Source organism: Nuphar pumila, chromosome 14 (assembly GCF_984573655.1).
Source record: "Nuphar pumila chromosome 14, dmNupPumi1.hap1.1, whole genome shotgun sequence".
NCBI lineage: Eukaryota > Viridiplantae > Streptophyta > Magnoliopsida > Nymphaeales > Nymphaeaceae > Nuphar > Nuphar pumila.
In genome coordinates, this window is record NC_143262.1 from 67,328,798 (window position 1) to 67,400,886 (window position 72,089).

General features: G+C 37.2%; 1 protein-coding gene across 3 annotated transcripts; it reads right to left on the bottom strand.

Annotated features, from left to right (window-relative positions):
- Positions 1-14,343: 14,343 nt before the first annotated feature.
- Positions 14,344-47,483, bottom strand: LOC149816909 (histone deacetylase HDT1-like). 3 transcript variants are annotated; one of them, XM_089987412.1, is made up of 9 exons: positions 47,295-47,483; positions 17,872-17,942; positions 17,551-17,782; positions 17,284-17,328; positions 16,996-17,180; positions 15,800-15,877; positions 15,586-15,682; positions 14,729-14,876; positions 14,344-14,643 (listed from the first exon to the last, which is right to left on the bottom strand). In XM_089987412.1, the coding sequence occupies exons 1-9, from the start codon at positions 47,311-47,313 to the stop codon at positions 14,577-14,579; spliced, it is 942 nt and encodes a 313-aa protein (XP_089843538.1). In that variant the 5' UTR covers positions 47,314-47,483; the 3' UTR covers positions 14,344-14,576. The 3 variants fall into 3 exon arrangements, with proteins under 3 accessions (XP_089843538.1, XP_089843539.1, XP_089843540.1); XM_089987413.1 differs by lacking the exon at positions 17,284-17,328 and having other exon boundaries at positions 47,295-47,446; XM_089987414.1 differs by lacking the exon at positions 15,800-15,877 and having other exon boundaries at positions 47,295-47,446.
- Positions 47,484-72,089: the final 24,606 nt, after the last annotated feature.

A 72,089-nucleotide genomic window follows, 5' to 3' on the forward strand; every position in this document is an offset into this window, starting at 1 on the left:
TGTGTAGGCGAAACAACACCTATAGAATAATGAGTTAGAAATTCACACAATGCACATTTAAACTAATCAAGTATATAATTATTTAAATGATATATCTATCAAAGCAACCCATGAAGATGAAGGTTCAGACTGGCTACCACTGGGTGCTCGATGACTGTGACCTCCATGAACCATATTCTAACAAATAAAAAACGGCATGCAATACATTTAAACATTGCAATACATTTCAATACATTCAAATCATTCACATCAAATATTGCAATACATTAAAACATAAGATATCTTCATGGACCTACATTAAAACATAAGATATCAAATATTGCAATACTTATCCTTAACTTGCAATACAATTGGATCAGTTACATAACTCTATATCTTCATGGATACATAATCAAATAAAAAAAAACTTTATGCAAGACATTCAAATATTGCAATACATTCAAATAATTCTAACATGTTACAATACATTCAATTAAGTAGTTGAAACCTATCGAAGATACATAATCAAATCAAAAATAAGTTCATGCAATACATTCAAACATTGCAATACATTTCAATACATTCAAATCATTCTAATCATTCAGATCAAATACAGGTATGTATTACAAGATGTATTTCAATACATTCTAATCATTAAGTATACTTACTCGATGTATGGGTCGATTGCTGAGCAATTAAAAATGATATAGATTTGTGTTGTATCTTGCTCTCGATCTTCCAAGAGTCTTGATCGGCAACTATCAAATGCATGCCCAAGTGGTTGAAATATAGATAATTTGTCAGTTACAGTTAATTATTCTTCATCATCATTACAAGGTGGGCATGTGTAACGTGTTGGAATGTGAGGTTCAAAGTACATAGATGAGAAATTTGAAATCTCTTCTAAAGTGTACACCTCACAAATAGATCCCTCTACTCTTGCTTTATTCTGAACCTTTTTTTGAGGTCGAACATTTATTTGTCAACAATATACATCTCGAATTACAATAAATTTCTCAATAGCATTAAAAAGAAAAATGTTAAAAAACATATACCTTTCAAATGGGTACATCCACCGATATTGCACAGGTCCACCAACCCTAAGTTCATATGGAAAATGTATGATCACATGTTCCATAACATCAAAAAATGCTGGTGGAAAAATCTTCTCTAGGTGACAAATAGTAGTTACGACAGATTTCTCGAGATTCTTTACCTCGGATACTACGACTTCTGATGCGCACAATGTTCTAAAAAATCTATTCAACTCCAACAATACCCCCCATAATGGTTTATCTAATATATCATGGAATGTTAGGGGTATCAATCGTTGCATAATGACATGACAATCATGGCTCTTCAACCCATATAACTGTCTCTGGTCTATCTTCATTGCCCGAGCAATGTTAGAAACATATCCATCTAGAAATCTCAACTGTCTCAACCATTGACATACCAGCTTTACTTGATCTGGTCCAATCATGTACCTTGTCTTTGGTCTCAGTACTTTGTCATTGTACTCTTTGAGTTCCAATTCTGATCTTTTACATATTACTTTTAAATTCATACGAGCCTTCGGATTATCCTTTGTTTTCCCTTTCACATTCATTATTGTATTAAACACATTATCAAATACATTTTTCTTCACATGCATGACATCCAAATTATGTCTTATCAATAAGGTCGGCCAATATGATAGTTCCCACAATATAGATTTCTTTGTCCAATTATGATCCTTCCCAAATCCAATAAAGGGTGTTGGCCTACGGGCATCTGTCAGTCCACATGGAAAGCATCGCAATCTTCTTAAAATCTCTATGTCAGACAACCATGTGGGTGGACCTTCTATTCCAGTTGTGCTTGCTCGAAACATAGTCTTTTATCGTCAGAACGGATGATCGCAGGGTAGAAATTGACGGTGACAATCAAACCAGCACAGCTTTCTTCAATGTGTCAATCTAAACGATTTTGCATCCTCCATGCAGTACGGACATGCCAATTTCCCATGTGTGCTCCAACCATATAACATACCATATGCAGAGAAGTCACTGATTGTCTATAGAACAACAGACTTCATATTGAAATTTTATTTTTTGTGGGCATCGTACGTGAGAACACCGTCATCCTATAGTATTTTCAGTTCATCAATCAATGGCCTTAAATATACATCAAGATTTTGGCTCGGAGACGTCGGACTAGGAATCAACAGCGACAAGAAAAGATTTTGACGCTTCATACACAAGCTTGTTGGAAGATTGTATGGGGTGACAAATACCGGCCAACACGAGTTTGGGGTTGATCTAACCCCAAATGGATTAAATTCATCTGTACATAAACCTAGCCTAACATTTCTCACTTCTAAAGTGAAGTTCTGATGAGTACGATCAAAGTGCCTCCAAGCTTCTGCGTCAATAGGATGTGTGATCTTATCTTCATCATGTCGAACTTTATTTGCATGTCATATCATTTCTTTAACTATCTTCGAAGACATATAAAGTTGTTGCAATCTAGGAGTGAGAAGGAAGTAGCGTAGTGACTTATATGACACTTCTTTTGACCTTGTGCTACAATTTCCCTTTGTCTTTGGCTTGAACTGATGATGTCTACATGATGGACATGATCTGCTATTTTCTTGATCTTTGAAATACAACATGCAGTGATTGAGACACGCATCTATTTTTTGATACCCCATACCTAGAGCATTGACCATAACCTTCGCATAGTAGAGATTTTATGGTAATTTATCATCTTTGGGCAACATACTCTTCACAATAGAGCACAGACGGTCAAAACATGATTAGCTCAAATTATACTCTGACTTCAAATTCAGTAGTTGAAGAACTGCAGACAAGATAGTGTGACTCTCACAACCATTCCACAGTGGCTCATCAGCATCTCTAAGTAAGTCATAAAATGTACTAGTTGCATCGTTTGTCGCTTTTTCCTCTACCTCAGTTGATGCATCACTATGTCTCATAGCATAACCCATTTCTGGTCATATGGCATCAAATATCAAATCTACATATGGATTATTGTGCACCACATTTACCTGTGCATCAAAATTATTCAAAAATTCTTCACCATGAAGCGTTCAATTCTGATAACCACTAACAAAACCCTTCACGTATAGATGATGTTTAACGTTATGAGGTTCTGCAAATCGATTATTCTTACATATCATGCAGGGGCATCTGATCCGACTTGTGTGATCCACTGTACTGACACTTACCATTGTAAATTCAATAAAACTGTCAACACCATCTATATATTCATACGACACCTCATTATCAACTATCCTACGGTACATCCATTCACGGTTTGCAGCCATTTTGTCCTATAATATTACAGATATTATCATTACCAGTTAAAAGAGAATCTTAATAATCCTATGATGAAAAAAATATCTAATTTATCTATTAATTCTTGTTTGGTGATTGTTTGTGAGCAATTTTTTGAATGTATAAATTTTTGTGTGTAACACTATTACATCATATTTATACACATCAATATTTAGAAATATGAAATCACATTTCATAAAATGATACATTTATTTGAAGCATGTTTTGAGGATATAATTTTACATGAACATAATCAAATGAAAAATAACTTCGTGCAAGCATTGATACAGACACATCAAACATTGCAATACATTCAAATCATTTATATCAAACATGTATCTGCAGCAAACACACTCCAATATCTCGCTAACTACTACCATGCTGATCATGGAATCCGTACTCCAAAAATAAGAACACTTTTATTCTCATACATTAAAATCATGCTCAGCATGATCTCCAAACTCCATCAAAGTAGTCCTAGATATCCACAACTAAGTGAGTGTGTGAACAGAAAAGTGTTGCATCCAATAAATTAAATAACATGTGATGTGCTTGCATCACTTACTCACCACGAGTATTTACACAATTTGAATTGCTTATGCCTTTGCATTTTTTTCTTATTTTTGTTTGCATTACATTTTTAGCCACATGTGATGCTTAGCACTAAGCATCGCACAATTAGCTTAGCAACGTACCTGCGAAGCACAAATATACAGTACAATACAGGGAGGCGAGCCGGGGGCTTACCTGCGAGGTCGCCGAAGACGGGGGTAAGGCGTCGGGGATGTCCGAAACACTAGCAAAAAAGAGGGAAAAAGGGGATGTCTGGACAGGGGTGTCGGCCTAGGTCGGGTGCATGGCAGAAGGGGATCAGCAAGGTTGCTGGAGAGGGAGGGAGTAACAGTGAGTTAGGTAGGAGAGTCGACGGCAATGTTGCCGAGCTGGAGGGAAATGGGAGGCCGACTGGGGGCCGATGAGAGGCGGGGCGGGGGGTGACAGGAGGCGGGCCGGGGGCCGACAGGAGGTGGGCCGGGGGCCAACGGGAAGCGGGCCGGGGGGCAATAGGAGGCGGGCCGGGGGCCGACGAGAGGTGGGCCGGAAAAATGCGGCGGAGACAAAACAAAAAAGAAAAAGAAAGGGGAAAAAATTAAGGATTTATGGGGAAATTAGCAATAGATTCGTGAGAAAATAGTTTTGTCGTTGATCTGTTGCTAAGTTGCGACAGATATGGAGACGGAATAAAATCCATCGCTAATCCTTCTCAAAGTAGCGACGGATTAACGGCAGAATATTTTTCGTCACTAAAATCATATATAAACGATATTTTAGCGATGAATATCTTTTTCTCGCTAATCCATCGTAAATTTGTGATGGATTTTGTCTGTCGTAAATGTTCATCACTAATTAGTGTTTTTTATGTGGTGGTCTTTTAACATTAACTAAATGATACACCACTAAGCCAAAACATGTATTTTGATTATTATAATTAAAAATATATATACATACTAAAAAATTCTCTAAATTAATGTACAATAAAAAAAGTAAAAGACAGGATTCAAACCCAATACCTTTTAAAGAAAAACCTAACGCCCCCATTACAGTAATAATAACATTGTTTATTTTATTTACAAACATATTATATATATTAGATCTATAACTGATCGAGCCTCTCAAGCCTTATTGGGCTTGACAGGTCGTTCAAGCCCAGTTCGATAGCTCATTCAAGCTTCATACTCCTGTTCAAACTCAGCTCATTTACAAAGCGGGCAAGCTCAAGTCGGCTCGATTTTGTGTGCATCCCTAACCCCAACACAAGGTGACGTGAGCTACTCCTACCAGACAAGTGGAGCCCCGTTGGTAATTTGTTTTCACTTATTATTGCTAAATTCTAATGCATGTAACACGAACCAGAGGGAAATAGACAGTAAGTTATTCCAATAGGCCGTTATTCCGTATGGAACCAAAAGTCAAAAGCTTTAAGTTTTAAAAAGCAATGTCCATGCTGGATTTTTTTATCAATTTATATTGCCACGGTGGATTGTTGCTTTTTTGAAACCAACACCAACCGTTGGATTATGAAAAATCCAACAGTTATGTGTTTGGTAACAATCACATAATTGTCCATACACATATTTAGGGAGGGGGCCGAAAGTCCAAAATCTACAAGGTGATGGGATAGCTCATCTTCTCCGATACTTGAGCATCTCATCGATTGGACCTTATATATTTATTCTTTATGATTTATTTAGTAAAAAATATGCTTTACACTAAGACTTTATGCTATATAAACATATTTTTTGAAATACAAAAAATTGATGTCTTACAATGCGTTTAAAATTTTACAATACAAAGTATTGTGGGACTTTATTTTTTTAGCACTTTAAAAAACACATCTAAACATCAAAATTTCATAATCTAAAATACGTCCGTCTCTAAATGAATGATAAAAATCTAATATGTAAAGTTCAATTGATGAAAAACTTGATCCTTAGATAAGGAACATCTTTGATACCATCGTGATAGATTTGGACCTTGTTTTGGTTGAATGCTTTCCCTTTCATATATATATATATATATATATATATATATATATATATATATATATATATATATATATATATATATATATATATATATATATATATTGTGAACAACAATTTTCTATTCTTTTCTTCTGAAATGCATATGTGATCTACATGCCTGGTTTTATAAGCACCAATTCTAGAAATCATACGATTATCATGAATAAACAAGATTTTTTAAGGCTTTAAAATCAACAGATCAATATTCAAGCATCAAAAAATCATATTTTTCATCAAAAATATGTTATCCAACAGTTGATTCCTAGTGCATTTGCCATGCTGAATGCATCTACGTGGTTTCATTTACCAAAAAAATTTATTGAAAATGCCCAGTTCACAGGATTTCTCATATGTTTAGTTCTTATATTCTCTCTCTCTCTCTCTCTCTCTCTCTCTCTCTCTCTCTATATATATATATATATATATATATATATATATATATATATATATATATATATATATATATATATATATATAGGGTGGGCATCAGGCCAGCCCGGCCTAGCCCAATCTCGTTTAGAGCTCGGTCCATCAGGTTTTAAGTGCGACCCAACCTAGAAATGGCTCATTCCATTTATTAATGGGCTGGGTTTTGGCCCCATTCTTAATGGCTCGGGTTTGAAGAGCAGCCCATGACCTAGCCCAATGGGCTAATGCTTAGCGGATTGGTCTAGCCCAACCCAAACTCATTTGAAAGTTATTTTTCAATGAAGTCTATAAATTAATTTATATAATATTAAAAATAAATTAAATTAAAAATTAATGCTCTTAGATAATTATCTTTTTATTTCTCATAAAATTAATGCAACTAACTTATGTACCCAACTAATTATCTTTCTAATTTTCATAAAATTAATGCAACTAATTAGGTAAATAACAATAGTTATCAAGTTGCCATACATGTAGCTACTAAGAAATTAATTGGACAGCTCCGGCTGACCGGGTCAGCCAGGCAGCCCATGGGCCGACCCTAGCCCGGCCAATGTATATAACGGGCAAAGGGTCAGAGCCTAAAACCTTGGCCCAAACTAGGACTATGGTGGGTCGGGTCGACTTGGCCACTGAGCCAGGCCCATTGCCCAACCCTTGTATGACTGGCTAGAATATGAGAACTGGGAATATGGAAACTGCCATGTGAACTTTGATTTTCATAATTTTTTTGTTCTTTTCTCCAAATTCTAACATTATGAATGTGATCTACATGCTTGGTTTTATAAGACTCAAACACTTGAATCATAGATTTTTTAAGGCTTTAAAATCAATAGCTCATAATCTTCATAAATATTCATGCACCCAAAAATTATATTTTTCCATCAAAAATAATAGATCCAAGAGTTGATTCCTAGCAAATTTACCATGCTAAACACATTTAAATAGTTGAATTTACAAAAAAAGTGTTAGAAATGCTAGTTCAAAAAACAATTCTCATATTCTAGTCTACCTCTCTCATATATATAGAGAGAGAGAGAAAGAGAGAGAAATGGGTAGGTGTGCAATTGATACGTGCTGAATGGGTTTTTCTGCCCTTCTGGTGTTTTTTCAGTTTTGACTCAATAAATGTGTTGGACATGGTCGATTTAGAGGAATTCACACCTAGATCATGTGTTTTCGATGAGAAAAATGATATTTGGAATCTAAAATTTTACAAAGATTTTGGAACATTGATTTTTTTTAACCTTATAAAAACCCACCCGAATCGAACACTTCAAGAGATGGTCCCTATAAAATCAAGTATATAGATCACATCTGTATGGTTAGAATTTAAAAATAAAACAAAAAAAAAACCTGAAAAACTCATTTAGTGCCTATCATATATAGAATCACTAGAATATGAGAATAGGAAATATGAGAACTAATGTTAGAAAATTTCATAGATTTGTTCTTCTTTTCTTGAATCTAACTGTATGGACTGCATGCTTGGTTTTATAAGAACCGTTGAATCATCTGACTTTGATTTATAAACAAGATTTTTTTAAGGCTTTAAAATCAATGACTCATAATCTTAATAAATATTCAAGCATTCAAAAATCATATTTTTTAATAAAAAATACATGATCCAATGGATGATTCCTACCAAATTCACCATGCCAGCACATCCACATGGTTGGATTAGCAAAAAAAGTGTTGGAAATGCCGTTGTTCCTAGTTATATTTTATTTATCATATTCTAGTGACTATATATATAGTCACTTGAACATGAGAACTGAAAATATGAGAACTAATGTGTGAACCATGATTTTCATAGATTTTTTGTTATTTTTTCTTGAATCTAACCATGCGGATGTGATCTACATGTTTGGTTTTATATGAACCCACCCTTGAATCATCCAATCTTCATGCATAGACGAGATTTTTCTCATAATCTTTATAAATATTCAAGCATTCAAAAATCATATTTTTCATCCAAAATACACTATCCAATGATTGATTCTTAGCAAATTCAACATGCCAAGCACATCCACATGGTTGGATTTGCGAAAAAAGTGTTGAAAATAGCCATGTTTCTAGTTCTCATATTCTAGCTCTCATATTTCAGTTCTCATATTATAGTTTCTCTCTATATATAGGTGTTTAATGAAATATGCTTAATGATACATGCTTAATGGGTTTTTTGGCTCTTTTGGTGTTTTTTTAGCAGTTTTGACCACGTAAATGTATTGGGCATGATTGATTTAAGAAGAATCCACACTTGGATCATGTGTTTTCGATGAAAAAAAGATATTTGAAGCCTCAAAAATTTACAAAGATTTTGGAGTGTTGATTTTTTGAACCTTAAAAAAACCCACCCATGTGTCGGAATCGAACACTTCAAGAGTTGATCCTTATAAAATCTACATAGATCACATATGGTCAGAATTTAAAAATAAAATGGAAAAACCTGAAAACCCCATTAAGCACGTATCATTAAAATTGTATACTGTGATATTTTCTCGGCTAATAAAATAGTGTTTTCATCAAAAACTCATGATCCAAAAGTCAGTTCTTAGCATTTAAACCATAATGAATCCATCCATGAGGCCTAATTGGGTCAATACGACATGTGCATATGATTTTCGTCTCACTTAGACGATCAAGTTGACATTACCAAATGTTAATGGATTTTTCATGGTTTTTTCATTTTATTTTAAATTCTGAGCATGCATATGTGATCTATGTACTTGATTTTATAGAGATCAGCTCTTGAAGTGTTCGATTCTGATAAGTGGGTGACTTTTTATAAGGTTCAAAAACTCAACAGTCCAAAATCTTTGTAAATTTTTTAGGATCCAAATATCATTTTTTTCATCAAAAACACACGATCTAGGTGTGGATTCCTCATAAATCGACCATGCCCAACACATTTAGGGGGTCAAATTTGCAAAAAAAAAATATTGAAAGAGCAAAAAAATTACGCTCTCCTATATATATATATATAAAGAGAGAGAAAAAGTAGGGTGTATCGTCAAACACCCAAAATGTTCAATGCTAAATCGGACCAATTTGCACCACTAATCATGTGCATGATCAGTGGCACAAATTTTCTTTCACAAACAATGTTTTCACTATTTTTGAAAAAAAATTGGATACATTTTCGAAAATATAGTTTGTGCAATATGAGAATTTTGGGTAAAAATGTTAGGAGGTTCACAAAAGGTAAAAATGTTCTTAAAAGTCAAAAATCAGAATTTTGGGCATGGAAAGGATTTCGGCAAATTGTGAAGCATTTTCGAAAGCACACCACTTTTCATACATTTTTACCCTTTGTGAACCTCCTGGCGTTCTTACAAATATGTTGAGAACCTCCTCATATTTGCACAAATATGTTGTGAACCTCCTAAAGTTTTGCACAATATGAGAATTTTGGGTAAAAATATCTTAAAAAGTTAAAAATCAAAATTTCGAGCATGGAGAGGATTTCGACAAATTGTGAAGCATTTTTGAAAGTGCACTATTTTTCATACATATTTACCCTTTGTGAACCTTCTAACATTCTCACAAATATGTTGAGGATCTCCTAATATTTGCACAAATATATTGTGAACCTCCTGAGGTTCACATGCGAACCTCGTGACATTCACATGCAAACTCCTTATATTCGTACAAATATGTTGTGAACCTCTTGGCTTTCGCACAAATATGTTGTAAACCTCCTGACATTTGCATAAATATATTGTGAACCTCCTACATTTGCATAAATATGATCAGGCAGTTTTCGGAAGCAAACGTCAAGATGTTCGCAATATATTTGTATGAATGTTAGGAGGTTCGCAAACGGTAAAAATATTTTAAAAAAGTCAAAAATCAAAATTTTTGGCATGCCAAGGATTTCAGCAAATTGTAAGGCATTTTCGAAATTGCGCCAATTTATATACATGGATAGTTCGATTATTTTTCATATATATAATGGCTGAGGTTATAGCAGCCTACAACCCAAACTGGCAAACAACCAATGGTCTTGTGGGCGGATGATTGCACAATCATTGGTGTGCACATGTCATACACCAAGCGGCCTAGGTGGATGCATGGCGCATTGCCACGTGTTTGTTTTTGTTCGCCCGTTTTGCTCTCGACACCTACTCCCGTTTCTATGTATGTTTTTTGGACTTAATTTCTAGAAAAGTCAGCCACACCGGTTTATGTGATTAGTGGCGACTTTTCCATATTAACTACTTAGACATGACTGATTCCCCTCGTTCAATAAGCTATGTCTTTCATGAGCCTTGTCCAAACATGCGGCAGGCAGCTCAAACTGGGGATAGTTTCTCTCATTAAATGGTAGATGGATAAACAATATAAGACTATATATATTTGATGTTGCATGTGTCCAATTACAAATATAATAAGCTTTATAATATATTTTCATTCATGGTAATTGCAATAAAAACTCATATGAGCATGATTTATCTAGAACCGACCATAAGAACGGACCATTTGATTACGCTTGTTTTAAATAATGAGTAGAAACCACTGTTATGATTTAGACACCCAGTTACGGGCCCGGGAATTTGGCATGTTGAGTTGCAGTCTAAAACTTCACAAGTACTGCTCTCTACACACCAGAGGATGGTTTTCTTTTGGGTTTTGGCTTCAATCTTACGGTAAAAGGTGCACATCCCAGATACCAAACTCGTGACGTCCTTCAACTTGAATGCCTTAAGCCAACTCACCTAACCATGCGTGGTTACCTAATTCCCTTTTAGCTCAACTTTCCAGTTTTACGTGTGAAAGAAGGCTCTTACAATGGTGGTATCTCATGTGATAAGTGGGGTCCTGTGTCAAGCTCAAAGCCAAGGATCGAATCCCTCTGCCACATGGGGCTGCTGTTGTTTTGGTAGGGGTCCGCCTAACCCCAGCTTGCCTTTCAAAAAAAAAGGAAAGGTCTTTGAATCCTGTCCAGAGGTTCCCTTACAACAGTTTCTGAAACTTGGTATAAATTCAAAGTGATCCTGCCACGTTATAGTACAAAGTGCAAACTCCTTGAAGTTAAAAGGGAGATCATATTCACCACGACGTTGGTAAAAACACAGGTTTTGGCCCGGCATCCAAACTATCGTTTTAGTTATTCATGGGAGTGTTTGAATCCCGCACTGTGGGACACATTGAGTGCAGGCCCCATATTCATCTGCGTGCCCATGCAAACATGGGACGTGAAGACGCTGATTTGGTGCATGCCGAGGATACTTATTTGGATTCCACCGATGCTTCGTGCCCCCTCTCCCAGAGACCTTGCTCCCCATTGCATCTGATCATGTGCACTCTTCATTGCAATCTCAACCTTTGGTTGAGCATCCGATCCACCCACCTTTACATCTTGAGGATTCTCACTCACCTCCACTTCCTGAGGACCCTCCACATTAACCATAACCTTAGGGTTTACATCATCCCTTTGTTGAGGTATTGTCTATATCTCGTTACTACCACTTCATATGATCGCGTCTTCAGCTTCCTCTATCCAAAGATTGAGATTAGCAATAACCTCAGAGTCAGCTAATGGGTGAAATTTATTTACCACTAAGTCCTTAAATGCTTGGGATGAAAGACATCAATATAACCACATACTCGTTAACAGTTTTTTACATTAATCCTTAGATTTGGGTCAAGCTTGAAATGTTTATTGTTGTTTGGCATGTATTAAAAGTGTTAGTTGCTGCAAATTGGTCTCAATTTATCGATGCTGCATTTTTTGTGAAAAATATCAGAATAAGCTCCCTCTCTACTCATATGTCAAGCCTACTATGTACTTCATAATATAAACTATCACCAAGTGCATAATTTTTTTTCTTGGTCTTTTTTGTTGTGTTCTAACAATATCGGATGTTGTGGGTGTGGTTCGCCTTCAAGTCATTATTATCAGTTGACATATTAAACAAATTCAGACTTTTCTACAATATCAACATAGAGAATATAGATAAACAGGTAGGCAATAGAGATAGGGCATAGAGTATTGAAAAAATATTGCAAAAAACAAACAAAAAAACCTATAAAAATTTGAATCATTAAATAAACAACCAAAAGAAACAAAGAGTGTTCCTCTAATCATGTTTTTAATACAAGATACACAACATATAATCACAAAGAATGATTTAATCAAAGAAAAAATGTAATAGGCTATTGAAACCTCAAAGATAACTTGAAAACCATGCAATTCTTTCACAACATAACTAACTCATGCCAATGTTTCAAAAAACAACTGACTCAAACCGTTCTTTCAAAAAAATAACATGTTCAATTGTTAAAGATGTGCTTATTGAAAAAATGCCCCAGTTTTTTTTGTCGATGAAGTGTCATTGATAAATTGTCGATGATGATTCGCCAAAAATAGTCATTGAAAATTTGTACTAGGGGAAAGCACGTTGAGGACTACAAAAACCCTGGTTTATGAGAAAGTGGTTTTGGGGTATGACAATCAATTTTTATATAAATAAAATAAAATCACATTTAATGCTCTAACGAAAATCTACAAACAAGCATATTCGCAATGACATGATTTGAAAAGTTAGTACCTAATTTGTGGACTTCTTGAGGATCACAAGAAGTTCACACTATATCCCATGAATTTAGTACAGTATTTGCAAAGTTACAATATATTAAGATGAGGTTCACACTATATCTCGTGAATTTCATGTTATATATGTGAATTTAGTACGATATTTATGACATTTCAAGGTTTCAGTTTAACATGAGGTTTGCAAATTTAGTTATGCAAACTTTGTGAGGTTCGCAAAAAAAAAATCGTGAAGACGGTGTGATATCTGAAGAACGTATTAATATATCGCACAAACTTTAAGATGTCCACTGTGTGAAAATTAAAATAATCCCTCTAACGACAAACATTTACGATTCTAAACATCAGGCAGATATTAAATAAGTGTAAGGTTTTTTGAAGAAATGCATCATTACAATTATGTCATTTTTTGTATTTTTTTCATGTGTTAAAGTTGACTCTTTTATGTCATTTTTAAACTACCTTTATATTCATGAATTGTGAGTCTGATTTTCACCATCTTAAAAATAAAATTTTAATGAATTATACATGATAAAACCTTCTAATACAGTACATAAATCATGTTAAACACATTAGATTTATCATATGATTAGATCTATGTGAACAAAAGTGTGTACCAGCACATGATATCATGGTAAAAAACCACCATATATTTTTTCATATATATATATATATATATATATATAAGGTAAAAGCACAACCAGACTATGAGTGCGTATCAGGACAGAGGTAACCCGTCAGTCCTTGTTCTCATGTCGTTCATTCATGCAATGAACATCCCAAATACCATGGAAGAACGATTTTTTCAGCCATTCATCCAGGGCGTCAACGGCTCTGAAAAAAATGTGGGATCCATTCAGAAGGCATAAAATCCATCCATGGTATTTGGGATGCCGTTGATTGCATGAATGAACGGCATTTGACTGACAGGTTACCATCAATGCTTGCTCTGACCTGATACGCACTCAAACAATTGAGCAGGTTTTGTGCAAATAGCTGATAAGTTGAGCAGCTTCATAATATACTGCACCCACCTGTAACAGCTGTTGACTCGGTTTACAAGTGATGCCATAAAAGAGGACCCGTGAAGAAGCCGCAAAGAGAGAACCCAATAAAGGGTGCACCAGCCGCAACTGGACCTGCACCAATAACAGGCAGGTCCCAAAAATATTTAAATTTTAATTCGAAGAGAGGATCCATAAATGCTCCCTCATCTGGTAGGAGTAACTTGTGAATGCCACAAATGTTGACAAAACGTCACAAGTTCGAAACCCACAATGGCAGCCCTTGCCACAAGGTCGCAACTGGGTATACTCGCTACTCGCCACTGGGAAGGGAGGACCTCAAGGGTTTTACCAACCATAGACCAGCCAATGTGTGGTCAGTAATAGGGGGTTTTCTCGGATTTTCCAAAACAAAAAATTGAACAGCTTTCTTGAGTAGAAAGAGGCAACAAATCTAGAACCAAATCCATCATATAACACTATTTACTAAACAAAAACAGCCAACAGAGCAGTCCAACGAAACATTCGGGCCCTCTTAAGGAGGAATAGATGTCCAAAACTTCTTAAACTAATATCAAGCCACACGCCTAAAACTCTTAAATCCACAAAAAAAAAAACTGGAAATTCAGTTTGCATTTTACGTCTTCAGTATACCACGGCCTACAAAACTTGGCAGGAATCCTCATGTTCATTTTGCTGATGTACTGTGCTTGGCTTTGGTATGGCTCTCCAGGGCTTGCTCCGAGCCAAACGTTCTGGAAGACATGGAATAGTTACTACATTTAGAAAGATAAAAGGCAAAATAACACTGAATTGATCAGGTTATTATGCTAATCATACTTGCTACAGGTTTTGCACGTCACTTGGACAGATTTCTTTGCTTGAGAATTCGGCGTCTGCTGCTTTGGCTTATCAGTAGGTATCTTCCCAGCTGGTTTGGATGGGTAGGGTGTTGCGACATGGCCAGCTTTCTTACCTTCAGTGGTGCCTACACATTAAAAAGTGATTTGATGCAAATACATAAATAATTTATCCTGCCAGAATGAATCTAGGGCCAAAACTAATTTGTTAAATTAAATAGACCATAAATCCACAATCAAATTTCAAGGGCTGTGTTGTGCCAGAACGAAAAGAAGCAAGGAATGCAGTGATGGATGTGAGTGAAGAGTGACACCTAAGTTCCAATTATTAACCACAACTAAGTTTCATATAAATTAATTCGAGAAGATAAAATGTTGCAAATTTCCGTCTTCAGAACTGTAACTCGAATTTGTAAAAATTTTACCACGCTGATTTGGACCAAGAGAAAAGAAATAGCTTCGGATAAGCAGTCCGTCACCATCCTTAGCCTTGTTTGGAAAGTGTGGAATCACCACTTCCAAAACTGTTTGAAAGCCAGGGAAAAAGGGGAAAGTAGGAACTGGCACGACCTCCTATGGACACATCGGTGACCTCAGTTAATTTATGAGGGTAAAAAATGCATCCCAAAAAATCTTAGTGGGGAATGCTTAATGAATTCTGAAGAGTGCTCACAAACGACTAAGGATTTGTTAAATCCAAGACCATTATGGAATCCACTTTTTCATCCCCAACAAGCAGTTTCCAAACAGAGCCTGAATCACATTTATAAGAGCGTGCAACATAAAAAACGCCCCACAAGAGATTACCACTTTCAATTATATAACAGTTCACATTACCTGTTTTCCCACCATCTGGAGTCAAAAGTTTTGCCTTCTTTTCTGATCCAGGAGTCTTAGTTGCAGATTCATGTGGTCTCTTATTGCCCTTGTCAGCCTTCACATAAAAAATAGGTGTCAAACAGACTAGGATTGAAAGAGCAAGAAGTCTCTAAACTATGGCAAGTTGCAGATGTCCGTGACAGATGAGAGGTATATGACAGGAGCCATCCACCTTCTTGGGTGTTTCTTCATCAGAACTGTCACTCTCATCCTCATCCTCGTCACTCTCATCACTGCCACCAAGCATCTCCTGAAACATTAAAAAGAAAAAAAAAACTCAAGGCAGCGAAAGGCATCAATATACTCATGTGGGCACACCATAACATCATCACCACAGCACACTGTTTCCTGTATGCCAATCCCTTCTAGTGGGTAAGCCCAATTGGTTGACCCACTATCTGCCTTCATATTTTCAATTTTTTAGGTTTTAATTATATGCAATTAACATCACATATAGGAATTGGATAGCAGAAATGGAGTGTTATTTGTTTTATTTTATCAACAAACTCGTTCTCATGTTAATTTTCATTCAAATGAAACTTTTTAGCTACTCTAATTACTATCATTTGCCATTTTAGATTTACAATTTTGTTTCTACTTTCTATTTTACAAATCTAAATCACTTTATCAGTGTTACATGTTAACAACCACATTCTCTTTATGGCAGTTGACTGTTGAATTGAACAGGTTATAAAACATAGCATTTAGTTGATTGTGTTGCTCGACATAATAGTTTGGTGACCCACAATCTGATGAACCTACTTTCTGTAATTCATACATGTCAGAAATCAGTTACACACTAAATTTTACCAAAGTATTACTTATTGTGAATATTTTGATGTAATAGATATTTCTGCCAAAGAGACTTTTTTAATTTGTAAATTAGATATCACCATTTAATATATGAAACAGAAGTTAGCAAAATACAGCTGTCACTAGGTTGACCTAGCTGAGTTCTTAGCCATTAGTCGAGAACAGAACTGAGCCATGAATCCCTCAGAAAAAGCAATCAAACATCAAAGCATGTAGAGACATAATGCATGTCTCTAAGCTCCTCGAACTAAAAAAGTAAGAAAAAAGATTTTTTTACTGCAAATTGCAAAAGAAGTTTCAAAATAAAATGACCGCATAAATTCTAAAAATGTGAAACAACTGAGCAAAACAAGCATCAAAAACAGGGATAAGTGTTTGTGTGACTGATGCCATTTGTGCCAACAACGCAGGTATACATGATATTGTCATTATTATTTTAAAAGCAACAGCTTAATGAACAAGTTATTCTCCCATCAGCAATGACAATAGTTTCTTTTTAGCAATGACAATAGTTTCTGTTTCCAAATAAAAAACATCGTCAAGCTACTAGAATACCTCATCATCATCTTCATCCATATCATCGTCTTTATCTTCATCATCACTGTCCTCATCATCATCTTGATCATTGTCTTTTGCATTAGGTCCACCTTCTGGTTTGGGTTTTGTCAATCCATCAGGTTTTCTAGCCTGGGCTTTGTCAGTGATCGGTTTAGGCTGTTCAGCTTTGACTTCAGGTTTCCCTGGAAAGAGCAAGAGATCAACCAATTAAGCATTTGAAAAAAAAAATTAAAAGACTGTACAACAAGGAACTCCAGTTAGTAAGGCATGGACAAGGTGCCTCACCATTTTCATTTTTCACAAGTGGAATCATCTCCTCTGAACCAGAATCTGAAAACACAGAAATACATAACTCACCAATTACAAGGGAAGAATTCCAGGAAACCATGATAATGTCAGCTAAGGAAAACAGATAAATTACCAGAAAATTCTTCTGATAAAACAAGTTATATACCCATGTAAATAAAGACAACAATTAAACAAGTTTATGGTTTGCCAAATCAACAATACGCCATGGAAAAAACAGTCAGTTTATGTCAATAAACAAACTACCTGAATCCTCATCATCTTCGTCCTCTGCAGTTGACTTGTAACCACAAAAGTAAACACTTCCATTTTTCCAGCTGTGAGATAGTTCAAATTCTTTCTCGAATACCAAGTCGAGAGATATCTGGGTACATTTTTCTGTAGATAGGGTTCCTATTACAAGCTTCTTATTGTCAATCTTCACATAAATTGGTACTGACTCATTCAGCTTATCCTTTTTAATCTCCCCAAGAGCCACCTGGATTATAAGAAATCATTAAGATATATAACTATGAAAATTAAAACAACCAGATAAACAGAAGTAAATCAAGCAGTGTGGGATTTTACCTGAGAGAGATGCACATAATTATGCACCCCAGGGTCACATTTCACTGGCTCGCCAGACTTGACCTCAATACCTGAACGAAAAAGTATCATGATCCGCTCACTCCAGAATCAAATGTATAAACATTAAATATATGAAACTATCCAAAGTTGCAAACATGCAGCTGATGGAGTTTCCATAACTAGATGGAATCCTATCATCATGCTTAACACAACCAACATTCAAGTGTAGTAACGATTATTAATCATATCTGATGCACATCTAAAGGTATCAATCAGTTTCATCATAAACAGCATGGCCCTTGTAGCTCCATGTGATGCACTACCACAGTCAACTTATGTCACATATACCCAACACACATACAGGTACCAGGTGTGGCACGGGTACGTGGGCCTGTGGGTTGGGTCGGGTCAACAAAGACCCAACCCGAAATCCAGTCTCCTTTCTTGTTTTTCTTTGTCTGTTGAAACCCTCGCCCTTCCACCCTCAGCAGCAGGAGGGAAGGAGAAGAAGAAGACAGAGAGACTGAGGTATCTAACTCCTCCGTTTTCTTCTCTTTGTTCTCCTTCCTTGTACCCACAGAAAGAGGTGATGGGGCTGGGTCCACACTTGGCTCCTTTGTCTTGTTCGTCCTCTTCATTCTCCTTCGTGGAGAGAGAGAGAGAGAGGGTGGGGCTGGAGTCCACTTGGCTCCTCCTTTGTCTTCTCCTCCTAGTTCTCCTTCGTGTATAGAGCGAGAGAGAGAGAGGGGAAGGGGGTTACGATATACCCCTTCCCCCTTTTATAACAAAAATTTCATTCTCCCACCCCCTTCTTTCCGAAAATTACACTTACAGACTTTGTTTTTAAATTTTTAATTTGAACCCTAATATAGATCCAGACCTAAACTCTCTCTCTCTCTCTCTCTCTCTCTCTCTCTCTCTCTCTCTCTATATATATATATATATATATATATATAGTGGTATCCTCCTACCCTCATTTTTTTGAAATTGCTGTGTTGTACCCTCCATACCCGCACCCGTACTCGTACCCATGTGACATAGCAGTCAACTATTATTTGTCATATGCTCTCGACAAGAGCAGAACAGTTCAGCAATACGCAAAGATGCCAAGTATGTGTACCAGAGATCTGCAGCGAGATAATAGGACTTGCATATATAAAAACAAACATTGGAAACCCATCTCCAGAAATAACACTCTTGCTTTCAGAATTAGATAACAAATGCCAAAAAAATAGCTCTAGGAGATAAATAATGTGCAATAGCTTGTAGAATTTTTGAGAAGTTGAATGGGAAGTATATAAGATTGAGTAGGGTAACAGAAAGACCTACAATCTACATTTATTTGGCACTTTCCAACATAAAGATGCCTTCCACAAAGAAATGGTTAGGCATGTGTTCGAGAAAAATGGAATGAGAACATCCATACCAATTGGAAAATGGCATGGAGAAATTGGACTTGTAAATCCGCAAAGCACGCATTAATGAATGGAAGAAGCCCAAAAAACAAAGATCTAATGAAGCAGGTCTCCATCTCTTGTAAGTTTTTCCAGTATGTAAACATTAATTAATTGCAGACACGTAAATATAAAACAAGAAATGAAAAATCAAATAACAAATCCAGATCACATTCTGCAACACAACCCAAAAACACAATTAGTAGGTGAAATAAAAAAAGGATACCTGATTGGCTCGCTGCCAGCTAAATCAACTATGCAGAAAACTGATAAAAATGGGAGCTAAAATATCAGTAAGTTTGCGACCATTAGAAGGCAGCCTCAATTATTGCTGAAAACAGCAGTTCTTATCATGTATTTAATTTAAGAGTAGGCAAACAAGTTCTGAGCAACCAGAACAGCAATCTATCTGTCGGTAATACACCACAACTTTTTTTAGAGGAAAACGCTTGGGGGTTACCCCAAATTTTTATAGTTAAAAAGATCAATTACATCTGATCACCCAAAGAGGGTAGCCAATCTGGTGGCTTGTCCTTCTAAAAGAAAAAATTACAAGAATGCAAAAATAGGAGAACATAACCTATGGCCAACAATGGGCCTTTACAGGAAAAACTCTCAATGTGAATCGAATGGGAAAGAGATGATGCTGAAGGTAAGGAGTCAAGCCCTTCACATGCAGCTGATGAAACTTTGCACCAGCGACTGCTATTAGACACCACATGCACATGTGTCCCAACCGGAATCTCCCTGAAAAAGTGATGGCAGTCATTGATGCAGAGCAGGACCGGATCGGGTCTGTACCGCATGACCAAGGCATGGCCAGGGAACCCGATCCAAAGGGGATGGACGATCGGACCCAGGAGTTAAATCCGATCGCAGGTAAGGTGCATCGGCACAGGGACGTGACCCTACGTACCTACTCCAAACGAGGAACAACCCAGAGCGTCACCGATCCAACTCCAGAATGACGACGTCTCGGGTCCAGGATCGGACCCGAGACCTGGGTCCACTTGCAGCCTTTAAATAGGCCATTCTAAGGTTGCGTGCGGCAAAGAATTTTTGAGATTACCGCAGCCTTTCTTCTGATTGTTTTTGTTTCAGCAGTTTTCCCTTTGGATTCTTACTCTTTTACCTTGTTGATTTATTTTTTCTGTTAGTGCTCATTCTATTGTTCGATTAAAGTTATCGAAATAAAAGAAACCTGCATCGTTATTTTTTGTGATTTCTCTTCTTACTTCAGCACATCGCACGACCGTGAGGGTCGTGCCCTTATCTTCTGCGATAGAGTCCCGTGAAGCCCATTCCCTCGCTGCATCAAAGTGGTATCAGAGCACCAACCTTCCTCCTTCGTCAGCGGCAGGGCGCAAGAAGCGAGGAACAATCCTACAAGCGGGAAAGAGCGGGAGGAAACCGGCAACGAGGATCCAATGATACGGATGATCGACATGATGACTAAGATCCAAGAAAATATGCTACGCGTAAGCAAGGACGTAGCCGGCATGTCGAAACGATTGGATGGAATCGAAGATCGGATCGTGGTCATCGAATCGATCGGGGCGACACGCGCTACTTCTATGCTGAAAACGGGACCAGGATTGGGTGACGGCGCAGACAATCAAGTACATGCTACTGCAGCAGAACCAGGCCAGCAGATCTCTCATGGTCGTGCCACCGCCCTAAATCTGGTACCTTCTGTAACGATGGACCCTGTCACGGCTGCTAATCTGGTCGTCGGTGCTTGCCAACCAAGTGACGGGGCTCTAGCCGTGCATCCCAGCGTCAGCTCGGGTGCGCAGGCCTGGCCTCGTGCTACGGTGCATGTGCCGCAATTTGGGTCTAGTTCGCAAGGCCCCAACGTGACGCTGGGCCAGGCTGGCACAGCAGCGTCAGCCCGAGCAGGGGCCGGTCAGACCCACCTTCCCGAGCCTGCCCGTGGGAACACTGTTGCAGCCCACCAGCGTGCAGGGGGGAGGTGGAAACCTGTGGATTGGGCCAGACCCGAGAGGGTCCAGACTCGAGAGGGTCCAGACCCGAGAGGGTCCAGACCCGAGAGGGTCCAGACCCGAGAGGGTCCAGACCCGAGAGGGTCCAGACCCGAGTTTTTAATAACGGGGTCCAAACCCGGATCTCGGGGACCATTCTTTGGGTGCCAGGGAGGGTCCGAGCCTTGAACCCCTTCACCTAACCTACTCAATTGGGTCTGGTTCGCGGGTCGCCCCAAACCAAACTCAACACATTGGTTTTGAACCCCAACAGATATCCAATACCGACCCAAACCCATATCGAACTCGGACGGAGCTCCAGTTTGAATTTGAGTTGTGTCAACACCAGACCCATCTTGTTACGGATCAAGGATCGAGTTCAAACCAGGCCTTCTCACACCACAACTCGATCCATGATCCCACCTACCCCATTCTGGGTCCGACGAATAGTTTAGGACTTGACCCGATCCAGATCCAATTAGGTGAATCATCCCAATACTACACCAACCAAACCCAATACCCGTACCATACCCAATCTGTTAACCCGTCCCCGATCTAGAACCTGATACCATACCCGACACATTACCCCTACCCTAACCCGACCCATAACCCGAACCCACATGATCCATTTTCCACCAACCCAGAACCCATAACTCGAGCAAACCTTCCACCTTTAGTAGGACATCCAGTCATATCGGTGCCACATATGGTTCCCACCCACGGGCGAGCCAAACCGAGGCAGTTTCCAGCAGCCACCATGCAGAATCAGCAAAGACCGACGTGACCTGAGACCCGACCACACGTCGTTGGAGTTCGTGAGCACCAGCATCCAGGCGAGCAGTACCGCGAAGAGGGTGATAAAGCAGTGTTGGATGATGACGCTTTCTGGAACAAGTATCCTACAGGAATGGTGGAAACTCGTCAGCAGAGAGCACCAGAGCACCCCTCCACCTACGGGGTGAAGCTAGACCTTCTGGAGTTCGCAGGACAATTCGATGCGGAGCAGTTCTTCGACTAGGCCTATGTCGTACAATTTTTCTTCGACTACCACGCTGTAGTTGAGCACCGTTGTGTTTCTCTAGCGTCCACTCGATTGAGAGGCTTAGCGCAGACATGATGGGTTGAACTGGAGAGGTCGAAGGAGCAACAGAGATACAGACATGGGAGGAGATGTTGATGCAGTCAAAGTTTGTGCCTTCAGACCACGCCGAGAGAGCCTACAAAGAGTACCTGACCCTGTGTCAAGGCACCCGTACTGTGGCAGAGTACACTGCTGAGTTTCTTCGTCTATCCCTGTGAGTGCAGATCGAGGAGTCCGCCCGCCAGCAGGTCACGAGGTATATTTCTGGTCTTCGTCCCGCTATTTCTGATGATTTCAGTTGTGTCACAGTCGAGTCATTGGATCAGGCAAGCAGTTATGCCATGAATGTGGAGGAAAAATCGAAAAGGAGGCAAGAATATAGGACCTCCCGTAGTGACCAGTCCAGTCGACCCAAGTCGAGTTTCCCAACAAGGGGAGTGAGCTCCCCTAGGAAGGAAGACTCAAAGTCCACCCCTAGAGTAGACCCTAGCTAACCCGACCAGTCCGGACCCGCGTACCATACCAGATCCAAAGCCAAGCCTAGTGAGTCTACCATCTGTTGTTTTAGGTGTCAAGACTTAAGACATGTCGCATCCAAGTGCCCCACAACGAGCAAGAACACCCATTTCATTGAGGGTATTGTTGAGTCAGTGTCTGATAGTGAGACGGAGGGTGAGTCCTTGGTTGAAGGAGATGACGAGAGGGAGGTCGTAGAGTTCAACGGCAACGTCGAAAATTTGTTGTCTATCCGTCATGTTTTGACCACACCCTGAGAGTCGACCCCTGTAAAATGGTTGCGAAATAACATTTTTAGAACCTAGTGCAACTGTGAGGGGCATGCATGTAATGTTATAATTGATACTGAGGCGTGTAAGAATATGGTGTTTGAGAGTGTCCTGTCCACCTTGAACCTGAAAACGGAGAAATTATCCCAACCATACAAGATGGCATGGTTCAAAAGAGGAAACGAGGTTCATATCACCTAGCATTGTTTAGTTTGGTTCTCCATAGGGGAGCATTACCACGATGAGGTGTGGTGTGATGTAGCCCCTATGAGTGTGTGTCACATTCTTTTGGGATGTCCCTAGCATTTTGATCGCAAGACCATTCACGATGGTCATAGGAACACATACACATTTATTTTTAAGGGTCATAAAATAGTCCTCCCTATCAAGGAGACCGGTTTTCCTATTGTGGATAAGCCTGAGCGAGTTCCTCGGCTCGCAGGCTTATCTTACCGATCTTTCTTGAGCCATTGTCGAGAGGATGGTTATTGTTATGCCCTGGTGGCTAAACCGTCCATGAGTACATCATTGCCCATTCCCGCAGACATCACACCCCTTGTTGAGGAGTTTTCCGACATTATACCAGACGACCTTCCTAATGGTCTACCTTCAACGTGGGTGGTGCAGCATGCCATTGATTTTGTCCCGGGGTCGAGTCTCCATAACCTCCCCGCGTATCGCATGAACCCATCCGAGCATGTTGAGTTGTTGAGGCAAGTTCAGGAGTTACTACAAAAGGGATTTATTCGTGAAAGTGTAAGCCCTTGCGCAGTACTCACCCTGCTCACCCCTAAGAAAGATGGGTCCATACGCATGTATGTTGATAGTCAAGTGGTCAATCGCATCACTGTCAAATACCGTTTTCCCATTCCTCGTTTGGATGATATGTTTGATATGTTGGTTGGTGCCTCTATTTTCTCCAAAATTGATGTAAAAAGTGGGTACCACCAAATCTGTATCCGGGAGGGAGATGAGTGGAAGACGGCATTCAAGACACGTGATGGATTGTATGAGTGGTTAGTCATGCCATTTGGATTATCAAATGACCCCAGTACTTTCATGAATATGATGACCCAAGTGTTGCGTCCTTGTGTAGGAAAGTTTGTCGCATATTTTGATGACATTTTGATTTATAGTTTTTCTTTGTCTGATCATTTAAGTCATTTGTGTCAGGTTTTAGAGATTTTGAAGGAAAAGTTGTATGTTAATGCCAAAAAGTGTGAGTTTATGACATCAAATGTTGTATTTTTGGGTTTTATTGTGTCGTCTGATGGAGTTGAGGCGGATCCCGCCAAAGTCCGTGTGATTGTAGAATGGCCTACCCCAAAGACTATAGGAGAGATCCGTAGTTTCCACAGGTTAGCCACTTTCTACCATCGTTTTGTGAGAAACTTCAGCACCCTCATGGCCCCTATCACGGAGTGCCTAAAAGGTACTAGTTTCCATTGAACGTCTTTCGCGAGAAAAGCCTTCACACTCATCAAAGAGAAAATCACTAATGCCCTTGTCTTAGCCCTTCGTGATTTTAACGCAGTCTTTGAGGTTGAGTGTGATGCCTCTAAAGTGGGAATTGGTGCAGTCTTGAGTCAAAATCGCAAGCCCATTGCTTTCTTTAGTGAAAAGCTGACTCAGGTCAGATGCCAGTACTCCACTTATGATGTTGAGTTCTACGTTGTGGTACAAGCCCTTCGTTATTGGAGGCATTATCTCATTTATAAGGAGTTTGTCTTGTACACGGATCATGAGACATTGAAGTGACATGCCACATGCCAAGTGGGTTAGTTTCTTGCAAGAGTACACATTCACCATTCGCCATCAATCAAGTACTTGAACAAGGTAGCTGACGCACTTAGCAAGAAGAATGGCCTTTTGATGACTATGTCAGTGCAGGTCATTGAGTTTGAACAGTGCAAGGAGTTGTACCCGACGGACCTTGATTTCCAGCAAGTCTGGAAGGGTGTCTCTCCTCGGAGCACACAGACGCCCCACAATTTAGTATACATAACGGTTACCTTTTTCGAGGTAATAAGTTATGTCTGCCTGCATTCTCTCTTAGACTTCAGTTGATTTCCGAGTTACATGAAGGGGCACTAGCTGGGCATTTTGGACATGATAAGACGTTCGCACTGTTAGATGAATGATACTTTTGGCCCAAAATGCACAAAGATGTTGTCAAGTTTGTTCAAAGTTGTCGAGTGTGTCAAGTGTCCAAGGGTCGACGTCAGAATAGTGGTTTATATACTCCGTTGCCCATCCCTAAGCAGCCTTGGGAACATGTGTCCATGGATTTTATTGTGGGTCTTCTCAGAACCTCGGGTCCTTTTAATTCCATCTTAATTACGGTTGACCGATTTTCCAAGATGGCTATCTTTGTCCCATGTAAGCGAACCACTGACGCCTCATTAGTAGCCTCGTACTACTTCAAGGATGTGGCCCACTTTCATGGATTTCCCCACACGATCACCTCAGATCGTGACACGTACTTTATGAGCCATTTTTGGACATCGTTATGGGCCTAATTAAAAACCAAACTCCTGTTCAGCAGTGCATGCCACCCACGAACCGATAGCCAAACGGAAATTGTGAACCGCACCCTAAGAAACTTGCTCAGGAGTCTAGTTGGGGAAAATGTCAAAACATGGGACCTAGTCTTGTAGCAAGCCAAGTTCGCATATAATAATTCCATCAACAGGTCCACGGGCAAGTCTCCTTTTCAAGTAGTTTATGGGCGGTCACCAACCCATGTAATAGATCAAGTACATGTGTCTAGTCTTCCGAACTCAGCCCCAGACGCATTTGATGTCGTAGAGTACATGTGTGATATCCACAGACAGGTCTGAGCCAAACTTGTTGAAAGCTACGAAGCCTACAAAGCTTTCGTAGACCAGGGTCGTCGTGATGTTCAATTCCAAGTTGGTCAATTAGTATGGATTTACCTGCGTCCAGAGCGTTTCCCAATGGGTACTTATGGTAAATTGAGTCCTAAGAAATATGGCCCATTCAAGATCCTTCGGCGATTAGGTCTGAATGCCTACCTCCAACTGCCTGAAGATTGGCACATCTCACCTATCTTCAATGTGTTTGATCTATATGCTTACTGTGGAAACGACAAGTCATCAAAGCTGACTTCTTCCCAACCAGGGGAGAATGATGCAGAGCAGGACTGGATCGGGTTTGTACCGCTTGACCAAGGCATGGCCAGGGAACCCGATCCAAAGGGGATGGACGATCGAACCCAGGAGTTGGATCCGATCGCAGGTAAGGTGCATCGACGCAGGGACATGACCTTGCGTACCTACTCCAGACGAGGAACAACCCAGGGCATCACCGATCTAGCTCCAGAATGATGACGTCTTGGGTCCAAGATCGGACCCAAGACCCAGGTCCACTTGCAGCCTTTAAATAGGCCATTCTAGGGTTGCGTGAGGCAAAGAATTTTTCAGATTACTGCAACCTTTTGATTTTTTTGTTTCAGCAGTTTTCCCTTTGGATTCTTACTCTTTTACCTTGTTGATTTATTTCCTCTGTTAGTGCTCATTCTATTGTTCGATTGAAGCTGTTATTGAAATAAAAGAAACCTGCACCGTTATTTTCGGTGATTTCTCTTCTTACTTCAGCACATCGCACGACCGTGAGGGTTGTGCCCTCATCTTCTGTGATCGAGTCCAGTGAAGCTGATTCCCTCGTTGCATCAGTCTTCCTCCTCAGTCTTCCTCCACCAGCTTAGATTCATGCAGCTTTTTTAATCGTCCAATGAAGAGAAATCTTTCCTGATCATAAGCGGAAAACGAAAGCGCATATCAAAGCCTCTGAAAAAAATCGACCTAAATCTTAACGTAATAAGATTTGAATCAGCCATCCAAAACCTATGTCACATAGGTGCGGGTGCGGTGATGCACTTTAAAAAAACTTGAGTGCAGGGGTGCGGGGAGGGTATATATATATATATATATATATATATATATATATATATATATATATATATATATATATATATATATATATATATATATATATATATATATATAGTTTTAAGTTAACACTACTTGTATGTGTGTGCATTTATGTATTTATATATATATATAATATAGATAAAAATGGACTTGATTAGGGTTAACTGAATCTACTTTTGGATAGAAATGGACCTCAGTGTGGTTGACTTCACTTAACACAAAGGAAGTTGTGTCCAAGTGTCGCACCCACACATGGGTGCGGGTGCGGGTGCGACGCAGGCGCGGCGCCCTGTTAGAAGAGTCTGTGTGACATAGTCCAAACGAGTCAACCACAATACTGCCCCTAACAAACAGCTTCACTGTTTTCTCCAAATCTACATGTCATTCCAATGCAGAAAATTGATCCATGCACGCTGCCCAAACACTCTAAACGGCTGCCTCTCTCCCGAGAAGCTCCCCTTCATGATAACACGTATTTGTCAAACGCCAAATTTTCCACAATACCACGTGAAACACCCCATCTCAGCACCTCTTTAGCCAAGATAGTGAAAATTGGATGGGCATCCACCACATAAGCTTTGGAATAATATCCAAATGAGGAACTCTTCGACTCCCAAACTTGCTACATATATGTTTCCATATACTTTGTGAAATCAAACAAGAGAAGAATAAGGGCCCGTTTGGAATCTCAGCACTGGGATGGGCATTTATGCATTTAGTGGTCCTGAGGTAAAATCTTGGTCAAACTACTTTGGTGGTCCTGTTTGGAATCTCGATACTCGGATGGGTGTTTATGCATTTGGGATGGGAAGTGAGGCCCTTTTTCCTTTGTATTTACATTAAATCAAGGATTTGGCAGCTGCCACTTCAAATGCATAAACTCCATAAACGCCCATCCTAGCTACAGATTCCAAACAGGCCCTAAATGGGAGTCGCTCTTCTTTTTCCTCGCAACATAAAGGGCATCTATTGGGGAGGGCTACTCCAAAACTTTCCACAATATCCAGGCTTAATAACCTCATATAGCATGCTAATAAACCACCCAAGAAGCTCTTGGGGGAACCTTCTTGGGCCAAACATACTTATGCCATTGATGAGATGAAGCCTCCTTGCGAATACAGTTCCAAATATCCCTTCTAGTAACATTTTATGCATTAGAAATACCCTTCCACCATAACTGGTCTCTTCCTTGAATCATCTAAAAGGAATAAAGAAGATGCCATATGTTCTCCAAAACAAGAAAAGGAGCATACACACAAGACTTAAAAACTATAAGTCATTCCCCAACGGACACCTTAATATTAGATAGACACATCTTATCTCTCTCAAAAATAAGAGAGATAAGGGGTGGACCATTCCAAGGGCCAATCCAAAACCTCATAAGGGACCCATCCAAAACCTTGCAAGAAATAAATACTTCAATCTTTGACCATCCCCACAAAATACCTTCTGAAGCACCTGAACCCCCAAGTGAGCCCTCATAAATTCGGCTCACATGGATTTACTGAAATAAACACCCATTTACCAATTCAAATGCATGCAAGGAGCGATAGGACGATCCGAACGATCCATTATAGAAGACCCGCTCCAAAAAGCATGCCCACGCATACCCAAATCCAAAACGACCCATTTGGGTCAAAACGGGATATAAGGGTATTTTCATCTTTTTACCTTTCTCAGTTTCTTAGTTTTCTTGTCATAAATATCTTAAAAAATCATTTAGATAATTTAGTTTCAAATGTGAGAATTTTTAGAACTACAAAAATCATTTTTATATTTTTTAGTAAAAATTCAAATAGTTCTATTACCTATTAGGATCCATTTTGGGTACTAAAAGGTGTCGGGATAACTTGGGTAGTTTTTTTCAGCAATGGATCTAGACCTTGATCCATTTTAATTTTTTATTGAGGATCCAATCCACCTTACAAGTGGATCCTTTTCATTGGCCCCAAATAAAGGTGGCCTCTTAGAGTGTTCAATTCAAGAGTGACCAACTCAATAGCTTCTCATAAGCTAATGTGCAATTAGCCTCTCAAGAGGGTCACTCCACACATTTTGTGTTCTTCTATGGGTTGAAAAGATAGGAAAATAAGACAAGGCTTGCAAGTCTTGCTTCTCATTGGGCCCAAGTGAGGTGGCCTTACATGGGAGCCAATGAGAGCTAAGGGCTCTTGTCTTCTTCGTTTAAAAGATAACCCAAAAATGTTGGAGGTCTTTTTTTGCTATGTTTTGAACTTGAAAAAAAATCCTGGAAATGAACATACTATAAAAGTTGTCATAAGAGCCTTGTGAAGGTTGAATCGTGAGCTAGAGTGATCTTGTGAGGGCTGGAGTGAACTTGTATTTTTTTAGTATTGAGCGTAAAAGACCAAGGAAGGTGCCATCTTCATCTCCAATGCTTTTTCTTCTCAACATCAGCTCAAGATATCATCTTGAATTGTTGTGCGTGTTCTTTGTTATTTGGAGTTATGCAACCCCCCCCCATCTATTTTAGTTGCAATATGTTTCGAGAAAGGAACAATTTAATGTTACTTTTGTTTTAGCACTTGTTAGGTGTGATTGTGTGCTTGAATTATCATTCAAAGTTTTTAGAAACCATTTCTTTTTATTAGATATGTTAGTTCATAATCTAGATTTTTCTAAGATCTTGTTAGAGCAAGTTGATTCTCGTATCGAAAAAAAATTGCTTAGGAAGTCATCTATGTATTCCAAAATGTCCTTTGTTTGTCAGTCTTTTTGTAAAAATGTATGATCAAGGTCATTTTCATTGGAACAAACTCTACTTTGATTATGTCTTGAAAATTCTCAAGTACTATGGAAATCCAGCGAACAAAGAGTTGGCTCCAATGATGAAACCTTTTGACTCGGGGGGAAATGGTGCAACCGACTACGGGGATCGGTTCGCAAACGCGCTCTAATGTAAGATTTGAATACGAAAACGATCAGGACTCAAATTAAATCTGAATTTAAACACTTTTCTAACTCAGGTGGGGGCTTTGCACAGTAATAGCTCCAAAGAATAAAGAAAACACGCACAACAGCTCAAGATGACGTCTTGAGCTGATGTTGAAAAGAAAAGGCGTTGGAGATTAAGATGGTGCCTTCCTTGGTCCTTCACGCCCAATACTCATAAATTACAAGTTTGCTCCAGCCATCACAAGATCACTCTATCTCACACGATTCAACCCTCACAAGACTCTTATGGCAGCTCTCATGGTGTGTTTATTTTCAAGAGTTTTTTCAAGTTCAATAGATAGCAAAAAAAAAACTTACTACCTTGTTGGATTCTCTTTTGAAGGGAGAAGACAAGAGCCCTTAACTCTTATTGACTCCCAAGTGAGACCACCTCGCTTAGGCCCAATGAGAAGCAAGACTTGCAAGCCTTGTCATATTCTCCTTCATTTTCAGCCAATGGGAAAACACTAAAAATGTGTAAAGTGGCTCTCTTGAGAGGCCACCTCCACATTGGCTTATGAGAAGCTAGTGAGGTGGCCAAGAGGCCACCTCCATTTGGGGCCAATAAGGAGGATCTTGTGGGGTGAATTGGATCCTCTAAATCCAAAGTTAAAATGGATTAAGATTCAGATCCAATACTGGAAAAAAAAAGTTTAAAAACTACCCAAATTACCCCTACACCCTATAGTACCCAAAATAGGTCCTAACGAGTACTAGAACTATCCGAATTCGTAAAATCTGATTCCTACTAAAAATATAAAAATTATTTTTGTTCTTCCAAAAGTTCACATTTGAAACTAAATTATCTAAATAAATTTATGAGATATTTATGACAAGAAAACTCAGAAATGAAGAAGGTGAAAAAACAAAAATACCCTTATACCTCGTTTTGGCCCAAATGGGTCATTTTGGATTTGGGTGTGCTTTTTTTAGAGTGGGTCTTTCATAGTGGATCGTCAGGATAATACTATCGCTCCTTGCATGCATCCAAATTGGTCCAGATGAGTTGCATCAGCTAGCTTCGCCAAATAGGCCATATTCAACTCCTCAATTCTTCTAAAGCCAATACCACCCTCTAATTTTGGCTTACTAAGCACCTCCCATACAACAAGGTGTGGACGTTTCCTAGAGTCTGAATCTTCCCACAAAAAACTCCTAAATAAAGTTTCTAGTTGACAGAAAATTTTCTTGGGGAGCCTAAAAGAAAGAAGCCAAAAGAAGTGTTCTGAATAAGCAATATCATCCTCCATAAGACAATAGTTTCAATTTCCAAGAGTCTACAAATTTTTTAACCTTTGTGATAACTTGCTGACAAAAAACTTCATTCATCTTGCCAATACATAAAGGAAGACCCACGTATTTAATGGGCAGTTCATGCAACGGCCAATCAACTAAAAGGGACAATCGGGCTGCACTATCTTGCTCAACATTAAATGAAACAATAACAAATTTATTATCATTTACCTTAATCCCAGTTGCAATCTTGAACCCTTTTAAAATGCTTTTGAGATTCTGAATTTGCTCCTCCAACAATTTGCAAAAGAGAACATCATCAGCAAAAAAATAAGTGGGGCACATGTTTCCCATAATGAGGGAAATTAATAACCTCCAATTGATTTTGATCAACACCCAAATTTATCCTTCTCGACAACCTCTCCATAACCACCAAAACACGAGAGCTCGTAAATTTATTTCCAAGGACTCCATTCACCACAACCCTAAAAGTTGTCCGAAACACGGCATAATATGTTGCACTCATGTAGGATGGAAGCCCAAACAAAGCAGAGAACTCTCCAAGAAACTCTATCACAGGCTTTAGAAAGGTCCAGTTTTAAACACAAGGTTAGAATTTTCAACTTACCAATGGATTATGGAATCATCAATTACATAAGCAAGTAAAATTCTCTCGCGAATATCCTTACATTTAAGGAAAGCACCTTGAATTTTAGATATCACTCTTGTAAGGATACCCCTCATGTGATTCACCATGACCTTAGAGCTGATTTTATATAGGAAATTGGATAGAGAAGTAGGCCAAAAATCCTTCAACCTGAAGCTTTGGGAATAAGGGCAACTAGAGTAGAGTTCACATTCTTTACAATCTTTCCCTTAAAAAAAAAATCCTTCACTGCTGCAACAACATCACCCCCCACAATATCCGAACACTTTTGATAAAACAAGCCAGGAAACCCATCGGGATTGGGGAGCCTTTTCTCCATTTGCCTGGAAAACAACAATTTTTATCTCATCATAGGTTACTAGGGCCAACAAAGCATCATTTTCAGATTGGGATACAACCAATCCCCCTTGAAATGACATAGAATCAATTTTCTCTTCCTCTTCAGAAAGGAGTCCTTGGAAAAAACTTAACCATTCCTCTTTGATACGTTGGTTATCCATTACATAGGAACCATCAATTAGCAATTTATTTATATTACTGAGTTGCCTCCTCCCCTTTACATAAGCCATAAAAATTTTAGTGTTCTTGTCCCCCTCCCGAAGCCACTGAACACGCGATTTTTGTCTCCATTGGGAGTCCTCCTAGAGTAAAACCTTTTCCAACTCTTGTTTAAGATAAATCTCTAGCTCAATATCCTCCGATTTGGGCAATTCAACCTTTGTTGCACCATAAGGAGTTGATCCCGCAAAGCTCCAATCCTTTACTCAAACTTCCCCATCTTGAATTTTCTCCAAAACGTTAACTTGGCTTTTACCTCATCAAGCTTATTAAGAATATGAATCATAGTGAAGCCTGAATGGGTAGAATTCCAGCAATCTGAAATAATTCAGCTAACCACCAAGAGAAAAAATTAAAAGGGAAACGCTTCCTCTAACTCACGATTGCCTCCGAATAAAAAATCAACATACTACGGTCTGCGATAAATCTAATTAAAACTTTTAAAGCACTTCTCATTCCCAGATCATCAAACCATTGGTAATTAACAAAGCAACAAACCCCTTGCTGAAATAAAGTCATGAAAATGGCCAGCATGATATATATTTGGAAGCAACCCTGTTTTCACTGCATTAAGAACACAATTAAGATCACCAATGGCAACCTATGGCTGAATAGAAGCTTCCATCCTTGCCAACAACGCATTAAATTGCTGCAAACGATGCCCATAATGATTGCTCAAATACCACAGTTTTAAAACCTAGTGACTTGGCTCTTCCTTGAGTGACTCATGACTCGGCGGTTGACCCGGCCAGGTCATGTTAACTTTATATTTTATATAAATTATATAAATATATGTATATACTATCTATATTTTATAGTATTTTACCAATATATTATATAATATGCATTATATGATATTTTTATAATATATTTAATGTATAATTTAATTAATACATGTATAACTACATTTTTATATATAATATACATAAAATTTATATTATATTTGAAATAATATATGTAATTATATATAAAAATATTATATATGTATATATGCATGACTCACACATGACTCAACCGACTCTCCCATGACTCGGTGATGGAGCGCTTTTTGTCCGCTTAGGCAATGCCCGCCAAGCCACCATGGACATTTGCATTCTTTTTTTAATTCTTTGACTACGTTGACTAGGTTCCGACTTGTTCAAACCAGAGTTGTCAGTCGAGAAAATAGGAGCAGGAAGTGAGACACTTATAAAATTTTAAGAAGGAAGCATGAGACGACTTAGAAGCAAATCGAGAATCGTCTCAGAAGCGAGAAGGGAAGCGAACCGAAAGAGAGCTAGGAAGCGAAGAGGAAACGAATAGGGAAGCGACCTAGGATTCGAGTGGAAAGCGAATAGGAATCAAATTTTCCCGATATTGGGCAAAAAAATTTGTTAAAGGCTCTAAGCAAGGAAGTGAGCTTCCCATTTTAAAGGGTTGCTTCCTCGTGCGTTTCGGATGCAACATGTTTCGATAGCGACGCGAAACGCTTTTGAAACATGTTTCAGGGAAGCACACCTCCATGAGTCCTATATTGTTTTCGGTAACCCTGGTCCAAACCTGGTTTATTGGTCTCTCTCTCTCTCTCTCTCATATATATATATATATATATATATATATATATATATATATATATATATATATATATATATATATATATATATATATATATATATATATATATATATATATATAATTGTCACCAATATCGGCGAAATACAGATATTTTAAGGTAGTCAATATTAAAGGTAATATCTCGCGATATTTTCAAAATATCGTGATATTATCATGATATTTTTGGGAACTCTTTTTTTATTTTAAGTTTGCATTTTCTGTTTTCTATTTCTTTTATATTTTAAAACCTGTAAAACATGTTTCTTTATATTTTTTGAAGAAAAATAAAGCAAAACTTATTATTTTCTTAGTTTTTTTGTTGTTATTTATATTTTTCAATTTTTTAAACTCCCGAGAATTTTCAACTTTTGAAAATATCTCTGAGAAATATGCTCACCAAGATAATATCGTGAACGATATAAGTGACTATGATATATATATATATATATATATGTGTGTGTGTGTGTGTGTGTGTTGCCTCCTGTCACCCTGAGGTAATCGATTTTTTTTCTTTTTCCTTTATTTTTATCACTTCTTCATTTTTTCTATTATCTTCTTCTATTTCTTTCCCTTTCTCATTTTTCTCTCCTCTTTTCTCCATCGTCTCTTTTTTTCCCTTTTTTCTTCCCCTTTCCTTTTCTTTTTTCCCCTCCTCCTTTGAGCTCTCACCCTTGACTCTCTTCGTTTTCTTTTCTTCTTTTTTTATTTCTTTCATTTTTCCTTTTTTCCAAGGTTGTAAGTATTGTATCGTTACCCATATCGATCGGGCCTATAGTAACATTGTATTGTATCATAAATTTTTAATTAAAAAATTCTAAAAAAATCAAGAAAAATAAAATAATATTAGCAAAAATTCTAAAAAGTCGCATCACAGGAAACATTGATGAATGGTCTAAAATACAACCATAAAATCACATATAAAGCATTTATAACTCTACGAGCCGCATAAGACATCATCAAACATCAACTAATATAGAATCATAGATAATATTGCATGCATATCTCACAAGAACATGCCACAAAACTCATACTTTCATATTACATAAAGAAAAACAAAATAACCAAGTTTGTGAACAATTAAGCGTTAAATAACCAAGTTTTTTTAAAATATATTACATGATAAAACATCAATAATCATATAATCATATAATCATCTTCTTCATCATTAACTTTTTCTCCTCCTTCAAAATCCACATCATCGCCAAAATACATGGGGTCTTCGTGATCTACCTCTTGTGCTCATTCCATGTTAATCCACTTAATGTCCACTTCATTCAAAAGTCTTTGTTTCTTCTTCAACTTATGCATTCAATTCATCAAAATGTTCCAAATTGATGGGATTAAATTGCTCTTTGTGTCTCCTTGGTTATAACTTTTCGATTTGCCTAAAAAGATGATATGAAAAATTAAAATTAGTTTGGTTTTGAATAAAAATGACAAATAAACTTTATAATTGTATATACCTCTACTTCAGTCATAAGTTATAGCAAACGTAGACGAGGTCAATGAGCCTTTTGTACTCGAATCTATTTCTTCTTTTGGTATGGATTTGCTCCAGGTCACTCAAGTTTCTCTTGAGTCCACTTGCACTACATGTTTGGCTAAGAAGGTGAATGGCAAAAACTCTCAAATTTGGATCACTTTTAAGCCTAGCCCACCACATGTACGAAACAAAACAAGAAAATGAGAAATCAATAAGATAATAACATATATACAAGCATACAAAACATCACATCTAAATAACAATTTAAAATTAAAATTGAAAGTCAAAATAAATTACTTGGACGCATCGTGGCACGATTTTGCATTGCAGAAGGTCTCCCCATATCATACAATGCATTATCATAAGTTTCTATTTGCTTATGAATTTGATCTTCAATGTTATAATCAAGGTTCAACCTTTCAATGCAATTCAAAAGTCCCTTGTTGACTTCAATGTCCATTTTAAACATAGGGGAGTATCTAAATGTAGGATTTAAATAATATGTTGCAGCATGAAGAGGTTGATGAAATTGCTCAGTCCACCTATGATCAATGATGTTTCATACAGTCATGTATAATTTTTTCTTCCGTATCAAATTAATTTTAATAGCCTCTTTTGTTTTATTCGTAGCCCCGTAGAGATAACCCATAGTTGGTTTGTCGAATACAATATCTACAATTTCTCTAGGCTTTCTTTTTTGTGCATGAAGATATGTATTTCGCTCATCTGATGAAAAACGTTTTTTTGACTACAACTCTATTCTTTACTAGACTTTGCACCATCAAAAAAAAATCGTAATAAATCTAGTAACTACACTACAAATCAACTCATCACTACCAGTGCACTTTCTCATTAGGCCCAGAATTCATAAATGATTGTAAATAAATTTAGTAATTTCATGGCAGCATTCAACTATCTTATGTACCTCACCCATGTTGTTGATGTTCTCAAGCAATGGGCAGCACACAAGGTCTAAAAGAATAACCTAAAATTTTTTGCCAATTCTTTAACTGCTGCCCTATAATTTGTTGCATTATTGTACAATGTTTTGAGGTTGAACCTCTTCCATAACCTAATAAAAAACCCTCAACAATACATTTTTTATATTGAGTGTATCAGACAAATCAATTGATTTCAAAAACATGGTTTGTTGGGGCAATAGAAAAAAAAATTATCAAGATCCTTAACTCTCTTTTTATCCACCCATCTGCCATGATATTGCACCAGTTTCTCTCCAATGACTACCTCATCTCATCATAATATGCCTTCACTTCTTTCACAATAACATCTAAAACTTCTTCTTTCAAAGTATGATATGAAGGCATGATATTAAGACATTTTATATCCATGCCCAATATTGGTTATGGCATTTGCCATAAATTAAAGAAATTTGTCGTATTGAAAGGAATGCAGGCATTATAGAACCATCTTCCAATTGTGACATTCTCCTGCTCGACTAAATGTTAAGAGTCAAATTTTTAAATCTTCCAACCGGTTTGTGCAAAAGTATATCTGCATAAAATAGTATGGAAACAAGCAAAACAATGAATTAGCGAGCATAAGAAACATGTATGGGAAGTTATTGAGAGTCAGGTTGGGGTTTCACCTGAAGGATGGGGAAAGCTTCTGCCAAATGTGTGGCTTTCTAAGCTGAACAGGGAGAGTTACCAAGTAGAACAAATCTGCCCAATCAAGCCTTTGATCATTTGACACAACAAATGTTTGTCCATATCCCTCAATCTCACCATGGAGTTGTGAAAGATTTTTCTTTTCTTCAAATGGGCTGTCAAAGAATCCCCATATTTCTCCCTTCATTTTTTTCAATTATTTTTAAGCTTACCTCATGGTTTATTAACTGCAAAAGAAAGTGAAATTTTGCATGCCACATAATCTAGCAAATGAAATAAATTTTAGTGGAACTTGTACCAAAATTAAAGGAATCTATATTTTTCAAATTTGTAGGGAAAATTGCATTTTTGTGTGAATCATTTGTATCATACTTATTCCAATATCTTTTCTAATGAACTAATAAACGATACTCCATTAGGAATCTGAATAGATCTTCCTTGAATAATCATTCCTGTTGGAGAAAAACGTAAAGGGAGAGTGTCACTTACCCGATGTGGGTTATCGGCATTTTTCTCTGCCAATCGATGCTCTCAACGGGCCCAGGTCAAAAGGTGAGGAGGACCCTAAAACCCAAAGACTCAGAACAAAACCCAATAACCACGTATCCAGTCATCAAGCATCCTCTTTATAAGTGGGAGATGAGTGGGGTAATATGCATGGCTTTCATGCATATTGAGTGAACCTTTCACATTCTCATACGTATACATAAAAATATTATATATAATATATATTTTAAGTATTATATATGATGCCTGCATTCCTTTCAATACGGGCTGCACCCCAGGGGCAGTCCTAAGAGGAAAAAAACTCCTAATAGAGGCTCTACCTCTTGGTCCTCTTCTCGAAGAACTTTTGTGCCCGTCACAACAACCATGACACTAGTACTGACACCAATCACACATTTCCCTTTGATGTAGAACTTTCTACCTCTGATCCTATGCTATGGGTTGTAGGATCAAAAGTAGGGAGTTCATCTTCATAATAGACATCCTCCCAATGCTCTGTATACCCCATTTTTACGTCATTCATCTCTCTTTCTTGTCTTCTTCCTTTCATATCATCAAGTAATTAATGGCATTGACATTTTATGGCATCCAACAATTTCCTTGATGTGCATGCTCGCACTTATGATGTGTCCCGACTAAATGATGTTTCAACCTAGAGATAATACCCAAAAAAGAAATTTAGCAATAGTTGTACTTGATTTTTAATCGGTTTTCATTCATTACTTGAGTATCTCATTGTTATGTCGAATTAGCTGTCAAAGGCAATGCCTAGACGACTTAGGTGCAACCCCACCTCCTGGACAATACAGTTTGGGCTAGAGTTATCGGAAACGCCAAGGTAATTGGGGTAGCGCTTTTCGAAAGTGCGAAACGTCGCACTTTCGAAACGCGCTGGAAAACACGCTTTTTTTTTTAAGTGTGCTTCCCATTTATGCAAAGTGCGCTTCCCCCATTTTTTCATTTTTCTTGTATTTTTGTTTTTGTTTTTTTTTCTCTCTTTTTTTGCTTCCCCCTCGCTTCCTAGGTCGCTTCTGGTTCACTTCCTAGGTCGCTTCCGAGATGCTTCCTAATTCGCTCCTAAGTTATCCCACGCTTCCCACTTCCTAAAATTTTGAAAGTGCCTCGCTTCCCGCTCCCGCTTCCTTGACTGGCAACCATGGTTTGGGCAGTGGGGCCCCACATTTCCGCCTAGGCACCGCCTAGCGCACCTAGGCAAGGACCGCCTAAGCGATTGCCTAGGTCAACAAAATGGTTTGTTTAAGTTGTTGACTAATGTACTATAAAAGGGGGAAAGGGGGTCCCTTTTCCCTTTTTATTTGTGTTGCACTCTCCTCTCTCTCGCATGCTAGGGCACGAAGAAGAAGACTCTAGGCCTCTCTCTCTCTCTCTCTCTCTCTCTCTCTCTCTCTCTCTCTCTCTCTCTCTCTCTCTCTCTCTCTCTCTCTCTCGGTTTGGGACCGGCAGCCCCTCTCGGCAATCAAGGATCTCTATGATCCTTACTTGAACCTGTTCAAGAACATCATCCCACCAATGTTCGATACCATGGACATCACCACGCATTTGGCTTTATTTTAAAAAGTAGTGGGGGGATTTGATCATAGTTTTGTTTGGCACGGTTGTTTTTTATAGATGATTCTTCATAAGACGTAAACTATGTTGATTTTGTTAATGGGGGTTGTATAAATTTTGATGAATTTATTATAATGAAGGAATTTTTGGAATACGAGATTAGTTCTTGTTCGTCTTCTACTTATATAATGGTATGTCGATTGATGTTGTCTAGACCCATGTCTTTGTTCATGTGATGAAATGATGGTTTCCGTTTTCTTGATATGCTTGATTTCTTTGACTAAAAATCTCATCAAATGGTTCTAAAACCATCAAACAAGATTGATTGTTCCTTCAATATTTTATTCATGGGAATATAAAGTTCTTGTTTAAATGAACTTGTTATGTCATCATGACTTCATACTTCTTTTGCCTTTTCTTCTCATATATGCTATGAAATTGATGCTTATGCAAAGTTAATTCATTTGCCCTTTGCTAAGCAGGTTGGGGCAAAGGAGAGATAGTGCTTGCAGTATTTACGAAAAAAACTTGAACTTTGCAGTGACCAGTGAGATAGAAAAGGCGACAGCATTTGTTACTGACTAGAGCTAACTTATAACCAACAGATGTCAATTAGTGTATGTTGTGCATTTTAATTTTACTCTCATTTGTGGTTGTTATGTGTGTGTACATGTGTGTGCCCCTTAGTTGACAGCATTTGTGCTATCAAAATAACATATTGACTGCAGCACATGCATGAACACTTGCAGCTTATTTATTTGTTTCTGTAAATTTTTTTATAAAAGCCTAAAAAGCATGTTTAGACTATTATTATGTAATATATTATGAATATGTGTCAATGTGTGTTTCTGTGAAAGGTTGAATTCATATTTTGTGTTGATGTTAATTGTTGCTTATGCTTACCACTATTAATTTAGTGAATTTACATGTTCTGTTTTTTTAGATTCTTATCATTTTTTAAACCAATAGAAGGGGCTTATTCTGCAAGTGCTAGCGGGTCTACTTTAATCTCAACATTTTCAAATTTTGAAGATATATACAACTTCAAGCAAAAATCATGTGATTCAACATGAGAGTGAGTCTATATTAAGGATAATCAAAATCTGAATTTTGTGATAGGACTTAAATGTGGAATAACTTATAAATGAGGCATATACATAATAAAGCAGCATCCACTTGGGACTGTAAGAAAAGCGAAGGCTTGTGATAAAACAACTAAAGAAATCAAGCAAGTACTTTCTAAGTACATAGAAAAATCGAAAGATGAAAAAAATAAAAGTTAATATATATGAAAGAAGTAAAAGTTTGCTCTCAGCTTCTGATTCTGGCGAAAGACATGATACAGTTTCGCAAATGGAGGGACAGCTGAGTAGTACATTCGATTTGAGACCACTACAGGCAAAAGGGCCTATAAATTTATACTTCTAAAGTGATTTAGTAGAAAAATGAAGGCAAGCAAATAAACAAACCACGTTAGAGAATCACTTCGAAAAAGAATAAAGGAAAACAGTGTGTGAATACATTAGTAGGTGGTTTTATGACGGTGGAATACCTTTTAATACAGCAAAGTTGCCTTCATTTTACATTATGATTAAAGCTATAGGCCAATTTAGACCAGGGATGAAGCCTTTATCATATTATAAGATGTCATAACCACTTTTGAATAAAAAAATAAAAAAAAACAAAGTTCTTGGGCCAATACAAAGTGCATTGGTCTAAATATGGATGCAACATAATGTCAGATGGCTAGACGGATACAAAAGGGCATACACATTAATTTTTTGGTTAATTATCCTTTGGGAACAATGTTTTTGAAATTGGTTGATGCATCAAATGAAGTAAAAGATGCAAATTTGCATTTTGCATTGCTTAATGATATTGTTGAAAATTTTGAGAAGGAGAATGTGATTAAGTTGTTACCGATAATGCCTCCAACTACGTCAAAGCGGGTAAATTGTTGATAGATAAAAGACGACATTTATTTTGGGCTCCTTGTACTGCACGTTATATAGATTTGATGTTGAAAAATATAGGAGAATTAAAAGTGTTGAACATTTTTGGAAAAGCAAGGTAATTGGTAGTGTTCATGTATACTCATGTGTTGAGTATGATGAGAGCACACACACAAAGGGACTTACATAGGCCTGCAGTGACGAGATTTGCTACTAGATTTTGGATTCTAGAAAGCATATATAACTGCAACAAAGGCCTAAGGTCCATGTTTATTGGAGATGATTGGGCAAAAAGTAGTTTATCAAAAATGTCAGTTGGTAAAAGATGTGAAAGCATGATTTTGAGTTCAAAATTTTGGAAGGGAGTCGTGCTTTCAAAACAATGGCCCCTTTGATTGACGTGTTTCGATTGGTTGATAGCGATGAAAAGCCTGCTATGGGCTACATCTACGAGAAAATGGACCGTGCAAAGGAACAGATCAAGGTATAAGTTAATGTTTTTGTATTCTAGTAACTATAAATTTTGTTTTTAAATTTCAACTTAGCTTTTATAATATTTTTTTTAAATATTTTAATTAATAGGTAAATTTGCACGGTAATGGAGACAGATATGGCCATGTTTGGGAGATAATTGATAAAAGATAGAGCAATCAATTGCACAAACCTTTGCATGCAACAAGCTTATATTTAAATCCAACCATATATTATGAGTATAAAAATATTGCATAAGATATGGAGCTGTTAGTGGGCTGTTCGAGATGAACTTAGCAAAGAAAAAGACAAAAGTGAAAACACCTGGTAAGATAATTAAATTTCATATAACTTGCTTTACATTTTTTTTATAACTTATATATTTTATTTACATCTAATTTGATTTTTTTAGTGGATCGATGGAATTTCTTTTGCCATTGGTTGTCCTTCACTCGAGACCTTTGTTGTTTGAGTCTTAGGCCTCACGTGCAGTGCATCCAATTGCGAATGTAACTGGAGTACTTTTGAAGTGGTAAAATATTATTTAATATATATTAATAATTACTAAATAATATTTGTTAGTTTGCATATTTTAACTTCATATATTTTTTTTGCAGATTCATACAAAGAAAAGAAACTAACTTTTGCATAAGAAGTTAAATGATTTGGGTTTTATGCAATATAATCAAAAATTGAAGCGAAGGTAGGAGGAGAGAATAAACAAAGGAGATCTCGACTCCATCGTCTTAAGAGAAGTCGATGATAATGATTCGTGGCCAAGTGAAGATGAAGAAGTCTTCGAAGATGATATGTTACTTACACGAGATCTTGTTGATAAGGCATTCGGAGCATTGAGGCATAAGGCAGGGGCAAGAACGCGTGCTATTAAAGACCTAAGAAAGAAAAGGTCTGACAAAGGAAAGAAGGTGGTGAGCGTGGAAGAAGAAGAAGAGGAAGAAGTTAGCTTTACAAATGAAACTGAAGAAGAGCAATATATCATTGAAGATGATTCAAATGATGATGATGATGGACTTTCAAGTTCATCATCTAAGGATTAAATTCAAGTTGTTATTGTAAACTTATTATAAACTTATTGGGGTTCTTTGACTATTTTGGATTTTAATACACTTAAAGTTAATTATGTTATGTGTGTGTAGATTTGTTGAATATATGTATGCCTATATTTTTATTTGGTGATTAATTGGTTATGTTTTAATTTTTTGTATATGTTATCAGTTGCATGGTTTGTTTATTCAATTGTTCTTTGTTTCATATTTTAACATGGTTATCAGTTACATTATTTTACATCTTTGAAGTGATTAGATTTATCAATTCGTGTTCCAGGAAGTCGGTGGAGGGTGACGCGTAACTTTTGTAATTGTATAATGCATGGAGGATTGTATAGATTTAAATGTCATGTTGAGGGGCATATCAACTCTACTATAAAATTATATACACAACATTTTCTTCTTATATTCATGTTGAACTTATTACTAGTCTTAGAGAAGATGATGAAAGGCACAAGTACATGCAGCATTTGTGAGACAGAAATTGTTGATTCAAAAGATGAAGATGACCCACCATCATCATCAAAAGGCACTAAACGATGCAATAGATGAAGGAAATCATTGAAATGAAGTTTGATACTAAAGAATGAAGATGACTTTTATATATAAACATGTGTTTCTGAACTCTATGTTTAGTTAAATGAATGTATTGTGTTATTAAATGTTGTGTGTTGGACAATGTATCTAGCAGGTTATTTAATATAATTGTCTTATAGTGTTCGACGACATTTTGTTTTGTTTATTGCTTATTGTTGATTGATTTTATGTTGTATAGATGTTATTAATTTTAATAGTTTGTTTACGTATTTGTACATTTTTTTGTACCGCCTAGATGGTGCCTATGACAACTAAACATGAAGGATCCTCTGATGGCATCTTCTCTCAAAAACACTCATTAAGAAGCAAAGAATAAGGATATTTTACCTTATCCCACTTCCTTGAGTGAAAAAATGGTAGAAATGCACTCTTGAGAAATTCGCAAAATCGCTCTCTCTTACACACGAATCGACCCCCAAATCGATCTCACAAAACCTAGGGTGTGTGGGTTCCCTTCTAACAACCTCTAGACATATGGAGAACCCAACCCTGAAGAGGCATTTTAAACCCAAAATAAAAAAATAGAGTTTTGGGTCCTTTTTAAGTGTGTCGCACTCGTATCGTATGATATGCCCTATATCGTATGATACACCCGATATGGATACAATATACACTCGTATCGCGATACAAGTGTGTATCGTATTATAAACCCCAAAAGTAATGATATGTATCGTACCCAGTGTTGTGAAAAGCGTTGAGGCGTAGCAAGGTGCTCCACCAAAAACTGAGGTGAGGCGTAAGCTTCGAAGCGTAAGCCTTAAAAAAATTGAAAACTTTAAAAAATATCTAAAAATACAAATAAATAAAGAAATACTTTATTGATGAAATAACAACCAATAAGAAATAGAAAATCTCAAATAAGTACTAAAAAATATGAGATTAACATATAAAAGTAACTAAAAACTGATTATATAATTGGAAAATATATGAGATCAACCAAAAAAAGTTAAAATATACTAAGAAACTGATTACACAACTGAAATAACTGGAAAATATATGAGATTAACCTACAAAAGTTAAAATATATGAGATTATTCTAAAAAATATGAGATTAACATATAAAAGTAACTAAAAAATGTTTACATAACTGAAAAATATATGAGATTAACCAACAAAAGATAAAATATACTAAGAAACCGATTACATAACTGGAAAATATATGAGATTAACCAACAAAAGTTAAAATATATGAGATTATTCTAAAAAATATGAGATTAACATATAAAAGTAACTAAAAACTGATTACATAATTGGAAAATATATGAGATTAACCAAAAAAAGTTAAATTATACTAAGAAACTGATTGCATAACTGAAATAACTGGAAAATATATAAGATTAACCTACAAAAATTAAAATATATGAGATTATTCTAAAAAATGTGAGATTAACATATAAAAGTAACTAAAAATTGATTACATAACTGGAAAATATATGAGATTAACCAACAAAAATTAAAATATACTAAGAAACTGATTACATAACTGAAATAACTGAAAAATATATGAGGTTAACCAACAAAAGTTAAAATATATGAAATTATTCTAAAAAATATGAGATTAACATATAAAAGTAACTAAAAAACTGATTACATAACTGAAAAATATATGAGATTAACCAACGAAAGTTAAAATATATTAAAAAAACTAATTACATGACTGAAATAACTGAAAAATATGAGATTAACCAACAAAAGTTAAAATATAGTAATATACTAAGAAACTTATTACATAACTGAAATAACTGGAAAATATATGAGATTAACCTACAAAAACTTTGTTGATTATGTCTCAGAAATCTTGTTGTAAAAAAAAATCGCCTTGAGGCACAGAGGGCCGCACCTCAAGGCGAGGCGCACCTTTTGCGCCTCAAGGCATGTTTTTGATAACACTGATCATACTGTATCGCACGATACGGACAACCTTGCTTTTTTCATTTAGTTTCTATTTTTCATTTATATATATATAGAGAGAGAGAGAGATTATAATTCATATATAATCTGTTTCTGAATTATATAATTAGTTTCTCAGTTATATAATCAATTTCTCAGGTATATAATTTATATATAATCAGTTTCTCAGTTATATATATGTGTTATATATTTAATTAATTATATAAATATGTGTATTTGTGTGGAAAACATATATACATACATGTTAGGACATTATAATTTGCTATAAATCATGTCATGCTGTGTGTGTGTGTGTGTATATATATATATATTCTCAATATCGTTTTTCACACACATACACACACTAGTTTATACTCACTTATATACACAGATTAATTATATAAGTAATGGATGAGTTAGTTTTCACACACACACACACACACACTGCAGGAGTATTTTCCCTTCATTCATAATTGTCGGTTTTTATGTTATATTTGCTTTATTCCTAATTGTCTGTTTTATGGTATATTTGTGTCATTCCTAATTGTCTTTTTTATATTATATGTATTTCATTCATAATTGTTTTTTGTGTTATATTTGCTTCATAACATTTGCTTTATTCATAATTGTTTCTGTTTATGTTTAATGTTATGCAATTGTATGAAGTCTGTGATATATTTCACTGAAGTTCATACTTAAACTTCATTATCATATGTTTCTAACTAAAGTTTAACAATTTATTATGATATTTCTACTTTTTCCAATGTTTTGTTCTTTTGGTCCCACCTATGCCCCGACTAAGCCTTTTAGGGGTCTTCCGCCTAGCGTTTTTGAAAACTAAGTGCATGCCACCAACACGTACAGCAGCTTTTTCATCCTCTCAAATAAGACTCAAAAATCCAAGTCTTCAGCACTGATCAAATTTTATGTTTCCCATAATGTTAGTGGAACAAAATTCAAAGAAGAAAACAAAAAGCTAACACAGTACATGTGTGCATAAGGCAATTACTAAAGATACACCAGATCAAGCTTGGTTATTGACAAGGTGAATGTATTTGCATTACTTGAAATCTCTTATGAGTCAGAATCATGGTTCATTGTGTATCTCCCCCACCCCCTTGTTCGTACAAGATAAATAAAAAAAGGACATTTGCCGAAGAATGAGGTCTATTAGAACTGTTCATGACCAGTTCATGCAAACAGGCATTCTGATTCAGAATCATGGTTCACTGTGTATCTCCTCCTTGTTCCCACGGGATAAATAAAAAGTGGACTTCTGTCGAAGAATGAGGTCAATTAGAACTGTTCGTGACCAGTTCATGCACAAATGCACATGCAGACATGCACCCCCCCCCCAAGACCATTTACTTCAGAATAGAGAAAAACAAATTGCTTCACAAGAGTACAAATGAAACATCCATAACACTTGGAGCATCATAGAGATTCTTTGTCTAATGCATTGCGTGATTGAATAGAGACCATGCAGTTGAAGCTTTTCTCACTTTGAAGATCACATATAAATCACATACATTTTCTTAGCTAAGAAAACGTGACAGCCAATACTTCATACAAGCTTCTGTCAGTTGACATACAAAAAAGAAAAAAAATCATCACAAGCTTTTGTCAGTTGACATACGCAACTAATAATGGTCTTTTAATTTTTTTCATTTCCCTCACAAACTCGATACATCATATTCATAGATATATTAAAAGTTTTTTTATCACAAACACCAAAGGCTAAAAGCCCTTATTTCCTCTTCAAAACCGTAGAAAATGAAAAACACGAATATATAGTAGTTTTTCAAGCGATATCCATTTGGATGTGCGATCATATTCACTAACAACGAGAAAATCAAAACGAACACTAGATATCTAAGCATCCGCATCACCAGAAAAGCAAAATCAGAAAACAGAGAAAGAAGAATCGTTTATAACCAAGCCACAAGCAACGGAAAACAGGGACAGGGAAGAAGGGAGAAAGAGACGCTAGGAAATTACCCCAGAACTCCATCTCCATCGATGGATAGAGCGGCGAGACGACCAGCCAAAGGGCACCAAACAGGTAAGAAGAGAGGGAAAACGGGAGAGCGGTGGCCCAAGAATCCTCTTCTAGGGTTTAGGGTTCCGCAAAGAGAAAAGGAAGAGAGAAAACCCTCACGCTCTCCCTCTCAATTTTGGTTGGGCTCTGCGTAGGAGAGGGGAAACGCGGTTTATATATCAATTAGCAACGGCGATGCGCCCTAACTGCTACCATAATTACCAAATTGTCCTTCACACCGAAAGAAAAGCGCAGGATCTTCGAACGGGGGGGTCCCTGCGAATGAGTTTCCGACGAAAGTCTGTGGTTGATAAGCCTCGTGCTTTGGCCAGCCGAATCGGGCCGATCTCGATCTGACCGCGTTAAAAAGGAAAAAAAATTATTGTTTGGTTGCGTAACGTGATTTAGAATCTCACGCAAAATGAAAAATGAATCTCATTTGCACAAGTGACCAAACATGTGATTTGGAATCTCGTGCAAATGAGAGAATGAATGTCATGTGCACAATTAACAAAACATGTGATATCAAATGATATTCATTCTCTCCCATTTGCATGAGATTCCAAATCATACGGTGAAACATGGGATATGAAATCATATGAGTTGAAATCACAATGTTTGGTTGCTCCTTTCAAAAACGAAAAAAAAATCACATGAGAAACTGAATCTCATGTGAGTCAATGTCGCATGATTTTGAATCTCATGAGATTCAATTTCTCATATTTGTTTAGGGTGCATTTGGCGCCCCGTCTTGGACTTAGGAAGGTCTTTCAGGAAGTGAGTCTTTAGATGGAAAGGCGTTTGGAAGCCTTAAATAAAACTCCTCATCTAGAATAGTGATTTTAAAACTCTTTTTTTCGAAGGAGAAAAAAACTCTGTCCCGTAGGAAGGAGCGGGAGGTGTGTTTTGTTCATCACAGGGTTGGAGGGGGAAGGATGAGCTTGGACATTGATGTCCAAGCTGATTTTGTTATTTACAGTGTGCCACATATAACATATGTGGCATTAGGGTTTTATCGCTACACGGTCGAGAGGCTTCATCATCTTCATCGATCCCTCCCTCCTCTACACCAACTGTGGCAGAACCGTGAGTGGTTGGGTGAGCTTCAGACTCTCTCTCCTTTGGTTTTAAGGGAGAGAAACTTTTTTTTTGTCCAATGTTCACCAAGTTTTGTTAAACGACGATCAAAAGAGATGTTGCATCCTTTGGTGCCATCGTTGGTGGTCAGGATAAACTTTAGAATTTGACAACATGTTTTGGATGTTGTGGTTCTTCTTAATGGTTGAATCTTTGGAGATTGAAAAGTTGCAAATCAACTATTTATTGTAATGTTTGAAAGATATGGTATCTTATGGATTAATGTGATTTTCTCCTGTATTGATTTTGACTCTTAATTTTGGTGTTCATGTGCTTGTTTAATTTTTCTCTACGTTTTAGATGTCAATATGTGGTTGAACAAGCATTTTGAGTTGAGTATCTTTCATGGGTTCATTGAAAACCATCGAGCCCTACCTCTTCATGTGAGCTCGTTGAAGACCACTTTCAAGTGAGCTCCACACAAACCAAACAGAAAAAAAATAAATTTTAACTGTGTTTCCAACTAGTGAGAGATGAGAAACATCTGAAGGTTGTTGCGGATAGGAGAGGCGACCACTTATGAGGGCTTTTAGAGATGTCAAGCATTGGATGGAGGTGGGGAGCCATTGGGGTGATCTATGAAGCCAACGGTGCATTTTTTTCATTTTTCTTTGTGTTTTATGAGTTCTTGTGCATTTTCTCTTCAATTTAATCAATCTTTTGTTGCATGATGAATGTTATGATCTTGTTGTAGTGTTTAGGTAACTATTTTGGGACTTTAATCGTCTAATTTGGTGATTCATGACCAATTTTGTTTACTTCTTTTAGTATGATTCTTACTGAACGCTTCTTTCAATTTATCCATGTTTTTTGCCTGCTTAACCTAAATTATGGTTCATTGGGTATCTTTGATTGTATGATGAATCCACAAGCTTATTATGTTCAACTTGATCACAAAGTTGGTACATATCGCTTATTGGTTTCTATAACCCTAAAAACTTATTTCATATGCCTTCGAATCCTTAATTCTTAATTTGTGTATTAGTCTATGGATACCAAGAATAATCAAGAACCAGTGCCTATGAAAAAGGCATATTGGGATGATCGCACATAGAGCTTTCATTGAAATTTGTCCAGAAGAGGTTCAAAAAGGCAATAGACCAAGAACACACTTGACTAAAGAGGTTTGGGTGACCATGGAGAAAAAATTTGCTCAATTAACTCGCTTTGTTTATACTTCCAAGCAATTAAAGAACCACTAGGATAATGTGAAAAATGATTGAAAAGCATAAATATACATTTCTAAACAAACTAGTTTGGGTTGGGACCACATCTGACATACATACTGAATTTTGGGTTGAGTTTGCAAAGATATACTTAAAACATTTTTTTTTGTATGGATAAAAAGTCTTGAATTTTGAGTTGATTTGTTATATATACATGTTTTATGTTTTATAAAAGTTTAAAGATGGCAATAAATTTAGGTTGAGTGGACTTGAGTTTCCTAATGAATGCAATATTCTCTTTGTAGGGACCATTGCTATGGGTGGAGATATCTTGACCCCATCTGATGTTCCCTCTCTAAGAGTGGAGGTTCCTATTACTAAAAGCAATACTCGTGCAAGCATAGGATTAAATGAGCTTAATGAGGAAGAGAACATTGTCGACGCTCCTACTCTTACCACTAATACGCTACCTACATGACATCGTAGGGAGTCCGTCCATAGAGGTATCAAATTTAGATTATGCTGAGAACAATACACGTCATAGGAGGAGGTCTAATGCAAATCAGATCATTGACATAAAAAACAAAATGTATGAGGCAATCATTGATGGATGAAGTCATACAAAATTCAACTTTATAGGTTAAGCAATCGAACCTCTAGAGAAGATGGAGGGTTTGGAGAGAGTGCTTTTCACATATTTGACTATAGACTCCTTAGTAACAAGAAGAAAGTTGAAGTATTCATAAAACTTCAGAATGACGAAAGTAGACTTGTACGATTGAAGGATGAATATGACAGCCGTTGACACATTAACTCATGGGTTTGTAATATCTTTGATACTTTGATACTTTTATGGTTTGTGTTTATTATAATTTTGACACTTTGATTGTTTATTACTTTGATTTGTGGCTCTTCATGATCATTGATTTATGGGCATGTAATAGCTTTGATACCTTTATAGTCTATTTTATCATATTATCTTATGGTTTAGATGATTCCATTAAGCGACGCGTCACACCGGCGCCCGGGTGTGGTGTCAAATAGGCAAGGGTTCCCTCACTTTGTTGGAAGGGTGGGGGTAAAGAAGTTAGTCCAAGACCATAAAATTAGGTTAGCCACTTGGAACATAGGGTCTTTAACTGGTAAGTTGGTAGAGTTAGTAGATGTTATGTGTAGGAGAAAGATTGATATTTTATGTCTTCAAGAGACCAAATGGGTAGGTGAGAAAGCTAAAGTGATAGAACCTTGGGGATATAAGATTTGGTATACAGGAATAAATAGGAATAGGAATGGAGTAGGGATTGTTATGAGTCGTCAGTTTATAGATAATGTAGTTGAGGTCCGTAGGAAGGGTGATAGAATTTTACTTATTAAATTAGTATTAGGTACGGATATTATTAATATTATTAGTGTTTATGCACCTCAAGTAGGTTTAGATGATTCCATTAAGCATCAATTTTGGGAAGATTTAGATGGAGTAGTACAAGAGATATCTTATGGAGAAAAGCTTTTCATCGGCGGTGACCTTAATGGACATGTAGGCATTAGTAGGGATGGATTTGAGAATATCCATGGAGGCTATGGTATAGGAGAAAGAAATGAAAGTGGAGAAAGGATTTTAGATTTTTGTTTGTCCTATGATATGATCTTAGCAAACACTTGGTTTAGGAAGAGGGAGTCTCACCTAGTAACATTTAAAAGTGGGGTTAATACGAGTCAGATAGATTTTTTCCTACTTAGAAAGAGAGATAGGGGTTGTTGCATCGATTGTAAGGTTATACCAGGAGAAAGTGTAGCTACACAACATAGAGTCTTAATTTTAGATCTTAGAATTAGACAATGCCGCAAAAGGGATAGACATAGGATAGATCCTAGAATTAAGTGGTGGGCACTGAAAGGAGCTAAACAAGGAATGTTTGTAGAGCAGGTAGTTAAGGAAGTTGATTGGTGTCTCGAGGAGGATTCAGAATCAATGTGGAATAAGATAGCGGGTGGTATGAGAAAAGTAGCTAAGGAGGTATTGGGTGAGTCTAAAGGCGGTGCACCACTAGGTAAGGATACATCATGGTGGAACGAGGATGTCAAATTAGCTATTAAGGTTAAAAGAGAGTGTTATAGAAATCTAAGTAAGAGTCGTGATAATGAGAATTTGGAGAAGTATATGATAGCAAAGAAGGAAGCTAAAAAAGTTGTTCGAAACGCGAGGGCTAAGGTATATAAGGAGGTTTATGACAAGTTGGATACCAAAGAAGGCGAGAAGGATATTTATAGGCTTGCAAAGATGAGAGATAGGAAATCGAAGGATTTGGGTATGGTTAGATGTATCAAAGATGAAACGCAAAGGGTTTTAGTCAAAGATGAGGAGATTAAGGAGAGATGGAAAGATTATTTTGATAAGCTATTTAATGATAGTCATGCTCAAGATCTTGGAGACTTCTCCATTCCTTTTCATGAGATAAATCGTGACTTCATGCGCAAGATTCAAAAGAAAGAAATTGCAGAGGCTTTGAAGAAAAATGAAATCAAGAAGGGCAGTTGGCCCAGATGGTATACCTATCGAGGCCTGGAAATGCTTGGGAGAGAAAGGTTTAGAATGGTTGACAAATCTTTTTAACTTGATTTGGCGAACAAATAAGATGCCTAATGAGTGGAGGAAGAGTACTTTGGTGCCTTTATATAAGAATAAGGGTGATATACAAGATTGCACAAACTATCATGGTATAAAACTCATGAGTCATACTATGAAACTTTGGGAGAGGGTGATTGAGTCTAGGTTGAGGAAGGTTGTCATGATATCGGAGAATCAATTTGGTTTTATGCCTGGAAGATCAACTATGGAAGCTATACATCTTCTTAGACAACTTATTGAAAGATATAGAGAGAGGAACAAAGATTTGCATATGGTTTTTATTGATTTAGAGAAGGCATACGATAGAGTACCTAGGGACGTTCTCTGGTGGACAATGATGAAGAAAGGTGTTTCTCTCAAGTACATTAGTATAATTAAAGATATGTATGAAGGAGTAGTAACCAATGTCCGCACTTGTGGAGGGGTGACAACCAATTTTCCGATAACGGTTGGGTTACATCAAGGATCTGCTTTAAGCCCTTTCCTATTTGCGATAGTGATGGATGAGCTTACGAGATCAATTCAAGAAAATGTACCGTGGTGTATGTTGTTTGCTGATGATATTGTTTTGATTGATGAGTCTAGAGCTGGGGTTAATGCTAAGTTAGAATTATGGAGACAGACATTGGAAGCTAGAGGTTTTAAGTTGAGTAAAAGTAAGACTGAATATATGGAATGTCGGTTTAGTAAGCAACGAAGTAGTGATGGGAGTGTAGTGAAGCTTGGTGAGCAAGATATACCGGTGAATGATTATTTCAAATATTTGGGATCCATCATTCAAAAGTATGGAGAAATTGATGGAGATGTAAATCATAGGATAAAGGTTGGGTGGATGAAATGGAAAAGTGCTACTGGAGTGTTGTGCGATCGTAGAATGCCATTGCGGTTGAAGGGAAAGTTTTATAGGACGACTATTAGACCCGCTTTACTATATGGTACGGAATGTTGGGCTGCCAAGAGACATCATATTCAAAAAATGAGTGTAGCTGAGATGCGGATGCTTAGATGGATGTGTGGAAATACAATAAAAGATAAGATTCGGAACGAAGAGATACGTAAGAAGGTAGGTGTTGCACCCATTGAAAATAAGATGCGAGAGAATCGTTTACGGTGGTTTGGACATATTCGGCGAAGGCCTAATGATGCTCCAGTTAGAAGGTTGGAGAAATGGGAAAATATATTAGTTAAAAGAGGTCGGGGTAGGCCTAGGAAGACTTGGATGGAGATGATAGGAAAGGATATGAATGCTTTGAACCTCACCGAGGACATGGCGTTGGATAGAAATGATTGGAGGAAAAGGATTCATGTGGAAGACCCAAAATGAATTTCTTTTTTGGTTCATATCGCTGACCCCAATTGTTTTGGGATGAAGGCGTAGTTGTTGTTGTTGTTGTATCTTATGGTTTATGTATGTTTAGTTGTATGGTTGCAGGATCATATGAGTATGCATTTATTAATCATGTGAATGGACTTAAGGTATTAATCATAGTAGGTGATTATGGATCCATATGAGAAAATATCAGAGATAATGAGAGGTTTCAAGAAGATTTGTTAGTAGTTTTATCAATCAGTTGTGTAGTGACTTTTTTTTGAATTATATGATAAAAGAGTCTATGCATAACTCGTTCATTTGTTGTATACATCACGTGCAGCATATACTCGGAAGACACTACAAACTTGCTTATGAAATCATTCGCATGTCTTCAAGAGACTGTGTAGTTATTTTAGAGACAATGGCTTGTTGCGTGATAGTAGAGAAGTCATATGGAGGAATAATTGTTTATATTCCTTACCATTGTAGTTTACAATAAGAGAAATATAATGGTGCAGTCCATGTTGAGTCATTCAGGAGAAACCATTAGTAGGCACTTATTAATGTGTTGAATGCCACGATGACTTTGGGTAAGAATATGATCGTCCCACCATCATTCGAGGAGACTCCTAGCTAGATTTTTAGGTCAACAAAATATATGTCGTGTTTTTAGGTAATTTTTTGTTCTTATTTTATAGTTTATATGCGATTGTCTCACCATAATTTGATCCAATACTTGTGGTTTATTTGTGTATATTTTGCATATTTTAGAATTGTGTTGAAGCACTCGACAATACACACGTGCATGCCATTGCACCATTGTATAAGCAGGTTCTATATATAGGACAAAAAGGGATATACGCCCAAAATATTGGTGCAGCTTATGATTTTAACATGAATTTTACATTTTCACAAGCTGGGTGGGAGGAGACGATGAATGATTCTTGGATTCTAAATAATGCAGTCAATACTCGAAAATATAGATTTTCTATGCCCCCTCGTGGTAAGAGGTTTTGTCTTATAAGTATACAAATATATATGATGTGTCGTATATTATATGTGCAATTAAAATTTATAACTGCTTATTTTTTGTAGGAAAATATTATGTTGTTGACTATGGTATTCCAACATGCCCAAATTTTTAGCACCATATAAAGGAGTTAAGGATTATCGGAGCTAGACTCTGACCACGAAAAAAGAGGTTTACAATTACCTCCATTTGTCCTTGCAAAATATCATAGAACACACATTTGGGGTGTGGAAGAGTCATTTTTTAATTCTATGACAAATGTTTTCATTCTCATATCGCAAGCATGTGCAAATTGGCATCGCAACTATGACGATCCATAATTTTGTTAGAAAGACCAACTTAAGAGACATGTAGTTAAACCGGTACGAGAACAATGAGGTCATACCCGACATAGATGAAGAGCTAGATCAGTGCACAAAGGAGGTCAAAGTAGATATGTCTCCAATGGAGGCATTGGAGATACATTGGAGATGCATAATATTAAAGAAACAATTGCATATGAGATTTCTCGTGATAAGGGAATTGCTTGAGATGTCTTTCTTATTTTGTCACTTTTTTTATTTGTTTGTCTTATGATTTGTTTTTTTATGAAGCAATTTTACATTGGCTTATTGATGAACTGATTATGAAGTTATCTTGTTAATTTTGTCATATCTTGTTAAACCCCTTCTTATAAATATTGAAGGTAGTATATAGTATTTAGAGCAAAATAAAACATGAAAGAGTAGTTTTTTGCTACTGTGGTGCACGATCTCATTTGAATACGGCAAAAAAAGAGACCAGAACAAGGTGAATGGTTTTACGGGTGTGGATTATGATGCAAAAATGGGTTTTGCCTAAAATTCAAGTTTATGGAGTTGGTGGAAGGTACTAGAGAATGTAGTAGTACATTTCATCCACTACTTCTAACACCAGGATCCAACATGTGCATATGTTGGAGTCCCTTAAGTTAAGAGTGGAGTTGTTGGAAGGAAAAGTAGACAATCTATATGTAAAGAGGGTGGAGATGCTGAGTGGAAAAACAACAAAGTCAAAGAAATGTCGTATGATCTCTATTTGTCTCACACTTCTCATTGTATTTTTTATCTAGTTATATTAGATATATATTTGTAGGAACTATATTTGATGTGGATCAATGTCAAAACCTTCCTTGTCTATGTCATTTTCGATAGTTCTTTTTTCATAGTAGACAAACTCTATTTGCTTCGTGTACAATGCTTCTCATTAGTGAATTTACTCCATACTCATCTTGCAGTATTGAAGCATTTGTATTTGTAGGAATGCATTTGTATTCTTCTCATTACTGAATTTACTCGATACTCATACTCATACTCATTTTGTCTGCAAATTTTTATCTAACATTTACCTAATGTGGGTCTTTGTAATATCCCATGAATCTAAATGTTATGTTTTTTGTATCTAAGAACATTTCATGGCTTTATTCATATTTAGTGACAAGCTTGGGTCTTCACTTAGTAAATACCTAAATGTCTCCTTTTCCTACATCTCATAAATTTCTTATTTTTTTGTGTTGTATTTATGAGTGTCCATGTCCATGTGACAGGTTTTATGTTCTTTGTTTATTTATTGTGAAGTATTGCTCTAGAATTTTAACCACATAAAGACACTTCATGAATCATACATATTGCATAACCACATTGGTGACTACTTTCTCTCACCAATTTCATAATGCCTCTCTTACTACGTCTTTAGTTTTAGGGTGGCCTTTATTATATATTTTTCTACTGGTCAGCTTTTCTTTCCTTCACAATGGTTTGTTTAGTCTTGTATATTTCAATGTATTATGAACATTTTAATCATTGATTACATGTGTGTGGTGTGAGCATTTGTGTGCTTACGTCCATGTGTTTGTGTGTGTCAGAGTGTCTGCATGCATGTATGCTTATTGACTGAGTTCAACAAATATTATCCTGATCAAGCTTACTAGTTCTATGTTCTTACTCGAACTCCCTTTTGATAGGTTATCAATGAGGTTTTTGATTGATAGAAAATGACTTTGTTGGTCTCATGGTAGGTCCCATGCTTGTAGATTAGAGAAAATAATCGGACCATGAATGCATATGCCAAAGGTAGATGGAATTTAAGATATGATTTATGATCTTCTCTTTGTTTCTACTCTTAAAACGAAAAACATCACTGTGTGCAATATTGTTTGATTTTGAATGATTTTTTCTTGTTCTAAACTTCTTTATGAAATACACTTTTCTGGTTTAATGCGGCCCCTATGTCTGGTTGATATTTAACACCGTTTTGAATTTCTTGTTTTGAGCACATATTAGTTTTTGCTTGATTGTTACTAGTATCAATCAAAGAAACACCTTTGTCAGGATGTCATTGTCAAGCTCACATGTTAGATTACATTGTCCAAAAGCATCTCATTAGTTGTTTGCCGTTGTTGTTGGCTTCAATATTGATCATATCCTTCTTCCAATGATGTGACTGCCTCCCATGTAATGTTAAGATGTTGTCATCAAGTTGCATCTTCTCAACCTTTTTGTGTGGTTTACTTCCACTAACATTAATTTACTGTTATGCCTTTTAAATCTTGTGTATAATAGTTTTTTTCTTTTTCTTTTTTTTGCTAACTATAAGTCATGCCCTTTACCACATTTTCCTCCATGTTTGGATATCCACCAGTGCAATGCTTGTGCATGTCATCATATATTCAGCCATCTAAAGAACCTGGGCCTGCTATTATTCCATGACTTCCTCTCATACATGTTGTAGCTCTGCTCATATTGTTATTACATTTCTAGCCCTATAGTTCTCTGCATGTGTTCTCTACTCATGTTGTTATTGCATTTTTAGCCCCATAGTTCTCTACATGTGTGCTATGTACCTGCATGTGTGCTCTACTCATACCACATTTGTTATGTGTATCAATTTTAATCACCTGTATTCCAACTTTTCTTACCAATTTTAAAACATGGCAACTTCACAGATTTTGTAGTCTTAAAATCTATATGCCACACTCCATGTCATCATATCTATTCTACTTATCAGAGTCAAATGCCCATGTATGCTGCATCAGGGAGATGCATCGACTTTTGCTGATTATACTTAATTTTTTGCATTCACTTTGCTCCCATGATAGTCGGAAATCAGTGTTCCACTTAATATTTTGCATGTGCTAGTTATTTTCATGAATATCTAGTTCTTCACATGTTCCACAGATATCTTTGTATCTATCTATGCCCATGCATCAAAATGTTTGCACATGTAACCCCCATTTTTTGTTTTTTTTAAGCAACCATGGTTGCATGCACATATCCTATGATCCATCTACTGATTGTCTTTTTGTGGGTATGCCATGCCATTCTTCTTAGACGTTATTGCATCTATGACCTAGATGTTGTGCCTTGTTGAAATAAATATACAGACATTATTTTTTAAATATTCTGTTTTTTTTAAAGATCATACCCTCTATATGTAATCTACATGCTCTATTGAGTAAGGATGAGCTCTTTGATCATGTTTTTTAGCGTGTATGCAGTTTTTCTTGGTTAAAAAATCAACAGTCCATAATGTGCCAAAATTTCACCCCTCAGAAAGTCGTGTTTTTATGTCGAAAACACACAATTCAAAGGTTGTTCAGGTTGGCCTGACCCATGACTAGACCCACCTCGAGTTGGGTTCAGGTTGGACGGGGTGAGTTTAACGTATACCCAACCCATTTTACAAGGCTGAGGGTAAGTTGGTCCTTTACTACAAAAATAGAGTTTTAGAAGGCCTTCTTAACTAATGCACCAAACACACCATTAATGTTTTAAAGTCCTTTCAAGTTACAGTTTTTAAACTTCTTTATCCTGCATATGAACTTCTAAATTGTGTCATCCTAAGAACTGACTTTTGAGGAAGTTAACCCACAATATAGAGCGCCAAACATGACCTTAGTGACAAAAAAAAATCCTTTCTACGGGCTCCACCTTCCCTGCCCCCCAAAAAATACAAGGGCTTGCCAAAGGGAGCCCTTGTGTTGGGGATTGGCTGGTGGAGTGGATCTCAATAGAGAGCTCCACCTTCACCACCCACCCCACCCAAAAATCCAGATTTAAGATTTGGAACATCCAATTAAACTTTGTATTTCTGCCAACATTGAAATTCAAGTGCACATGTAATTAACAATCCAAAATTTGAAGCAAGTTTTAGTTTGAAACACAAAAAATATGTTATATTTTAAATTTATTTATTACTTGACATTTGTTTATGAACATTATTTACCAAGGACAATGTCGGTTCAACACCCAGGTACGCACAACAGCTCTAAAGATGTCAGCCATCTGGGTTTGGGTGTTACAAAGAAGAAACATTGAAGAAGAAGGGTTGATCTTCACGTTTTCACTCTCACCTTCTCTCAAACTCACACTTGGTTCTCACAATCAAGTTCATGTTTCACTCACACTCTCAATTGTACTCACACGGTTTAGCAACTCCAAAGATTCGTACACTACAAGAAATCTGTGGATTAGCGACAACCTCAATCCGTCGCTAATATGTTGCTAAACAGTTTAGCAATGGATAACTTCTATCATAAAATTCTAGTCGCTAATTAGCAATGGAAACTATCTCTTACAAGTTTCGTCGCTAATTTACGATGAATTAGTGAATGCCATGATTCGTCGCAAGGTCATCGTTAATATGCGAAGAGTTGGTTTGGCGACAGATTTTAATCTGTCGCTAATTTTGTTGCTATTATAACGACGGAATTAGCGATAAATTAAAATTCATCGTAAAAACATTGGTCGATTCACTTTTGCAACAGATAAATATTCATCCCTAATCCGTCGCAAAATTAGACACCAATACTAAATAGCAACAGATAATATTCATCGCTAATCCGTCATAAACAATAAAAAAAATTAAAAAATTTGTTGAAAACATAAATATTGAGAAAAAAGTTCTCGTGATACAATTTATATTTCCTATGTATAAAAAACAAAGTACACATAAAAAATATATATAAAAAGCAACTAAAACAATTTATCGATCCACTATAATCCTCGCCAAGTTCTAATTATTTACAAATAAACATTTACAAAGATTTTCTTTTGAAACAACAAGAAGGTACAACAAATTCAACACATGAATCTAATCATCGCCAAGATTCTGTGCATCATCTTCTTCATTGTCTCGATCTGCTCCTCAAACTCCTCTACGTTGATTATCTCCAGCATTTTACAAGAGAAAAGAAAGGTTAGTATTGATAAACAAACTATAATGAAATAAATTATATACAATGTACCTAAGTTAAGGCAGTCAAAGTAACATGAGTGAATTACACATAATCTAGCTAGCAATAAAGTGAAGGATATTAAAAGAATTCATATGTGTTCTAAGGCTGACATAAAAAATTCATAATGATTCAATTATGCAAATATGTGTTTTAATCATGCATATACTAGCTTGAAATCTAACGACATGAAACAAATCATAAGAAACTTTTATACCTGAGAGGCATCTGGCGACGAAGTTCCCCTGTCCCAAAAAAAGCTGCACAACTCATTACGGACAATGTCAGAAATTGTTTCATGTAAATAGTCACGCATTGTGTCCTTAACAAGCTGGCAGACACCATCCCAAGAATTAGGTGGGTCAGTTGAATGATTGGAGCTGATGCTGACAGGAGAAGTCTGAGAGCCGTGACTGGAGGAGGCAACGACTGGTGAGGTATTCATATTACTCCCGAACCCAAACACACGACTCTTTTTGGGTTCACCTGTTGCAGTCACCCATGATGCAAGATCAAAAGGCGGATGCTGAGTGGAGTGATCGTCATATCGTTGTACCATCTGTTGCTCGTATGACTGCTACAAAGTAATGATTATAATGTGGATTAATAATTAAGAATTACAATGTTTATGACAACTAGTATATTACAATGTTTATTAATACAATAAATACATGCTGTTGTCGTTCTCGCCTTCTCTAATACGAACTCTCTCATGGTTTTACGTTTATGTGTTTCAACAAACACATCCTTGTATGGCACAATGACTCCTTTTTCTGCTTCCTGCGAAGTTAAATGATAAAAAAAATATTTAACAGGTATACAACAATACTTATAAAATTGACAATATATATATTGATGAGTTATTATTTTCTTTAGGTGGCTCCCAAAAGTCCTAGATCCACTTGTGTGTAGATGGGCATCGGGCATCTTTGCTCGGTTTTGTGCAGCCTTCGCTGAGTGGTTTCGAAATTCATGCTCACCCACTTGTCACACATTGCATCCCAAATATCTGACCTGATAGTAGGAGGGCCATGACCCTTCCTCTACAGTGGATCATCTATTCCGCCAGATGCTTTTCTTGTTGCAGTCTTCATATTGTGCAACATGTTTGCAAATCAACTGGTAGCCACATTTTGCATCAGTGAGATGCGAAAGTTCTCTTCACAACTCCAGATCAAATCATCTTCACTTAACAAATACTTATATTACTGAACCATGTATGCACGTATAGAACTTAGTGTTACATATTAAGTATACTTACTCAATGTATGGGTCGATTGCTAAGCAATTAAAAATGATATAGATTTATGTTGCGTCTTGCTCTCGATCTTCCAAGAGTCTTGACCGGCAACTGCCAAAGGCATGCCCAAGTGGTTGAAATATCGATAGTTTGTCAGCTACAGTAAATTGTTCTCCATCATCATTATGAGGTGAGTATGTGTAACGTGTTGGAATGTGAGGTTCAAAGTACATAGATGAGAAATTTAAAATATCTTCTAAAGTGTACACCTCACAAATAGAGCATTCTACTATTGCTTTATTCTGAACCTTTTTTTTGAGGTCAAACATGCATCTGTCAACAATATACATCTCGAATTATAATAAATTTCTTAATAGCATTAAAGAGAAAAAATTTAAAAAGTATATATCTTTCAAATGGGTACATCCACCGATATTGCATAGGACCACCAACCCTTAGTTCATATGGCAAATGTATGATCACATGTTCCATAACATAAAAAAAATGCTGGCAAAAATATCTTCTCTAGTTGACAAATAGTAGTGATGACAGAATCCTCGAGATTCTTTACCTCAGATACTACGACTTTCGATGCGCACAATATTCTAAAAAATCTACTGAACTCGGACAATGCCCTCCATATAGGTTTGTCTAACATATCATGGAATGCTAGGGGTATCAACCATTGCATAATGACATGACAATCATGGCTCTTCAACCCATAGAATTTTCTTTCGTCTATCTTCACAGCCCAAGCAATGTTAGAGACGTATCCATCTGGAAATCTCAACTGTCTCAACCATTGACATACCTACTTTACTTGATCTGGTCCAAGCACGTATCTTGCCTTTGGTTTCAGTACTTTGCCATTATACTCTTTGAGTTCCAATTTTGGTCTTTTATATATTACTTTTAAATCCATACGGGCCTTCGGATTATCCTTTGTTTTCTCTTTCACATTCATTACTGTATTGAACACATTATCAAACACATTTTTCTACACATGTATCACATCCAAATTATGTTGTATCAATAAGGTCGGTCAATATGATAGTTCCCAAAATATAGATTTTTTTGTCCAATTGTGGTTCTTCCCAAATCCAAGAAAGGGCGTCGGGCTACGGGCATCTGTCAGTCCATATGAAAAGTATTGCAATCTTTTTAAAATCTCTGCTAGAACACCTTGTGGGTGAACCTTTCATTTCGGTTGTGCCTGCTCGAAACATATTCCTTTGTCGTCAGAATGGATGGTCGCTGGGTAGAAATCGATGGTGACAATCAAACCAACACGGCTTCCTTCCATGCAACAATGTAAAAGATTTTGTATCCTCCTTGCAGTACAGACATGCCAACCTCTCATGTGTGCTTCAACCAGATAACATACCATATGTAGGGAAGTCACTGATTGTCCATTGAACAACAGTCTTCATATTGAAGTTTTGTTTTTTTTTGGGCATCGTACATGAGAACATCGTCATCCCACAGTACTTTCAGTTCATCAATCAATGACCTTAAATATACATCAAGATTTTGGCCTGTAGAGGTCGGACCAAGGATCAATAGAGATAAGAAAAGAATTTGACGCTTTATACACAAGCTTGGAGAAAGGTTGTACAGGGTTACAAATACTGGCCAACACGAGTATGGAGTTGATCTACCCCTAAATAAATTAAATTCATCTATACATAAATCAAGCCTAACATTTCTCACTTCCATTGTGAAAGTCTGATGAGTATGATCAAAGTGCTTTCAAGCTTCCGCATCAACAGGATGCATGATCTTGTCTTTATCATGTCGAACTTTATTTGCATGTCATCTCATGTGTTTAACTGTCCTCAAAGACATATGCAATCGTTGCAATCTAGGGGTGAGAGGGAAGTAGCAGAGCGACTTGTATGACACTTCTTTTGACCTCGTGCTACCATTGCCTCTTGTCTTTGGCTTGAACCGAGGATGCCCATATGACGGGCATGATTTACTATTTTCCCGATCTTTGAAATACAACATGCAGTGATTTGGACAAGCATTTATCTTTTGATACCTCATACCTAGAGCATTAACCATAACCTTTGCACGATAGAAATTTTGTGGCAATTTCTCATCTTTGGGCAACATACTCTTCACAATAGAGTACAAACGATCAAAATATGATTGACTCAAATTAAACTCGGACTTCAGATTAAGTAGTTGAAGAACTGCAGACAAGATAGTGTGACTCTCGCAACCATTCCAAAGTGTATCATCTACATCTCTAAGTAAATCATAAAATCTACTAGCTGCATCGATTGGTGCTTCTTCCTCTACCCAAATTGGTACATCACTAGGACCCATAGCAGAACCCAGTTTTGGTCCTACGACATCAAATATCAAATCCACATATGGATTATTGTGCACCATATCCACCCGTGTGTCAAAATTGTTCATAAATTCTTCACCATGAAACATTCAATTCTGATAATCACTCACAAAACCCTTCTTGTATAGGTGATGTCTAACGCCATGAGGTTCTACAAATCGATTGTTCTTACAAATCTTGTAAGGACACCTAATCTGATATGTGGGATCCACTGTACTGACACTTGCAGTTGCAAATCAATAAAACTGTTAACACCAGCCATATATTCAAGCGATACCTCATTGTCAACTATTCTATGGTACATCCATTCACGATTTGCAGTCATTTTGTCGTATGATGTTATAAATATTATCCTAACCAGTTAAAATAGAATCATCAGAATGCTATGATGAAACAAATATCAAATTTATCCTGCATTCTGTGGTAGATGTAATGATTTGATATATATATCACACACACACATATATATATATATATATATAAATAATATCATACAAACTATGATGCATGCATTGATAACTTAATATTTTTATATGTTCATTTGTAGCATTGATAACTTATCATTCATTTTCATGTGCAAACTCATTCATAACACGATACATTCATTTGAATCATGTTTTCATGATATAATTTCATATGGAAGTCATAATCAAATTAAAAGTAACTTTATGCAAGCTTGGATACAATCACATCAAATATTGCAATACATTCAAATCATTCATATCAAAACAATGCCAAATATGTACCTGCAACAAACACACTCCAATATCTCGTTAATTACTACCATGACTAGCATGGAATCTGAACTACAAAAATAAGAATACTTCTATTTTCATACATTAAAATCATGCTCAGCATGATCTCCGAAGTCCATCAAAGCAGTCCTAGATATCCACAACTAAGTGAATGTGTGAACAGAAAAGTGTTGCATACAAGAAATTAAATACCTGTGATGCACATGCATCACTTACTCACCACAGGTATTTACCCAATTCGCATTGCTTTTTCCTTTGCATTTTTTATTTATTTATTTTTGCATTGCATTTTTAACTGCATGCGATGCTTAGCACTAAGCATCGCGCAATTAGATCAGCTACGTACCTGCAAAGCATAAATATATAAAATAATACAATACAAAATAATCTACTGATGAGAGGGAGGCCATAAGACAGGGAGGGGGTCGAGCCCCTCCCTCGCATCCCGTAAGACAGGGACGGGGCTCAACCCCTCCCTGAAGAAAAAAGAACAGGGAGGGGGCCGAGCCCCTCCCTCGCATCCCGTAAGACAGGGAGACAAGAAGGGGGCTCGGCCCCTCCCTGGCGAAAAAAGAACAAGGAGGGAGCTGAGCCCCTCCCTTGCATCCCGTAAGACAGGGAGATAGGGAAGAGGTTCGGCCCCTTCGTGGCAAAAAAAGTACAGGGAGGGGGCTCATCCCCTCCCTGGCAAAAAAAGAACAGGGAGGGGGTTCAGCCCCTCCCTGGCAAAAAAAGAACAGGGAGGGGGCCAAGCCCTTCCCTTGCATCCCGTAAGACAGGGAGGGGGCTTGACCCCTCCCTCGTATCCCGTAAGACAGAGAGACAGGGAGACAGGGAGGGGGCTCAGCCTCTCCCTCGCATCCCGTAAGACAGGGAGACAAGGAGACAGGGAGGGGGCTCTGCCCTTCCCTGGCGAAAAAAAAAATTAGGGAGGGAGCCGAGCCACTCCCTTGCATCTTATAAGACCGAGAGATAGGGAGGGGGCTCGGCCCCTCTCTGGTAAAAAAGGAAACAGAGGGAAAGAGGCTCGCCGACCAGCGAAAAAGGAAAGAGAGAGAGGAGTCAGGGGTTACCTGAAATCTCTTGACGTTGGTGTCGACAGATTTGAGAGATCAGAGTCGGAAGAGGGAGATGAGGTGAGGTCAAAAGGAGGTTGTCGGACGGGGCTCGCTGGAGGAAGGGACGATGAGCGGCGGGGTGAGGTCAGAAGGGACGACGGGCGGCGAGGCACGATGGCGGAAGGGATGACGGGCGACAGGGTGAGGTCGAAAGGGATGATGGGAGGCGAGGCTCTCTGGCAGAAGGGACAATGAGCATCGGGGTGAGGTCGAAAATGACGATGGGCGGCGGGGTGAGGTCGGAAATGATGATGGTCGGCGGGGATCACTGGCGGAGGGGATGACAGGCAGCGGGGTGAGGTCAGAAGGGATGACGAGTGGCGGGCGACTGGTGATGGACGACGGGCGGCGGGCGAAGGCCGGCGAGCGACAGGCAGGGGATGAAACAGAAAAAAGGGAAAGAAAGGGGTTGACATTAGGGATTTATGGGGAAACTTAGCGACGAAATACCGACAAGAAAATTCTGTCTCAAATTCGTTGCCAAGTAGCAACGAAAAATTTCTGTCGTTGATCCATCGCTAAGTTGTGACAGAGTTTGAGGCAGAATGTTTCTGTAGTGAATCCATCGCCAATTAGCGATGGCTTGTTTTTCGTCGCTACTTTTATAAAAAATTCGAATGTTAGCGACAAATAGTTTTCTCTCGCTAATCCGTCGCAAATTTGCGACGAAAAAAATCTGTCATAATTTTTTGTCACTAATTAGAGATTTTCTTGTAGTGGTATAACAACTCCAAAGACGTCCTTTGATTTGACGTCAAGAAGAGAAATCATTGAAAAAGGGACATCCTTCACTCTTCTTCACTCAATCCTCACTCATTCTCATTTAATTCTTACCTGACCTCACTAGGTCACTCTGCCATTTCTCCCAATATTTTAAGAAAATTTGGCAAAAAAAACTCTACCTTTTTTTGGAATGGCTTATAAAGGGAGAAGAAGAGCTTCTTTGCTCTTATTGGGTTTCATGAGAGGCCACCTTTCTTGAGATCCAATAGGAAGCAAGTGAACTTCTTTTGTCTTATTCTCTTCCTTTCTAGGCCAATGAGAAGAAACTTCTAAAAAATGTAAGGAATGGTCCTCGTGAAAGACCACCTCTCTTTTGGCCAATGAGAAGTCAATGAGTTGGCCTCTCTTAGATTGACTACTCCAAGAGACCACCTCTACTTTGACCAATGAGAATGATTCAATCTTGGGTAGATTAGACCTTCTAAATCGAAAGATTAAAATAGATCCAAGGTCTAGATCTATTGCTGGACCAAAAAATAACGATCTATCAGAACATCCCTATACCCTCTAGTACCAAAATTGAATTCTAACGAATAATAAAACTATCCAGATCTGTAGAAGCCAATGCCTAATTTAAACATATAAAAAATATTTTGTAGTTCAAAAAATATTCAAACTTAGAACTAAGCTTGCTAAAGAGATTTATGAGATATTAATGACAAAAAACTCAGAAATATAAAAATACCTTTATACCCTATTTTGGACCAAATGAGTCATTTTGACTTAAGTATGCATGGGTATGCTTTCTCGGAGCGAGTCTTTAATGGTGGATCATCCTCCAGCTCCTCACATGTGTCAGATTGGTCCAAATGTGTTGCATCACCCAACCTAGCCTATGACCCAAATCCCTTATCTTACCCCTTTTTTAGAGCCCATGCCTAGCCGAAGTGTTGCCCATGCTCCTCTGCGCTTGTCAATCATAGAAATGGTTATCTAAGTTCGATGTGAGATTTGGTTTTCATTTTTATTCATATTTCATTTGTTTTGTGTATTTTTCTAAGATTTGATAGCCCTAATGTTCGTATATTATTTGCATTCGTGTCTTTTTCTTGAGTTAGGGTAGGGTTTTAGCTAAGTCTATAATCAGTTTAAGAGGTTGTGCAACAGGTCTTGGAAGGTCTTAAATGGGTCTACATGTTTAGGTGTAATTAGAGTATGTGCAGGATATTAGAAAAGGAAAAACAACTCACAAAATGAGACTGGACTGCTCCTTTAGATACAGTCTTGGTATAGATGACTTAAGCAACTTTATAGAAGGTTAGACACTGGTTCTAAAGTATGATAGAGGTCTAAGAAGTGTATAAATTCCCATAAAAAACCTGAGAGGATGACTAATTAGCAAAATTATGACTGATAGGGCTCCAACGTTAGCTTTCATATATAAGGAGGCACTTCATTGCATTAAGGAGATTCGAGAAGTGCTTGGGCCCTTAGTAGAGGTGGACGACCATATCCTAGGGTCTAGTACACACGTGAGCTCAGAGACGTGAGAGAGGAGAGACAACAATGGGGGTAGGAACGTCTAGAGAGAGGGAAGAAGAGACGATTAGAGAGATGTCAGAAATCAATCAGTTCTATTTATTCAATCCATAATTCAATTGGGTTCCCTAACCCTTTATTTATAGAGTGAAGGCCTGAAGTCTATTCCTAAACCAACTTTGACTTCATAAAAAATCTTATAAAGTACAAGAAACTTAACAAGAGAGGTTCCTAGAGGCCAATCTCTATCAGGATTCCTACATTAATTAAAACTCCTAAACAATTAAAAAAGAGAAATAATTAAGACTTTGGCTAATTAATGATTAATTAGTTTTCTAGAAGATCCAGGGAGCCTTTGGAAGTGGGGGATGTTCGATATTGGTCTTCTAGTTCATGCCCCCTATATGGGCCCCGCCTACTAACTCTGGCTATGACACGTGTTAGGTTCCTCATCCTCCAGATTAGCACATGTAACCTTTGACTTTTCAATATATGGAGAAGCCACCTCAGCTACTATATCACCCTCATAGGTCCCACTTAGACCTGGATGGCCCTCATTGCCTGCAGGGAAAGGTGTGTAGATCCTGAAGCTCGAATCCACACCATCTTCTGAAATTCATGTTGTAATACCTCGTATGTGATTCCTATAAAAAAGGGTAAGTTCGATGACAAAAACCATCAAAACTTGAAAAAAACAAGAAGCAAGCAATATACGAACATTAGGGATATAAAAATTTAGGAAAACATACAAAATATGAACAAAAAATAAAAACATCTCACATTGGGCTTAGATATCTCTTTCTATGACTGACGAGTACGAAAGTGCACAACCAATACTTTGGCTAGGCGCGGGCTCCAAAATGGGGTGAGACAAGGGATTTGGGTCCTAGACTAGGCTAGGTGGACTTGATTAGCTAGTCTAGGTAAACTAGGCTTGGCCTTGTAAAGATTCTAGCAAAGTGGGAATATAAACACAAATAAACTCCAGATAGATGTCAGATCTCAAATTTCAGATCTGGAATAGTAGATGGCTTCCTATTTATAGTTTTCTATGCAGATCTGGGTATGTTTCTTGCATATTTGGGATCTATCTAGATGGACTGTTTCTAAATGGGTTACCTTTGAACGAAAGGCTCAAATTCATCGAAGGTTTATTGTCTTGGATAGAGGGTTCTTTTAAGTAAAGGGGTTTTGGTCATTAGAAGCTTTTCAATTTTGAGTTTGGAAGGCTGAGGAGGTGAATCTCATCCAAGAGGCCCACAAAAAAGGCAAATGATGATAAAAAAAGGCGGTTGATGACAACTTAAGGTTATGATAGGGTCTTGATGACAACTTAAAGTGTCGTTAGGGGTAGATAATGTCACCTTCCAAAAGGGAGGTTCCTATGACAATAATTCAAAGACAATGGTGACAATCTAGAGAGAATGGTGACAATGCAAGGATGTTGACGACAATTCAAGACAGAGCTGATGACAAGTTAAGTTGTCATCAGAGATTAAAAAGTTATTTTGGATATAACTTCCAATCATGATATTAGATAAACCTGATTTTTGGCTTATTGGAAAGCTAAGAATCTCCTTTTTAACTATTTTTCTGGTAAAATATATGAAAGCGGTTACTTTAAAGGCAAAAAGATGGATTGAAGTTATATTTCTTTTGGAAGAAGACAGAAAGACATGGATTTTTGGTATGGAAAACATATCAGTCAAAAGTTATGCGTCTACATGTTGAAATTCAAATTCAAACTTCATTCAATTTAAATTTAATCTTGAAGTTTATTCAAATTGTAATTTAAACTCAAAATTCATATTCAAATACTATTCCAAATCCGAGATTCAAATTCAATTTTGAACTCAGACTTAAATATTAAAATTCAGGTTTGATGTTAGCTAAACTTAAATTTTCAAATCAAATTAGAATTTCATATTCAAGTGAGGCTCGCAAATACTAAAACATTATATGTGAAACATCTAATATCAGTTAAAACAAGTTGTGAATCACTTTGAAGAGATTTGCATTAAATATACACTGGCCAACATACTCAAATTAAAAAATGAGATTCACAAATATTTTGCACGTACCTGATGACATTCACAGTAAAACCTTACGAAGAAGAAGTTCACAAGTACTAAAACATTATATGTGCAAAATCTAACATCAGTTCAAAAAAGTTGTGAATTTCTTTGGAGAGATGCACACTAAATATACACTAACTAACATACTCAAATTAAAGAATGAGATCCACCCAAAAAAGGAGATTTGTAGTTATTTTGTGTGTGCCTGCTGACATTTGCACTAAAACCTTACAAAGAAGAGGCTCGCAAGTACTAAAACATTATATGTGCAACATCTACCATCAGCTAAAACAAGTTGTTAATTTCTTTGAAGAGATGTGCACTAAATATACATTGATCGACAAACTCGAATTAAAGAATGCGATTCACCCAAAAAAGAAGATTCATAGTTATTTTGTGTATACTTACTGACATTCGCACTCAAACCATATAAAGAAGAGACTTGCAAGTAATAAAACATTATTTGCGCAAAATCTAACATCAACTGAAACAAGTTGTGAATGTTATAAAATTATGAATCCAAACATTATCTGCACAACATCTAACAACACAAGCGCACTAACCTCAAAACTTCAGCTGGTATTCCTCATAAAAGTGTGAATCCACTTTGGCTAGGAGATTCACATTATCATCCTAGTGTGAATATGGCAGGTCCACACAAAACACATGTGAAAGGTCAAATGCTTCAAGAAAAGTCAGGAATCAACATTTTTGGATAGTCATAGAATTTTGGTGAACGGGTAGGTATTTGCATGAACATACCAAATTTTGTGGATAGTACAGTAATTTTTTGTGCATTTTTTTGGATGTGTGCATATAACATAGGGTGTCTATATATCTAGTTGCACGGGGGGTGAAACATGAAATTGCAGAAGCAAAAGTTTAAAATATTCATTTATGGATTGCGTAATTCATTTCATGGTTGATATGTTCCATGGATTTATATTAAGGATACACCAGTGGAAAAAAAAAGGTGCACAGAGAAGGGAAAATAGGTTTTAGTGAAATGATTTGTGCATCAAACCACAAGATTGAAGATGTGGTCGTGGGTCCTCACTGGGAGGGGGTGTCTATTAAGCATCCCAATTCTTGACAAGGGTTTTTGTTTTTTTTGGATAATCAAGTTGCAAGACACTGACCAATACATCAATTTAAAAACTACATAAATCACAAAACTTTCAAGACGAGAACCACTCTGGTAGTTTATCTTTCCAAATTCTATTAAGCTAGAGGTACCCCATCTTTGCTAAATTTTCTGCAATGTAGTTCTAAGAACTCTAGCACCACTTAAATTGAATCCCGTTAAAGGATAGCAATTTCCCATACGACAAATCCAACCCTCTCTTATGTCTTCCCTCTAACATGACTCTCACTTCTTCCACTATATCTTTTTTAGAGGACTCAATAATAATATTGAGGTTCTCATCTAGATCCTAGACAATGTCATACCACCATCTATGCTCTTTCTCTTCCTTATAGATTCTCCTCACCACCCATCCACACTTCAAAAACCAACCTTTATGGTCTCTAACCGCAAAACCAACCTTTAGGACATCAGTCTCACAACTAGCAATTGATACCTTAACCCATCCCTCACCTGGTGGCCTCCATCTTCCAGCATATAGCCAACCAATGGATATGTTATAAGTAACTCCTTTCAAAATTACTATCACCTTCTCACGAATTAAATTGAGGGTGTGAGATACTATTTTCCCCTCATCCACTTTTCAAGCCTCAAAAATGTGTTTGTTTCTAATTTCCCTCACCGCCAGTTGGAAGGACACCACCCATGCTGATTTGATGGGAGGGTGGTGTGTGTTCTCCCCCGAAGACGGTCATTAGCCACAGTGCGTGTTCGGGGGTCCCAATGACTGTCACGTATATAAGCACATGGGGCTCGCATTCCTGTGTGTGTCGGCATCACTTAGCATCGAAGTTTGGTGTGGTTGTAAAGACCCAAGTACTCTTTCCTGCTATTCTCGCCATGAAACGATGGTTTGAGAAAATGACAAAAAATGTCCTCTATTCAAAAAAAAGGAAATGACGGTTCGAGAAAAGGACAAAAATGTCCTCCATCCAGAAAGTCGATGATGATGTTAACTCTTCAAAGTCCAAATATTTCATTTTTGCCCTAAGCAGTAAACTTTTGCACCATCTGCTATAACAGGAGCTCCCTTTAACGATGCAAACTTTGCCACCAGAGTAGCAACCTTTGCTGTCGTCTCGAGTTGAGGTTTCTGCCTTGGTTTTTAGCTTGTGTTACAACATATTGCCACTTTCTCGTTCCTGCCTTGTGTTACAAAACATTCCCGGGTTCGCGATCGACTGGTTCGATCATTGGTGGGTGTCATAGGGCATTTGTCGGCCATCTTTTTTTACAGTCTTCTTTTCTTTTTTGTTGTCGTTAGGCATTATGGAAGAAAG

Excerpts from the sequence above, each read along its gene's own strand:
- LOC149816909 (XM_089987412.1), bottom strand. Across the intron at positions 17,783-17,871 it reads ATTATGTGCATCTCTCTCAG|GTGGCTCTTGGGGAGATTAA; the intron begins GTAAAATCCCAC and ends CTTATAATCCAG. Across the intron at positions 14,644-14,728 it reads ACGTGCAAAACCTGTAGCAA|AACGTTTGGCTCGGAGCAAG; the intron begins GTATGATTAGCA and ends CATGTCTTCCAG.